Source organism: Lepidochelys kempii, chromosome 14 (genome assembly GCF_965140285.1).
Source record: "Lepidochelys kempii isolate rLepKem1 chromosome 14, rLepKem1.hap1, whole genome shotgun sequence".
Lineage (NCBI taxonomy): Eukaryota > Metazoa > Chordata > Testudines > Cheloniidae > Lepidochelys > Lepidochelys kempii.
The window spans coordinates 14,547,274-14,617,557 of NC_136393.1; the positions used below are offsets into that span (position 1 = coordinate 14,547,274).

The 70,284-nt window shown below is 46.8% G+C and overlaps 4 protein-coding genes and 3 non-coding genes across 8 annotated transcripts in view; 4 read left to right on the top strand and 3 right to left on the bottom strand.

The window, feature by feature from the left end:
* Positions 1–2,874: 2,874 nt before the first annotated feature.
* On the top strand, positions 2,875–30,075 carry CDR2L (cerebellar degeneration related protein 2 like). 2 transcript variants are annotated; one of them, XM_073310653.2, is made up of 5 exons: positions 2,875–3,678; positions 21,188–21,300; positions 22,250–22,398; positions 23,313–23,510; positions 26,790–30,075. In XM_073310653.2, the coding sequence occupies exons 1-5, from the start codon at positions 3,600–3,602 to the stop codon at positions 27,673–27,675; spliced, it is 1,425 nt and encodes a 474-aa protein (XP_073166754.1). In that variant the 5' UTR covers positions 2,875–3,599; the 3' UTR covers positions 27,676–30,075. The 2 variants fall into 2 exon arrangements, with proteins under 2 accessions (XP_073166754.1, XP_073166755.1); XM_073310654.2 differs by having other exon boundaries at positions 23,313–23,477.
* Positions 30,076–34,071: 3,996 nt separating this feature from the next.
* Positions 34,072–40,198, top strand: MRPL58 (mitochondrial ribosomal protein L58). Its single transcript, XM_073312155.1, has 6 exons — positions 34,072–34,312; positions 35,676–35,712; positions 37,001–37,060; positions 37,870–37,952; positions 38,951–39,120; positions 39,980–40,198. The coding sequence occupies exons 1-6, from the start codon at positions 34,127–34,129 to the stop codon at positions 40,062–40,064; spliced, it is 621 nt and encodes a 206-aa protein (XP_073168256.1). The 5' UTR covers positions 34,072–34,126; the 3' UTR covers positions 40,065–40,198.
* Positions 40,199–45,002: 4,804 nt separating this feature from the next.
* Positions 45,003–45,075, bottom strand: TRNAR-CCU (transfer RNA arginine (anticodon CCU)). The gene has a single exon. It is a non-coding gene; the product is annotated as a tRNA-Arg (tRNA).
* The window catches only part of LOC140897648 (5-hydroxytryptamine receptor 3A), a 33,150-nt gene continuing 7,934 nt past the window's right edge, over positions 45,069–70,284 (top strand). The window contains exon 1 of the mRNA XM_073310528.2: positions 45,069–45,346. The gene's annotated coding sequence lies outside the window, so the exon portion shown is untranslated. The remainder of the gene's footprint in view (positions 45,347–70,284) is intronic.
* TRNAR-UCG (transfer RNA arginine (anticodon UCG)) lies at positions 46,303–46,375 on the top strand. Its single transcript has one exon. It is a non-coding gene; the product is annotated as a tRNA-Arg (tRNA).
* Positions 53,451–53,523, bottom strand: TRNAR-UCG (transfer RNA arginine (anticodon UCG)). The gene has a single exon. It is a non-coding gene; the product is annotated as a tRNA-Arg (tRNA).
* Positions 61,804–68,765, bottom strand: LOC140898021 (ATP synthase peripheral stalk subunit d, mitochondrial). Its single transcript, XM_073311395.1, has 5 exons — positions 68,740–68,765; positions 67,746–67,917; positions 62,435–62,497; positions 62,105–62,284; positions 61,804–61,845 (listed from the first exon to the last, which is right to left on the bottom strand). The coding sequence occupies exons 1-5, from the start codon at positions 68,763–68,765 to the stop codon at positions 61,804–61,806; spliced, it is 483 nt and encodes a 160-aa protein (XP_073167496.1).

The following is a 70,284-nucleotide window of genomic DNA, read 5'->3' on the forward strand; positions in this document are numbered from 1 at the left end:
ATCCTCATTTTTTTCTGAATTAAATTCCCTCCACTCTTGAGGTCTTGTATCACAACCGCTATCCGCTTAGCCAAGGAAGACTGGATGAACTTCCCTTGAGAGCCTGTCAACACTATTCCTTAACTGGAGCAAGGAATTGATCTTGAGCAAGACAAGGCACTCCCTCACCTTAGGCTCAACCAGTCAATAACTAACTCCCAGCCCACAGACTGGCATTGCCCGTTATTATTAATTATTATTATTTTAGCACCTAGGAGACCCAGTCATGGGCCAGGACCCCATTGTGCTAGGTGCTGGACACAGAACAAAAAGATGGTCCCTCCCCCAAAGAGTTTACAATCATTTGAACCCAAGTCTCCTCTAACTCATAAGGGCAGACTTAACGCACAAACAGCACAAACGCTGATTGCTTTGGGGGCTCTTTGCAGACTTTGCCACTTCCTAGTTGGCTGTCTCTTCCTCGTCTATTCCAGGACATCAAAGGGAGGAGGTTACTCTCTCCCCAGTTTCCCTCCTGCCTCTCCTCCAGCAGCTTGCAGTACTTCAAGACTGTAAGGCAAGATGGACAACACTGCCCCTGGCTGTACTAGGTGAACCTGATTGCACTGTATTTGATCATTCCAGAAGCAGCTGATCCAGACTAGAGCAGGCAGGGTGGGCAGTGTCTGGCCTGCTTTTCAGTGATCTGCACAAACTTCAGAGAGCTAGAGAGTAAAAGGAAAGCAACAGAAGCCTACAGAAAATAAAAACCCTGAACCCTGAGGTAAGTGCGCGCAGCAAATGCAGCAAAGCCATATGTGATGGTTTAAATGAGTGTGTGGAAGTGATAAAGGAGTATAATTTGCGCTGATTTCTCATTCAGTGGGTGTGCAAAATGAGGGTCACCCACATGCTGAGGAGGTGGACAAGGTGCAGAGCTGGAGAAGTAACTAATGGGGGATGTACAAAAGTCTGGGGTGTGTGGAGTTGGGGTGGGGGCTTGTTTACAGCTTCCAACTTGCTGTTAAGAAGAAGAAGAATTAAAAAAACAACTGGCTGAGCAGGATTGGAGGCCTCACTCAACTTGAGGGCATTTCTCTGATTGGACGTAACACCCTGACTTTTGGACACTGCACCCAATCAATTCCAGAATTTCCGGGAATGTTCTAGGCATTGTTGGGCAAAATCCCACTGACTTTTGGGAGGAAATCAGAAACCTGGGTAGGCGGCATACAGGGGACACATAATGCCTCTGCCACCTGCTTAGCCAAGCCACAGCTTCAAGCACCTCTGCAATTGTCTGTAGATGAAAGAACGGGTTGATGGCCCCAATTAACACCTTCCAGCGTAACTGTACAGCATCTCATCTCTGCCCATCCTCCCAATAGAGTTTAACATGTTGACACCCTGAATGATTTATCCCCCCAGACAGAAAGGAGAGAAATGAGAATGGGGGGCACAGAGATCCCCTGGCACAGGGTGGGGCAGAGAATGGAGGACCCTGATATGAGGTAGAAGGGGATGCACGCAAAGCCTCTCATATAGAGAATATGGGGACCCTGGTATGGGAAGGAGGGCATGGGGGAATGGGGGAGTAAACAGAATCCCACAGCATGGGGGAGAATGGGTGCCCCTGAAATGGAGGGAATGAGGGCACAGAGAACCATGGTATGTGGAGGAACCCCTGGTGGAGTACCCTGGTATGGGTGGAAAGGAGAAAGGTGAGGTATAAGGGGACAAGGGGGACATGGAGGAAAGTGGGGGATGGGGACACACACATAGCCCCTGGCATGAGGGAGTCCCTGAAATACAAGAGGATGGGGAGGTGGCACACAGGCAGATTGTGGGGAAATGAAGGAATGCAAAGAACCCCTGGTCTGTGCAGTGAGCTCAGCCTACAGACACTACAAATGTGTGACCTCAGTTATTATTAAGAATGACTACAGACCCTAGAGTCCCATTGTATTAGGCACTGTACATACACACATTATGTGCCCTACAGAGCACACAGTCTAAACAGACAAAGGATGGGAGGAAGGAACTATTCTTCTGCCAAATTTACAGATGGGGAACTGAGGCACCCAGTGACTGGCCCAAAGTTAGAGCCCTGCATGGATACAACATTTGTATCCGCGTCCCATCTGCAAGAATGGTCTGCGGCTATCCGCAGATTTGCAGGGCTCTACCCAAAGTCACCCAGGAAGTCTGTGACAGACCCAGGAATTGAATCCCGATCTCCTGAGTGCCAATCCGGTGCCTTACCACCACCATCCTTCCCCATTTCCCCGCTAGGCCCCTGTCACACAGTGTAACATACACCGCTTGGGGTGTAAATTACACTGGTTTTGCACACCCAAATGGCTGCAAGTTACACCCCTCCTCCGCTGCTCACATCACCAGGCTCTCCTGCCCACTATCAGGAGTTTGCCTCCTGACTTAGATGTCAGCTATCAGTTGCCTCCGCTGGCTAATTGGTGCTGTCTCTGCGGGGAAGAGCTTGCCCTGCAGCAATCCTTAGCGCACCTCTTCCTTATTGCCACTTCTTACAGCTGCCATGACAGTGCTATTGGCACATGGCCCATCCCGGGCATGCTCCTTGCTGAATGCACAACCGCAGCCTCGGCAGTGTGTTGAATGAAACGCTCTCCCCTCCGCTGGGGAGAATTCCCCCCACCACAGCAAAGCAGCACAAATGATCAGGATGTTTTTTCCCTTTCTCTGTGCAACACGATCCCACTGCCTGCAAAGCAACATCCGTGAGGACAGCTGGAGCCAACCCCTCCTCCCTCTAACGCGCATATATATCCCTACGTCGCCTGCCTGGCATTATTACGGGTGCAGCCCCTGCGCTGGCTATCTCGGGGGAAGGGGTGGGTGGGACTTGCACGCCTCAGATCCGCCTCGCTAAAATGCCTCTGATTAAAGTGTGGGGTGGAAGAAGAGGGAAGGGAAGGGAGACCCCTCCCCATGCGTTGTGCATGGCTTTACATGCAGCAGTACCATGCTAGAGGTCTCCACCGAGCTGCAGAAACAGGAACTCGCCGCCTAGGAAGGTTCCTCTTTCTTTTGTGCATCTCTCAGATATCCCGGTGCAAAAAAAAAAACCACTCACCACCCCTGCAGTCTCCAGACTCCCAGTTAATCCATACAAAACCGCCCCTTCGGCCTGTCGGACTGGGAGCAGAGGGAAGGGAAGGGACGCCTGCCACGTCTTAACCCCCCCTTCCTCCCCCCCGCGTCTCCCCCTTACAAGGGCAGATGGATGATGGAGACGGACAGCGAGGGTGATGCAAGAGCAGAGCGAGCGTTTGGAGCCTGGTACCAGCTGTAGCAGTCCCCAGGACAGCTGCATTGTCCCAGCTCTGCATCAGCGGGCAATACTGGCCAATCTCAGCCCTGCCGCCCGGCCCCCGGTCCCTACCCGCCTCCGCAAGCAGAGCTTCGATCCGCTGGAGTGTATCCCGCCCCCAGTTAGTCCTTAATCGCCCCTGCTCTCGCTGCAGCAGTAGCCCCTTCACGCTCCCAGCCTCTCGTGGGTTTACGGCTGTAGGGGTTTTGGGGTTTTGTTTTTTGGGGTTTGGTTTTTAATTCTGCGTGTCCTTCTGGGCTGCGGGTGCTAAATGCTGAGCGCTGACAGGATGGAGGAGTTTCCAAGTGAGGAAGAGGAGCCCTGGTACGATCAGCAAGACCTGGAGCAGGGTAAGAAAAGGTTTGAACCCATAGCCGAGCCAGGGGGGGAACCTTTGGGAAGTGCAGAGTGCAGACATGCTGCAGAGGGGATAATGAGCGGGGAGCAAATCCTCTTTCTAGGGGGAAAACAGTCTGTTCCCCACCACCCACACACACACCCCCATTTTGAAATCTCATCAACTCTGGTGCCTATCAGATACCAGATGGAAATCTAAATGTAACCGCAGGTATTTAATAGTTCATGGGAAAAGCCAATGTAAAGTTCAAACCCTGGGTATAGTGAGAGAGTCAAATACTGCTCTGTTACACTGATATCAATCTGGTGGAACACCATGCACTTCAGTGGAGTTATACCGGTGTCAAATTGGCAAGGGCAGAATCCAGGCCAGAAAGTTAAAAAACCTAGAGAGACTGTTTAAACTTTAGAGAGATTAGATTAAATTAGAGAGAGTCAGGAGAGGCAGTTCAAACAAAAATCAGAAATGACTTTTCCCAAATTGAGGACATATGGCAAATTTTCCAAAAGCTCCTGCAAGATTTAGGACCCTACATGCAATAGGACTTAGGCTCCTTAGCCATGTAGGCACTTTTGAAGATTTTACTCATCTGCCTCAAAGGCAGCAGAGAACCGGTGAAGAGGAGAAATAGCAAGTTAAAAAAAAATTATGACTATTCACTTGTGAAGTTTTGTTTTAAAGCAACAGTCTGTATTCATAATTCCACCTCGACATTTGCATTTGTTCCATATAGTTTTAATCCTAAAGACTGGGGGGGGGGGTGTTAGTCGCATTGTGTGTTTGGTGGTTGTTGTTTTTTGCTTATCTTCATATTTTGAGTCAAACTTCAGTAAATAAATGACTGGAAAAACTGCTCTCCCATTTCAGACCAAAGGCCCATGAATTAACTTAACCGACTATCTATGCTCAATGAAAATCAATGACACTAAAATAAGGTCACCAGTGTAATGTTTTGTATTATATGCATAGATTTGAGGTTTTTAAACAGTGAACGGCAAATAAATAGTTGATACGGTTGTCCAGCTGCATGTGTATCGCTAGTCAGTCATAACTACAGTAGATGGTGTTGTGATCTAAAGTTTTCACAACTTCAGCTGGAGGGCAGGGGCTGAGGAATTAATGAAGACAGAGCCCTCCAAATCAGTTTCCAACTCCGCTTTCTCAGCTGCTGGAAGAGAAATATCGCTGCATAGCAGAACCTGTTTCACAAGATATGATGCCTGAACTAAACTGGGACCTGGGTGGCCCAGACTAGTCAACTAAATAAACACTATGAGTTCTTGAATATCCAGGATTCACTTAGTTGGGGGCTTCTTCCCATAGCTCCTAAGGGACCTAGGCCCTGCTATGGAACAGAGATGCACACCAAAAAACAAAAATTAGTGTAGGAAGCTTAGAACAATGAGGGGCTTGTTTATTTTAGCCTTGTAACTAGTCTGTTTCATGAGTCAGCATTTCTAATGTAAAACATTTACAACACTAAAAGAATCTTAAAACCAGGTCAGATTCACATCTCCATCACTCTGGTGTAATCCAGAGTAACTCCACTGACTCCAGATTTACACCCACATAACTGAGATCAGAATCCAGCCCTCAGTTTTTAGGAGATGGAAGAAAACAATGTTCATTTGAAGGGTTTGCGGTCTTCTATGAAAGTGGGGGCTATATACAAATATTTATATCTAAGCTAACTCTGAAGGGGAGTCAGAGAAGCCTTTAACTGAAATCAGTGAAATGGTACTGCAGGGTAATTACAACAGTAATTAATCTGTATGATGCACAAAGCTCTTCAATAAGGACACTGCTATTACAGCATTTTTGTTACAGCCTAATAATGTATGGTCAAATCTTCAATGACAATGTGCTGGTCATGGTGCTGTTAGTTCTTAGGAGGTGGCAGAGTGGAAGGGGAATAATTCAAGATAGAGTGAGATTATTAGGCATTATGCATTACTAAGAAGATCAAAATGCCAACGGCCCAGGGGTCATGGAGAAAAGGCAGTGCGTGGCAGACAGTGAGATGATAAAAGGATATTCTACAAGACCATTTATTTGGGCAAGGGATGGGAGGGCGAAAGGCAAACTAGTGCCAGGAGAGTGGAGGAGGTTTGGATGAACCCATTGGTTGCTGGGACTTTATCATGATTTAGCAGTGCCATCAAATATTTATTACATTTATGCCCAAAACTGTTTGCTAAGCAACGGGCAGCTTAACTGGGAGCTCTCGGATGCTTATGTTTATTAACTACTTGGGTACCGGTAAGTGTGGAGCGTAAATCACAACTCCAGCGCTGCTCTAAGCACCTGCTTCTTTCCCAATATGCCCTATGGAGCCTTCAGCACTTTAAAAATGTTGCTGAAATCATCTATTTTTAAGAGAAAATAAAACCCCAATCATTTTCTTTCTGAAGCACCCTCGTAATTGCTAATTATCCACCAGGCGCCATGGGGGTGCTAACATATAAGAAGATTCAGTCTCTACCCCGAAAGAGCTTGTAGTATGTTCATACACAGACAAAACAGTTCTGATGCATGATTTAGCTGATTTCACTGCAGAATGGTCTACGGTGCTGTACTAAGGTCACCATCTCCCCTAGAGGTGCAGATTCAAATTCCAGCCCTGAAATCTGACAGCTTGTAAAGTCAAGCAAGGAGATGGACCAGAGGATCTAATTGGACTGTTTCACGCCTATGATTTGTCTCTGGAGATGCCTTTGTGATTTTTAAACAAACAACAACAAAACAAACAAAAAAGGCTATTCTGACACAATTAAAACAATGCTACTGATTTCTGGGTTGTGCTTCACCAATTCAAGCAACGCTTCCTTCCACATTGTTTTAACACAAACGACATTCCATAGGAGGATACATGCAGTTTGAGCTCAGTTTAGCTACAGCATCATGTTCCATGGCCTGGGGAAAGGCCTATTGGGGCAGGTGTCTTGTGACTTTAAGAAAGGAATAAAACAGTAAAGTATTGACAGTAAAGTCATGGAGAAAGGGGACAATGAGCCCTCCCGAGCAGCTGGAAAAGGATGATGTGGTTAAAGTGACCTCATGCTCCATGGAATGCCCATGCTGAGAGAGCTCCAGGGAGTGAGGATGAGCTGGAATTAGAAAACCCAACCTGGAGAGAATAAGGGACACCTTTTCCGTTCATTAAAACAGCATTTGCACTAAAAACAAACAAATGAACGCATTTAAAGTAAATTGCACTTGGATTCAAACTAAATGGACACCGAATCCAACAGCTTTTTCTACTCCTCTCCCAGAGTTCCTTTATCTTCCTTCTACAAATCTCCCAAATAAGTCCTTCTCTCTGTCATCCCTCTCCCTAGTCCTCAGAGTCCTGCAGCTCCCCTCAATGGACTCCTTGGTCATTCTCTTAGATCTACAGCCAAAAAGCACACAGTGCAGTTCAGGAAGAAGGCTGCAAAGGTGACATTTGCACTCCCCTGATCCTGGGCCAGATCCCCCTACTGTCAATCAGAACAGCCTGGAAGCTGCTCCAAGTTACATCAGCTGCTAACAGTTTCAAGAGGCTAACACAGCAACACGGGGCTTGAGAGAAGTTGAAGGAAGCCCTGGTCATAATCCCTTTCCCTCAGACACCTCTTCATGCTGGCAGCAGGGACGGGGGTAGCATAGAAACCACTAAGCGAGATCTCTGCCACTCTACATTCCCCTACATTGGTGCGATCCTTCCGTGGCCAGTTTTGCAGACTGTGCCGTTCTGCACCAGTAGTGTGGTGCAAAGCAGCCTCACTACAATGCAGAATCTGGGCCTTGCAGCTTCAGCATCCCTGAGATCTCCAGGCCTAAGTATCCTGCCTTATTCCTCCCCTGGGCATTTGTATTGCTTATTACATTACATACTCAGAATGAAAATTACACAAGGTGCTGAGCACTCACAGCTCCCATTGTCTTACAGAGTTGAAGGTGCAGAGTCACAAGCGTTCAGCACCTCTAAAGATCAGGTCCTATGTGTTGCCATGGACCCAAAAACATCATGGATGTGTAGCAGGATTAGAGTCTGCATTAACTAACAACCACAGCCCCTGGTGTGCCTAGGAGACCCAACCCCCAGTTTTCTATCATAGTCTACATTAAAACATGGTGGTCCATAAAGCTGCAACTACCAATCAGTTCATCCAGGAACGAACTAATCACTGCACTGGGGTGCACAGAACATCCCAAGTTCCATCCCTCCTGATGCAACAACCCTGGCTGCACAGCTTTGGAGAGAAGTCACAATGATCGCCTGACCTCCTGGATTACAGTGGTGGTTTCCTCCAAAGCTGCACAGTTGGAAGGACCCAGGATCTTTTATATTTATTTATGAGTGTGACACTGAATGTGTCTTTGGGTAATGGAAAGTTTTCGGTGACTAATTGCTGAGCCACTTGGAAATCAGATGCTTAAAACAACAAGCACAGCACAGCAGACCGGATGGCCAGATAAGATGTGGAAAAGGGAGCATATTTAGCTCTGCATCTCAGCTAGGGAAGAATTGAGATTCTCTGAATCTGAAAAGTTCCCGGTATAAAAATCCCCAAATCAGCTGTAAAAAGCAGGACAGTTGGGAGTAGGAGGATCCCACATAGAATCTGTTTAGGAATCTCCTTTCATAATCCCACATAGAAGCTCCTTTCAACACCATCTGTTAAAATTCAGACTCATATTTCCAGATGTGGGAGACAGTTGAATTAGAAGAGAGGAAAACCAGATGAATTCTCTGTGTCTCCAGCCCAGCTGACCAGAGGTATTTCTCCTTGGCTAGGCTGTGCCTGGAGGATTTGCTGTATGAATGCTAAAGGACATTCCAGCCATAGCAGGCCACATTATTGCTGGGTCTAGGAAAGTCAGAGCCTAAGAGCAACCGACCATTTAGAAACAGCCCAGTCAGTCTGATGCACCATTCTCCCATGGACATGACTTCGGTTCTTCATACTTTTCCTCAGTACCAGACAGAGTTGGCTGGTGACAGGGAGATGGATTTTATCCAGCAGACTGAGGGGGAAACCACTCAGAGCGAGAAGGGAAAAGGCCCAATCTTGCTCCCACTAAGGCGATGGGAGCTTCCAGGTTGACTTTCCACATGAGGGCCTGATCCCCCACCACCTAAGTTAGAAACAAGGCAACCCAGCCCAGAAAACCTAGTTCTAATTACAATATTTAATTAATATTTAACAAATTATTAGTGTTAAGATGGGGGCTCAATCCTGCTAAGTGCTGAGTTCTCATCAGTGATCAGACCCTTTACATATAATGGGACAGTTCTGTTTAACATGTTCTGCTGTGCACACTTCCCTCGCGCATTTTCAGAGGCCACCAGCCTCCATTGCTACCAGAGTGTTAAATGAAGAAGGGCAGGGGGAAGCAAGCTCCCCCGTCTCCCTGTGGAAGCCCCTAAGCATACATTTCTTTCTGACCAGTGGGACTTAATGCCGCTTTGTGACTGCAAGGAATGCATCTTTCTGATAGAGCTATGCTGCCCTTTAGACACACTCTACAACCCAGGGCTTTAAGGCAACGTGCAGTAGCAATGTGCAGTCTCTTCTCAAACCCAAGCAACCTGCTGGGCTTAGCTGCAAAGCTGGTGTTATATTTGCTCTTTCATCCGTGCACCCCATTGCCTGGAAAATGTTCTGGAGGAGAACGAGCTCAGGGCCTCAAATTTCTGATCTTTGCACCTAGTGCAGTTGTGTGGGGGTTTTTTTGTTTTGTTTTTTAAAGTGAATTTAAAGTTTTTGTAAAAGGTGCTGGACGATAGCCCTAGAGACTGAATTACTCTGTGTATCTACGCAATAGGTCAGCTCCCCTAATGGTATAAATCAGCACTCTTCCACTGACTTCAGTGAAGCTATATTGATTTGCACCAGTCAGGGATCTCACCCGCAGGGTACAGGATGGCCACTAACAGTGCAAGCTTCCCCTATACAGCCCTGCTAACGTGCCTCGTCCTAGGAGCGAGAGGGTTCAGTCTCCAGGCCCATTCAGTCATCTCTGACCTCTCTCTGCCATTTATGACAATATTGTTATTGTAGGTGTCATGTGGTGCTGTTACACATAGTCTTCCAAGTTAGTTTTCTAAGTATGCAAGCAAATGTTCAGTCCTGGGAAGACATGCTTGGTTGTTGTTAGACCCTTGCATAACTTCAAGCTATGTAGAGGTAGTGGTCCTTGGAGGTAGAGTTTGTGCAAGCAGCAGAGGAATTTGCTCTATGCCTTGGGCTCTGGTTAGAGTCAGTTCTTGAGGCAGAGCTGCTCCCTGGGCACTGGTGTTGGGCAGAGACTCCTGAAAGAAGGTATTGCCCCGCATGTTGTTTGTGTCAACCTCTGTTCTAGGACTGGGAAGCCAAACAGCAAGGCCCAGACATCTGCCACCACAAGGGACAAAAATATTGGAAGAAGGGGCAACAATATTTTTATTTATGTGGATGCTTGTCTCAGAGTAGCAGGGCTAGCTGCACTTCAGACCCCTTCTGTAGTCTCAGTGCACCCCTTCAGGTTTCTGGCCTTGTACTTTCACCTCTCACAGAGTGAAATCCCAGGATCCTCCTGCTCCTAGACTGGGTGCTTAACTACAGTAACCTATGTACCAACCATGATTACTTAACATGTCTGACTAGACTTGGGCGCCTCTGGTTCTTCCCTTTGGGAGCTGTGACTAGCAGTGAATAGAGACCCAAAACAGCATTCTCAAAACAAAGTATTGTTTAATCTTAACTGTAGAAACATGGCACAACATAAGGGAAAAGGATTTTTAAAGCAACCAAAGATCTCCACACAGCTCTCTTACCTGGAGTCTTTGGCAGGCTTAACTTTTCCCAGGTTTCTGTTTGAGACCCACTTCTCATCAGCAACTACCCCCTTCCTGATAGAGAACTTTTTACCCCTAAACAGTCCTTTGTCCCAATTTTCCTGGGCTTGGATCCTCCCTGTGGTTACAAGCAGGGACCCCTTGCCCGCACTCTTGATGAACTGGTCCATTGAACTCAGCAGGGCATCAAAGGTGACACTTCAAAGTGTCTGGCTCTAGCATTGTCCCTGGGGGGTGGAAATGGGTGGCTATCTGAAGCCATTGTCCTCCTTCCTGCATATGTGCAGCCAACCTCTTCTTGAATTAACCCCTTGTATTCACACTACAACCCCTTCTTACAACAGTCAGACTTGACCCAAGGAAGCGCTCTGTGTAGCTCAAAAGCTTGTCTGTCTCACCAACAGATGTTGGTCCAATAAAAGATACGACCTCCCACACCTTGTCTCCCAATATCCTGGGGCTGACACAGCTACAACAAGACTGCATAGAACAGTCCGACAAACATATAGAATTCATTCATTATTACAGGCAGCTCCAAATCCATCACAGCTTGTCCACCAAGAACTGGACTGAGATCACTCATTCATTTCATGTAGGTCACTCAATCGCCTCCAGTTGATAATGACTTTCTGATACTAATTGCTAGGCTGTATTTGAACTAACAATCTAGAGCAGTGGTTTTCAACCTGTGGTCGGAGGCCATAGACTATGTCTAAGGCGTCTGCGAAAGGTTGTCGTTACCACAGAACAGTGGTTTTCAACCTGTGATCTACAGACCTCGGTGGGATGAGGGGGTGTCTACAGACTACGTCTAAGATTTCCAGAGCGGTATGCACCTCCATTCAAATTGTTTAGGGGTCCACAAATAAAAAAAAAGGTTGAAAACTATTGATCTGGAGGCAAATGGCTTTATAGCCTATTTGCTACCCCTGAAACAATTTATGCTAGAAGGATTGTGCATGGCCTGAGTTGGGAGGTATAGATTCAACTGTGGGTAAGGGTCCCTCAAGCCCAGGCAAAAGAGGGAGAGATTCTGGCCTTACACCCCCTGTATTATCTTTTCCTCTACTGGCCACTGACTGTAGCTTTGGACTAATGGGACTTCTAGACATTGAATATGTGGCTGTGAAAAGACAGAGAACAAAGGAGATAAATGACAGGCAAGAATGTGGTGAGGATGTGTGCACTGTTTCTTTAAAACTAAAGCAAGAAGCCAGGCAGGAGGGGTACTAAGGGAAATTCTAGGCAGATGCTTTCTGGTATAGCAGAGAGAGAAGGTAAAGTAGGGATAATTCTGTTTTCCTTATTCTTCTGTTAAAGTTCTTTGTTCAGTGCTAAAAGAAAGTGACTCTTTCTATACACTGTCATCCCATGACAGAGCACACGAGGCAATCGGAGGCAGAAGTGCTGGTAGGTAGGTGGCTTCCAAGGTTGCCACATCCGAAGGACTGCTGCTGGAATAGCGTGGGTATCAGTGTGGTCACTCATCAAGAGGCCAGCCACTAACTGCTCTGCATCCATTGTCCCCTCCTGCAAGAATGCTGCTCAGAGGCTTGGAGCCAACTCTTGCTGATTAAATGGAAGGCAAGGACAATAGGGCTGGTGGTGATGGCCCGGGAGAGCCGGAAGCACTGAAAGACATCAAATCAATGTAATACGAAGTAGAAGGGAAGGAAGAACGTGCAAGACCCTTGCATAGACAGCCAGAGGCACGAGTACAACATTAGGGGCATGAATCTCCTTTAAAACCAGTGCAACTCCGTTGGCTTCCTGACTTACACCAATGTAAGGGAGAGGAGAATCAGACTGTCACCGGGTGGCTGGCCCCAGTAAATGAAGCCAGTCCAGCTCCCTGTGCCAGAGCAGGTGGTTCCATTTGACCAGTTAAGAGGGTGGGGCAGCACTTGGGGGCGCCAGAAGGTCAGGGAGTCAGAGCAGACTGGTTCAGTCAGGAAGGGCAGGTGAGAGCTGCCAGAGAGCAGGGGAGTGTAGGAGTCCCAGAGTGAGACATAAAGTGGTTTTTGGCTGGCATCCGCAAGCCCACGAGCCAGGGCTGGAGAGGGCAAAAGGCAGGGGAGCAGCAGAGGTGCTAACCCTCGGTCATCTCCGGGGACGGACAGCTGGACCCATAGGAACGATGAGAGGGCCAGGGGGAGTGAGGGACACTCCCCTGGAAAGGATGCTCCCAGAAAAGCGGTTGTGGGGGCTCCTACTGGGAAGAGCAGGGCTGCGCTCCACTTTGAAGGGCTAGGGAGGCTGTGCTAGTCTAGGGACAGGAAAAGACAGACAGAGTTGGGGCTGTACTGGGGGGCGGTGAGAGGCGCCACGGCTCGCCCTGGAGGGCAGCAGTGTGGTGAGGGACAACAGGGCTGTATTTGATGCTGGGGAATACCGGACTGTGGTTGTGGGGATTTTGTTATGATTTATATGCACAGGGGCCATTTGCCCTAAGAAAGACTGTTGGATTATTTCTGGGGACACCTAGGCAGGTGCACTTGTCACATGGCAGCTTGCCACAGGAAGGTGCTCCAGGCCAGGCCACCTTCTGACGCAGACCCTTAGCAGTTTACATGGAGGTGTTTCTCCCTGAAGAATTTGTCAATGGGCAGGAAATCTTATCAGCTGATCTGGCTAGGGAAGCTTCTTCTCCTTTCACTGTAGAGCTGCCTGGAGGACACTGCACAGGAAAGTTTCAGCACCCTCTTATCTCCTGGGCAGCTGAGGGTTTTATTTCTTTATGAAAGGTTTATAATAGGGGCCCGATAACGAAGAGTCAAAGTGACCAATCACTGAGCCACTTTGAAACCACTGTGCCTAAAAGACAAACACAGGCGAGAGGCTGTGACAAAGTAGATGTTTAGACAAGAGGTGGAGAATGGCACAGAACGACACTGCTCCCATTGGAATCAGTGGCAAAACACAGGGTGCCTTCTGCGGGAGCAGGATTAGGCCCACTGGGTTTATATACGTGTGTGCACACAGGCACTCACAAAAAGAGAGAGAAAATTCCTGTGATAGGTTAGTTCCAAAGTGACCCCTGCCGGGAAAGTCTACATCTGTGACCATTCAGAGGGGAATTTCTCCATGGGGTAGAGAGTAAATGGAGGGAATAGGTAGAAGAGAAGCTAATGGAGGGACAAAAGAAGCTATTTCTCTGATCCATTAGCAAAAGGAGAGAGATGGGGAAGAGGGAAGGAATATAAAGAAGGTGGGTTAGATTGCAAGAGAGTGAGCAACAGATGCTGGAAAAATTGGAGAGGGCAGATTTACTCAAGCGGCCACAGCGAGATGCAAATTATACTTCCCTGAGCCAGCCTTGCCCCTGTGCCCTGGGAGGGTAGGTTGGGGTTTTCCACTCGGTGGATGATGGCAGCTTAGGGTCTGTCTGCACTACAAGAATTAGAGCAGTAGCTACACCCTCACAGCGTAGACTGAGCGACAGAAGGGGTTTTCCCATTGCTGTTGTAAATCCACCCTGGGGGGCATAGGCCGGCTTAACGATGTCTCTCGGGGTGGTGAATTGTTCACAGCCCTGAGCAAAGGAGCTAGGACAACCCAAGTTTTAGATGTAGACCAGGCCTTAGTTTGTGGCTGAGGCTCCACAGTAGCCTGTCACACACAAGCTCTGAAGCACCTGGCATTGGCCACTGTCGGAAGACAGGATATTGGGCTAGATGGACCATTGGTCTGGCCCAGCATGGCCGTTCTTATGTTCAGGCCCCTGATTCAGCACATGTCCCCGCTGCCCAAGCCATGCTCCAACCCCAGCCAGCTGCTCACTTTGTGAGCTGCACTGGCTCCCACTCCTGGCGAAGGGGAGGCTGCAGCAGGAATGCACCAGCACTACCTCTCCCTCTGTGGATTTTCCACTGCCAACAGCCTCTGCCATTGGGCTGGGGGATAGCAGAATCCAACCCAGAGGCTACACAACAGGGTATGAGGGAGTGAAGGAAGTGAGGCCAAGAAAGGACAAAGAAAAGGAATGACAAAAGCAAGAAAAAGTCCCAGCAAATCTCATTAGATCAGCAATGACATCCATATGCATCAGGGTTGTTCATGATCATTATAACCCATTTGAGATGAAGGAAGGAAATCAGGGGGAGTTGGCTCTGCCTCTGGTGGATTTAATGACTAGAGCTGGTCAGAACACTTCCATTTTGCAGAGACTTATCAGTTCCTACGAGGTTTTTGTTGGTGGGGGGAGGAGGAAGACTGTGTGTGCATGCCTGCAACCTGGTAGTTACGGTGATCTGGGATGAAAAACTCTGCTCTAAATCAGGCAGAGAAAGGATTTCATCCTGGATCTGATTCACCCAGGACACGGACACGGACACACACACCCCTTCCCAAATCAAAAAGCTTTGGGTTTGATCCAAAAAAACCCAAAAACCCAGAAATTTTTGCAGACACCAAGTGTTTTGGTGTCATTCCAATGCAAAACTAAACCAAATCTCAAAACCTGCCATGGAACAGAACATCCTCAAGCCATGCCCTTCTCCTGGCACTACTCCACCTGTCTCTGCCATCCCTGCCTCAGTTTTTTGGCTTTGAACTGTGCCAGACTGCACCGCACATTACACCTATTTAAGAAGCGATTCCCCAGGGCGAGCACACCTGAATCACCCTCCCCTACAAGAGCTTTATCCACCCTACTACCCACACTGCAGATTATTCAGCATCTTGCAGGTTGCTGTCAGCTGGAGCCTGTTCTCTCTGTACACTGGTGAGTTCCATTGTTAAGGTTTCTTGGGAGCTCTAAGCTGTTCACGTACAGACTCACTGCATCGCCTGCGGTGGAGCAGCAACCATGATAATACAATATGCAAAGCCTCACTGGAGTGGATCCCCACTGCAATAGGCCCAGAATGTACAACCCCCCACTAACATATTGGGGCAGATCCCCAGTTGCTGTAAATCAGGGTAGTTCTACTTAATCAGATTTAAAATTATAAAGACACTTATCCAAGGCTCTTGGGGCCCTAACATTGTTAATTATACAGTAAACACAATTAAATTCAATCTCATCAGCATTCAAATCATCTGTGCCAACTACCACCTTCAGCAACTAGGTTGCAGACCCTCAGCCTTCTCCAGAGACATTCTCAAGCAGGTGCCTTTTGCTGCGGGCCTGGAAAAAAATCACCAACTTTGGCCTATTTCAGACCAAGGTGGGGAGCAAATTCCGGAGTCCCAGAGCCCTCCCTGCCAGATGTTCCCTCTCCCTTATAGCTAGAGGATCCAACTCAAGTGCCCTAGCTGACTGTAGCTGTGGACACATGGCACAGAGAGAAAGCCAATACCAGGTCATAGGGCCTTACACTCCACCTGGAGACCAATGAGTGCCCTTAAATCAGTGGAGCGACACCAGTTTACACCAGCTGAGGATCTGGGCCTTTGATCCCTGTTGTAAATGGCTAGACTTCAGCATAATTCCATGATGGATGAATCTGGCTCATTACAACAAGCAGTGGGGGGGTTGGGGCTGGGGGTGGGGGGGGTGGGGAGGGGAGGGGAGTTAAAGCTGTCAAGCACCTGCTCCTCCCTTTGGCTTCCATTAGAATTGCAGGTGACTAGCCCCTTTGAAAAATCAGGAACTTATTATGCAGGGGCTGCTTTTTGTAGCCTACATAGCTCAATTATCTAAATGTAAAAAGAGAAAAAAAATATCAGAACTACCTGCTCTGTATGACACGATCATATCCTCCTGCATAAGGCCATATTAATAAGGAACCCGGCACAGTTAAAGGATCACAATTCTAGCAGCAGGGAGTAGGCAAAACATCTCTACGCAACATCAGACCCCAAATCCCCCAAACAAACCAATGTCTTGTCAGATGGTGAAGGAAAATACCCCTCGGGGTTGGCCTCTGCACCAGAGTCCGTGTTCCATAGACTCGGCCCAGAGGGTGGGGGGCTACAGTGACATTAAGTCACCCTTGTGCCCTCTCTATTGGTGGTTGCCGTATGCAGGCTGATGCAGCACCTAATGTAAAGCACAGTAGCCAAGAGATGCTCAATTCTATTTAATGGTAACCCTTATATGCCGGTGATGCATGCGTCTTTGGCTATGCCAGGATACCTGTCAGAAAGAGCCACCTGGGAATGCCCCGGACATACAGTCTGATCCACCACCCATTGAAGTCAGTGGAAAGACTCCCATTGCCTGCAGGAGGCTCACAGGGGGTTTTCCCCATGAGGCGTAAGGCCAGCAGAATACCTCTACACTGTCCTCTCTTTCAGATCCCAGGGTAGGGGTACCCTAAGCATTTGGCCAGATCTGTCCTGGGCTGCTGCAATAGCCTTGGAGTAGTTTTAACTTATCCTGGAGACTGGAACATTCCCCCGGCTGCCTCCTGAATCCAAGGGGGTGCAGACTAAAAAGGCAGCAGTGAGCTACCTCTGTTTCCTGCCCTGAGTTCAGCTTAGCAGCCCCTCAGAATCAGAGCCCTTCTCCCTTGCCCAGTCCCTCCACTCATCAAGCCCTGGCCTTCTCTCTGCCACTCCACACAACCTGATCATTGTTAATGCCAGAGCTTTCTCCTCTGCAGCTCTCGGCATCTGCAATAACCTTCCTGCATCTCCCAACCCCAGAGCAAAGCACACCTTCCCTCCCAGGGCTCTTATATCTGTAGAATAGCCTTGGCTACTAATGCCTATTTAACTCTGTAGCTGTATCACCTAGTTCTCTGGTAGGGGCCTAAGGAGGCCCTGAAGAATGAAGCTGTGCTGCATGAACTGCAGTGGCCATGTCAGAGCCCACTACCGAGGGCGAGCGGCAAGAGAGCCTTACGCTTGGTCTACACTTCACCGGTTTGTCAACTAAAGTCAGTCTTGTCTGAAATGCTCCTCCCGCCGATGTAACTCCCCTGCTCTGTCGACATCATAAAAGCACCTCAATGAGCCGCGCAGGGCTTATGTTGGTGTACTTAGGGTGAGTTCTTCGCATCGGCTGTTGGCTGGAGCCGTGAAACTGACAAGAAAGCGGACACCCGGTCTCTGCTTCAAGGCGGGCTGCCACCCAGGCTCCAGGCTTAGGCTGCCGCTCGGGCTTCCCAGTCAGAGCCCTGCTGCCCTTGGGGTCCTGACTCCCTGCTGGAAGCACAGCAGCTGACTGGACTCCTGATGCAGATCTCTCCTCCGAAGGCAAGAAGCCCCGGGCCGCTTCCCCTCTACTCCTGGCTGGGAACGTGGAGGTGAGAAGCCTGGGGGGCATCTGGGCTCCTGGTGGGGAGCTGCACGGACACCCACACTGCCCCTCTTCAGTCGATGGAGGCGCTCCTGGTGAGGATGTGCACCTCCAACAGAAGGAGGGTAACATGGACATCGGCCATAGCAGTAATTAATGTGGTGGCTGTAAGTCGACTTAACATAGGTCGACTTATCTTTGTAGTGTAGACATAGCCTTAGTTTGTATCTGGATTGTTGCACCATAATTTCACACTTGCTGAAGGGGTGAGTTCTCGCACGCTGTGTGGAGAAGGGGAGTGGAGGTAGGTTTCAGTATAACAGCTAAATCAAGGAGATGTACACAACTGTTCTACTAAATCCTTGTGTAACACTAACCACCCCCTGAATGATCTGTGGACAAAAATACAACAGGCAGCTAGTTTCCAAGGTCTCACTAGCTAAGAAAAAGGGAATGGGGCATCTGAGTCCTGCTGAGCAGGAGACAAGCTTGGCCATAGGTCCAGCTGGGACCTGTGTGAAGGAAGATATTAGGGAGCTGCCTCCAGCTCCCCGCCTGCCCATGCACATCCATGTGCCAACAATAGATCTTAGAGGGAGGGAAGAGCCAAACAAGAGACCAGCTGAAGTGGATGAGAGGAGACCCAGATGTGAGAAGAACTAGAGACGAGGCAATATGGTCAGTGGCACTGCGGCTGGTGGATGTGTGTATGGTCCCTGGATGAGCGGAGGACTATAGAGTTGAGTCAGGTTACAAGTACCAGGGCAGATGATCCTCCTCTTTCCTGCCTTGTGTCTCTTGGCCCCTTACCCATTCTCTTTAAAAACAAAACCAAAAAAATGGGGGGAGGGGACAGTTTTCCACCTCTGAGCTGTAGAATCTCTTTATACATCTCCCCAGACACTGCCTGTTTTCTAGTTCAATTATTGCTGACAGGGGCCTTTAAATTATGATGCAGGATCCTGTGAGGCCTAATCCATTTAACTCAACCCCAGCTGATTAAATTGGATGCCATATGGTGGGAAAGAGCTGATGTAATCCCGCACAGAGCGGGAGTCTCTTGCCTCATTGCCTGGAGCGCAGCGTGGACTCTTCTCTCAAGGTTTCTCTGTGCTGGGGATGCCTTCCTTGCCAGCCAGATCAGGCTGGACAGGAGGAGATTTGTGACATGTCTATGATTGGCAAAAATAGATGATCTGGCGAGGGATGGGGGATTGTCAATGGAAAATGCGGTTAACCACAAACCAAGCAGCTGAAGGAGAAGCAATTCTCTCCAGCCCAGCTGGAGTCTAACATACCATTCCCCCGTCTCTGTCAGGCGCTCAGTCCCCTGAGAGCACTTTGGAAATTGGGAGCTGTTCCGTGGCTAAAGGAAGGTGAAGGTCGTCTACGTACCAGTAGTTGTGCCGATATATTGATTACATTCATTCCAATGATTGCAGCCCTCAGACCCGGTCACTCGGATAATCGTTAAAAGGTCAGATCTCAGACTAACCCCCACAGTACAGACCATGGCTGGAGAGCAGATTCTCAAGGAAAAGGATGTAACTGCCAGCCAACCAGTACAGGACAAGATCCAGAGAGCTAGCCCTATCTATAATTTGAGGTCTCCCAGCACAACCAGCCAAGGTGCATCGCCATTCGCCACATGCACACAATCACTCTTCCCATATAAGCTCCATTATGTCTACAGCTAAAATCAGAAACTGCCAGAACTGATTAGTAATAATAAAAAAATACCTTGCACCATCAGTGGAGCATCATTCCTCTGAAGATCCCCTAACAAGTGGTAGATATAATCCCCACTTTGCAGAGCGGGAATCTGAGAGGTTAAGTGACTTTCCCTAAGTCATATGGCAAGTCAGTGGCAGAGGTGGAAATACAACCCAGGAGTCCTGACTCCCAGGCCATGTCTTCACTACAAAATTATGTCGACCTAACTTACGTTGGCACACAGTCACTGCAGTTATTAAATCGCTTACGTATGCGCACGCTTGGCTCCTTGTGTTGGCGGTGCGCGTCCCTCACCAGGAACACTAGTATCGATTGTATTGTCAGCGTGGAGCATTGTGGGATGGCTCCTGAAAGCCAGCAACAGTGAACTTAAGCAATGCAGCATCTACGCTGACACTGCGTCGACTTAATTATGTTGACTGTGACTCTACGCCACTCAGGGAGGTGGGCGTTACTAAATTGGCGTAGAGAGGTACTTACGTCGATGGGAGCCAAATGTAAGTGAAGACAGTTCTGCAACGCATGGCAGCTTACATTCACCTAACCACATAGTGTGGACCAGACCTTCGTCCCCTGCTGTAACAATTAAATATCACTGCCTCCTAATCAACTGCCAAGTCAAATTAACCTCTGGAAGAAGCTGCAAATGCTTTAGGCTACAGCATAGCTATCCTGAAATTCATCCTACATTTGGTTATTTAGGGGCCAGAGTGGGTGTTGTAGCCTGTTGGGTCTACATTTTCAAGGTTTTCTCTTCAACCATGAGGGTTAGCAATTCACTTTTTTTTTTAAAAGCTGAAAGTCTCACATAATCACGTGACTCCAGGAGCTGGGGCTTTAAGGAAAAACACCAATTATTGTGAGACTCACAGAAATATTGTGAGAGTTGGCAACACTGTGTTACCAGGCTGAAAGGCAAAGGGCTTGTTTTTATTTACCACGGGGAGGCTGCGGGGGCAGGGGGAAGAACAGTGAGCATGTGCAGAGTTACCAGCCCGATTTGGGGAACTCAGCAGATGCCAGTGAGAAAACTCACTGCCCTGATTGTACCATATTAGACGCAGCCTCGCCAGCACATCTAAATCCCGTGGAAGCTGGGTGCAGTTCCATAAGAGCTAATCACAGGGAAGGCATTTGGAACAAGAACTCGCTAATTCCATTGTGAAAGCTGAGGCCTAAGAGTGTGGGGGGGAGAGCAAGAGGGGCTCTGGTCTCTCCGTCCTACCACGGTAACAGACTCCAGCAGTGATCACCCAGAGGGGCTGCTCATTAAAGTGCAGTGACAGCAAGCCAGAGAGGGTGGGATTCAATCAGTGCCAGCACTGTCCCCTCTGCATCCCGCCAGGGTCAGGAGGGATAATTGAGACAGCTACCCCTGCTGCTCTCCCAGTGACTAGGTGAGAAAGGCTCGCCTGGAAAGACAGGCAGATTCAGGAGCTAGCCAAGTGTCTGAACTGCATGCCTAGAGGATGAAGAACTTGGGAACCAGTTCAATGGCCAAATGCCAATTTGCCCTCCAGGCAGCCATTCCACACTGCAGCCTCCGATGCCCAGTGGTTTGAGCATTGGTCTGCTAAACCCAGGGTTGTGAGTTCAATCCTTGAGGGGGCCATTTAGGGATCTGGGGCAAAAATTGGGGATTGGTCCTACTTTGAGCAGGGGGTTGGACTAGATGACCTCCTGAGGTCCCTTCCAGCCCTGATATGCCATGGTTCCAGGGAGCCCCAGTCTCAGCAATTTGTACCTTTTACTTTTCAGACCTGCACTTGGCAGCCGAACTGGGGAAGACATTGCTGGAGCGTAACAAGGAGCTGGAGGATTCACTGCAACAGATGTATGCAACCAATGAGGAGCAAGTGCAGGAGATAGAGGTACAGATGCTGCCGAAGCCCAGGATAACTCCCTACTGCTGCTGCCACATCTGAGGGGCTCAGCTGTGAGAAAGCAGGGGACATTTTAGCTGCCTCACTGTAGCCAATGGGAGCTGCTAGGCTGTTAAGAGAGTGGAGGGATGTGCTGAGGGGGAGAGGAGTTAAAGCCACATATGGAAGGGATTGAACCAGTGGTGGATTAAGTCTTAATAGAGCAGATCAGCCAGTCTGGGCTCCACACTCGGAGGGTCCCTCTGCCCCCCCCCAATTGGGAGCCTCTGTTTTGGTTGGATTTAGGTCATGTTCACCCTTATTCTGTTCCTAAACCAGACCCCAAACCAACTTCTGTTCAGAACAGAAGAAAGGGTGCGATCATTCCAGTGCATCCCTGCCTGATTCCAGTTATTAGTGACCGTGTTTAGTAGCCAACTGAGCATGGAGCCCCACCGTGCTAGGCGCTGCACTCATGCAGAATAAGAGACTGTCCCTTCCACAAAGACAAGACGGATGCAGGGCAGGGAAAAGGGAGAGGACACACAAGAGCAAACAATGCAATTGCTGCAAATCTCACGTTGTGGGAAAATAAATGAATAGATTCCACAGTCCTTCACCCCACCCCACCGGCAGAGAGGAGCATTTTAATAGCAGCCTCTTTCTAAATGGTTGGCAGCACATCACTGTTCTTTGGCCAGCAGAGGACATTGCAGACACTCAGAGAATAGCGTTTGGGAGACAGGGTTAGAGTGAGGGTAACATGGTTCCTTTAGGCAGATGAACCAAAAACCTGAACTTCCCTGGAAGTCAGTGGACAGTGAGGGATCTCAGTACCTTGCAGGATCAAGTCCCCTTGATGACAAAGTGAAAAGGGAGGTGGTTCAGGGATGGACTTTGTGCACAAGCACAGGTCTTGGATCGCCTCACATTTAATGGACTTCTGAATTTTTTGCAGTACCTGACGAAACAGCTGGAGATGTTGCGCCAGATGAACGAACAGCATGCTAAGGTCTATGAGCAGCTGGATCTCACAGCACGGGACCTGGAGCTGGCTAATCAGAAGCTTGTGCTGGAGAGCAAGACATCCCAGCAGAAGATACAATGGTAATGCTCCCCATTGCTTGTGCTGGATTCCTTAGGTCAGCGATCTGATTGATAGCCAAGGGACCAGGGTGTGGTAAGGTGCTTTGCCTTGTAGGGCAGATGACTGGCAGTCCTGAACAAGAACAGATGAGTCTGTTCGGAAAACACCTGGAGTTCCCCCATTCCCTGAACTACAGGATCAGAGGCATGTCAAGAAGCTCTAGAGGAGAATAATGCCCACCAGTCAGTACCAGGATACTAGTTTCACCTCTAGAGCAGCCCAGACTAGGATATTTCCTGCCAGCTAACACCAGTTTATCAATAACATTTTCCCTTCTAAAAGGAGACCCTGACCAAGGTGAGTCCTTGTGAGCACCAGATTGTTACACTTGTACAACACAATATCTTTTTTAAATGGCTATACAAGCAGAAAGATTTAGTGTCACAGATCTACATACTGTTTTACAAACTGCATTCACAACTGGTGTAGAAACCACCCCGGCCAGTCTCTGCATTTTATTTCTTTGGGAGAAAGAGAAGAAGGAATAAACTCGCTTTCATCCTACTTTAATCTTTTAAATGCTGAGATATTCTAGGATTGAGCAAATTCCTAGGAGGTTATTGATCTAGTCAATTGATTCAAGAATAGAATCCCCAATTATTGCACTCCTCTGCCTCCTCCTCCTCTACACATATGCACCCCTCATCTAAATCAAGAGTGAAAACAGTCAGGCAGAATTCATCACAGTTAGAAGTGCACCCACAATTTCCCCCGTCTAGGACTTTGGTGTACACAAAGAATGCAGGGTCTGCCCTCAAAGGAGTGCACTCTTCCCCTACTGTGGGAGGAGATTGTTAAACAAGACCTTCGGCAGATGGGCGCCTAAACTTCCTTGTTGCCTCACCTCACCTCTATTTCTCTCTGACCCTGGCAGCCTGACGGAGACCATCGAGGGGCTTCAGAACCAAGTGGAGGAGCTGCAGAAACAGGTGGAGGAGCTGCGGAGCTTAGAGCAGCTGCGCATACGGCGGGAGAAAAGGGAGAGGCGCCGAACCATTCATACCTTCCCCTGCCTCAAGGAGCTGTGCTTGAGCCCCAGGTATCACCATGAAGCAAGGAGAGGGAAAGGCAGGTGCGGAGACTATGGGAATATCATCAAGGTCCTGGGAATCAGCAAATACGCCTTTGCCTTAATTACCCTGGATTGTATGTGGAAAGCGTTTCCCATTAAAACTGGCATTTCTGCTGAGGGGAAGGGGAAAACCAGCAGCACGAGATGGAGGCAGGTTTCATTCCTACCTACCCCAGTCCATTAGAGTAGCACAAGTCAGGGAACACTGTGGGTTTGACTCAAAAAGAGGAGCAATATTAACACAGGATTTGCCATTTACCATCAGTTTAGCATCTCACCTCTGCAAGGGAGCCCAATACGTGATGCTTGAGAAAAAGGTGAGCCCCACCCACAGCTAATGCACACAGTTGTACAGTTCTGTAGTTGGTAGGGTTCCTTCCTGGTCATATATTTGCTGATGCCTTGAATCATGAGATTGATTACCCCTTTGCGGGGGCTCATATAGCCTCTTATGAAATGGAGCTGCACCGGGGCAAGGAAAGAAGGTGCCCAGCCCAAGTGGGAGTGGTTCTACCTTTCTCATGCACGCTGCTTCCTGAGTGCTGTAGGGAAACACATGTTAGGCAGCAGGGCTGCATCTACATCTAAAAAGCTGTAGCCTGTATTCCCCCACTGTGATTCTCCCACCACTGTCTAGTGCGTAGAAGGGCGAGGCCTCACCCCGACAGGCTCCTAGTGGGGCAGCTAGCATAGCCAGCACCTCCCTATCAACTGCACCCAGACAGATGACGTAGAGGTGTGTGAAATCCTGCATCCTCTCCTGCTGCCACAGCTATAGTAGAGCAGCCATGTTTTTTGCACGCATATTACTGCTATTTATTTGTATTGTAGTAGCACCCAGGAGCCCAAGTAATGAACCAGGCCCCTATTGTGCTGGGTGCTGTACAAACACATATGTTATTGTTCATCCCACCCTGTCTAAAATCCAGCCACAGTATTAATTCATTGACCTCCTAGGGACATTTCTTGCTCAGCTTCCTACATGATGGAAACTTCTCTAAATAGAGAATCAATAAACCTGCTATCCTATAGGAAAGTATTGCACTGCCATGGGATACAAATGCACAGCCTTCTACTGGAGCAATGAAGGGGATGTTACAAGGGCATAATCTACCTCCAGGCAAAGTCTACTCAATATCTATGTGGTTGTTTTCCCACCATGCCCCTGTCATGCTTTACCAACATTGCCTCACTGCACAGTTTGGCTTTTAAATTTGCATTTGGGTTTTGCAGGTCACTCTGACCTACAGTAATTAGGAAATCTGTTCAATACCCCCCATCACCATCCAAGGCCTAGAGGGGAAGGGATGGTATTTTATCCTTTCCAATCTGTTCTAACTCAGGTGTTTATTGGGGTGGAGAAGAAAAACAGATTTCCTGACCGCAATGGGGGAGAATATTTCATGTGGTTTCCATGCCACAGAAGCACTGAAAGAGGGGTTACTCCAGCAAGAGGCTTTTTCCATTACCCTCATTTTATAAACCTCCTCCTACTCTTTCTGGAGAGCTGGCACTTCCTAGACACAGAACAGCACAATCAAGTTTTGTTTGTTTGTTTTTCAGGGAGGGGTGAAGCTCAGAGGCTGCAACACACATTCCACAATTTTACTACTTTGTTGTTTTCAGAAACACAGTTCTTCAGGGTGGGTTCTCCCACTTTTGTCCTCCCTTTTTTTTTTTGGCTTTGAAAACATTCTTTATTATTGCATTAAGTAAAAGATACCTTAGCCCAGGAAAGCAACAGGCACTGCAAGTCAGTGTATCATACGTAACGAACACAGATTCCTACTAACATTGGAACCACTGCACTTCACTCCTTTGCGGGGCACCAAACATTACTGGTGGCTTTCAGCCTCAAATTGGTGGGCAAAGCCAAATGCCAGATGAGCACAGATTCCACAGCAGCAGCTTACAATGTTAGCCTTTGGCACGGGGGAAGGGGAGATGGGTAGCAGGTTCCTAGTGCTCTAACTTTGTGTATACTTTATTCCCATTATTGCCAATTCCTCCTCTCCCTCCAATCCTAGGTGCCATCAGTGCTTTGCCTTCCTTTCAAACAGAAGGGGTGGGAACGGACTAAGACCCTTCCCTGCTGACTAGGCCAGTGTTGTTCAATCACTACCGGAGAGTGGGAGGTAGGCAAATACTCCAGAAGCAAAATGACTAGCATTTGGCTCATGTCCCCTTCCTTCTCCAGGACAGAAAGTTGATGCAATGAATCTCTACCAGCCCAGGCGGGAAAAATCTCAAGCCCTGTATTTTCAGCCCAAGTTGGTAGTGCCTTGAAGATATTACTATGAAATGGCTGTGAGGGGGCTTGTGGAAAATTAATTTGGCGGCTGTCACTCATGTTGCCAAAAGTGAAGGCCTTATCTGCATGAGAAAAGGTGCACTGGTTTAAACTAACGGAGTGGTTTCGTTTAACCAGCGCAGGAATCGGAATCAGTCACAAAGCCAGCTTAAGTTAAATTGGTATGACTCTCATGTAGACAAGGTCCAAGCATCCAAGTCACAAAAGTGCAGCCCCAACTGGCAATCCTGTCAGCAATCTTAGCAAAGGGACCAGTGACCAAATATGGGTCATGGAGAGTGAACAGTCCTCTCATCTCTACCGATAGTTCTCCAGGACAGAGTGGGGGCACATAGCAGGTGCAGAATGGGGAAGCTAACATGGCCACTGACTGAGCTATACCGAGTCTGTATACAGGGAGACAAGTTCCATCTCCAGTGCTCTTGGTCAGGTAGCATTTCGCCAGATCTGTATAAAACCCAGATCCTTTGCAAAGTAACAGTGATAAGGGAGAAGCTGCCAGCTGCTGAATCCATGATACAGGTTTCCATGTGAAGGGAAAGAATAAAGCAGCCTGGGTAGGGAACTGGAGTAGGACTCAGAAGTCCTGTTCCCATCTCTACTACTGACCTGTATGTCACCTTGCGCAAGTCACTTCCTTTTTGTGTTTCTCCCCTCCTGCTCTTTTGTCTCTCGTATAATTAGATTGTAAACGCTCTGGGGCAGGGACTGGCTTTCATGTGCATGTACAGTACCTGGCACAGTGGAGCCCCAAATCTTGATTGTGGCCTCTAGGCATAACAGTAATACAAACAACAACAAAGCACCCACAAGCCAAATCTCGCTCTGTTATGCCAGTGTGTATCCAGGGTAGCTCCTCCATGGACTTCAGTGAAATTACTGGTTTAACTGAGAGCAGAATTTGGCTCCAGTATCTTTAAGGGACCATTATTTTGTCAATAACTCACTACAGTCTCCCTTTGCCACAGATATGAAGATGCGTTCCAGGTCCACAGCTCTTCAATGGAGCTCAACCAAAACCCTATGGAGAGGGAGAATGAGCGTCTCCAGGCCATGGTGACTTCCCTTAGGTCCCAAGTCAACCAGGAGAAGCAGCGGAAGGAAAGGGTGGAGCGCGAATACACTGCCGTCATCCAGGAGTACTCAGATCTCGAGCAACGGGTGTGCGAGATGGAGAGCTGCAAACTGCGCATCAAGGAGTTGGAGGCCGAGCTCCTGGAGCTACAGCAGATGAAACAAGTCAAGAAGTATCTTCTTAGCAGAGAGGACAACCTGTCTGAAGCCCTTCTGGAGCCATTAAACAATGCCCCCGAAGCAGATTACATTGACCTCGCAGAGGAAGATGGGAGTAAAACTCACAGTGCATCCATGACAGCTTCCCCAAATCACCCTGTCCGGAAAAGCTGCAGCGACACTGCCCTCAATGCCATTGTGGCCAAGGACGCCGTGAGCCGGCATGAAGGCAACTACACACTGCACGCCAACAACGTGCGTAAGCGGGGCATGTCAATCCTGAGGGAGGTGGACGAGCAGTACCACGCCCTGCTGGAGAAGTACGAAGAGCTCCTCAGCAAGTGCCGGCAGCACAAGGACAGCGTGCGCCACACCGGAGTCCAGACCTCCCGCCCCATCTCTCGTGACAGCTCCTTCAGGGACTTCCGGGGAGAGGGTCACGAGCTGGAAGAGCGGAAGACAATAGAGAAGAGCCTTAGCAAACACGTGGAGGCTGTGGACAAGCGGCTGGAACAGAGTCAGCCAGAGTACAAGGCCCTTTTCAAGGAGATCTTCTCACGCATCCAGAAGACGAAAGCCGACATCAACGCCACCAAGGTGAAAAACAAGTCTAGCAAATGAATCCCACTGCCACGGTGTTTCTTTTGCTCCCACATGCAACCTCAACAACCAGCTCTTCTCTTTTGCTCCAGGAAATATTGAGCAGCCCTGCTGCCTTGAGGCCTCTCACTTTGTTTTCTTATATAGGAAGGGGGCCTACGTGGCTCAAAGGCAAGAAAGTGCCATGGAGACTCAAGTCACTTTTTAAAGTTAGTGCTCCAAGCGAACCCAGCTGCCAGGGTTTCTGAACCTGCTGGAAAAGCTGTATATTGTAGTTCTAGATTGTTTCAGAAACTTTACAATGAATTCCTGCATGTGTTGCTACAGCAGCCAGAAATCACAAACACCGGAAACTAACAACTACCCACCCTTTCAGCTTCTCCTCCAGCTACTGTGTTTGATTATCTGCAGGCAAAAGCTTGGATCTCCTGCAGCGTCCTGGAATGGCATGGGTGCAGTGTTACAAAAAAAGCCATCAGAACTTCCAGAGACTGCTTCAGAACACCCAGCCCTTCTCTTTCTCTTTGGTTTACTGCAAAGGACCCACAAGTATACCTGAGACACTTTAGTTTGACCTTTCTGTTCCCCAAAGGGCCGTATGTTCTTCCTATTTAAGCCATTCTCTTTTATCAGTCAGGTTTTTCAGAGATTTACAATGCAAACTCATTGCAACTGGAAAAACTTGAAGAGAAATGTAGAACTGGTTACTGTTATGTCTTCATCAGCCTCCCCGGATGAGTCAGTCTATAGTCTTAGGATTTTAAGCATATAGGATATCCTTCTTTTACACTCCAGGTAATCACAGCCTGGTTGAATTCATCTAATGGTTGAAACTGATGACCAAGGCTTTCCCAGAAGCCAAACAAGAAGTGCTGTTACTGGTTCAGAGAGACACCCCTCATCTCTAGGTTTGGGTATTGGTCCTCTGTGCCTTGCTGTTCAAGAAATATCATTGCCGCTCCTAGCAAACTCGTAAAATATGACTTGTCTGGGTTTGCAAAGACAGATTAGCAGTGACTCACCCGTAGAGGGATAACAACAAAGCACCACATTCTTAAAGTGTTAAGAGCAGTGATTACCAACAACAGTATTTATCACACTGTCCCCAGACCTTCACCGTTAATACTCCTGACTGAGCTGACAGACGCTGAGTTTTCTGCTGACAATAATCCAACTTGGCTGAGCTGCCTTTTCCAAAGGTTGTCACCTGCCATGGAGTTTTAAATATTCCAAATTAATTTGCCAGCATCAGAATCTCTCTACTTTCTTCACATGCCCACCAAGAGATTCAGACAGAGACACACACACACAAAAGGCCTCCCCAGTCTCAGGAATCATCAGTATCTGTTTCTCGGAAACCAAGAGTGGGCCTTGTTTGGTCAGACATTCGTACGTGGAATCTTACAGGGCTCATGAATATATGCAGATAAATAGCATTTCATTAGAGCTTCAGATACACACCCAGAGCGCTCAGCTGCAGGGGAGGATGCTGACAGTTGGTATAAGTTACTGAAGTTATAAATTACTGAACAGTATTCAACATGCACTTAAAGAAACTTTGGGCTGGACTCTGATTTAATTTACATCAGCTTAAATCCCAAAGTCTGTTTTTCTGGAGTTACACTGGTAAAAATGAGATCAGAATCTGGCTTTTGGTTATTTTTTTAGCATAATTTATCTCATTTTCTCCCCTCTCACCCCCCGTCTTATTTTCCAAATTCAGGACCTGACCCCATGAGAAGCCAACTGCCCTCTGCTCCCACTGAAATTAGTGAGGATTGAGGGTGCTCAGCACTTTGCAGAATCGATCTTTCTTTGTCCTTTCTTTTCAAAAGGCTGCCATCATGGCAGTTTGCAAAGGTGCGACCCCCAAACCATCACCACTGCTGCCTCTTAGATTGGCCGGCCAGAGGGGCCCAGTTCTGCAAATACCTTCTCCCAACCTACCCAATGCCAAAAGCTTCTCTCTTGCACCCTTGACATTTTCAGATGGCCAGTGGCCCCAAACTCAGAAGTATTAGGAGCTATACACATGATTGTGGCTATCAGTCTGGTAACAGTATGGAGAACCTTCATGCCTTATTTATAATGGAAAGCAGTTGTCTAAAAAAAAGTAAGTGTCAAGTAGATTTTCTCAGAGAATTCACCATGCTCTTTGTTACCACTGTCATGATACTTGGTGTGTTGATTATTAATGTTCCTTTACTTAAATCTTTATACTAGGGGACTTTTGAACCTATGTCTGTTCTAAAGTCATCTGTTTGTTGCATCAATGTGAAGGGGATCACTATCACTTTCGGTTTCAAACACTGTAAAGTATGAACCAGCATCTCAGTTTAAGTGTACATCAGATAAATATATTTAAAAATGCTTTATTCTCTTCCTAAATAAAAAGAAACCCCAGTATTCTGAAAGCTGAAACTTCCTTTGTGGCTGTTTTTGATTCCAAGAATATCAGGTAGTGTTGTTTCTTTGAACTTCTGGCATGATGTAGGGCAAGAAACTGCTTTAGGCTCTTTGGGAGAAGGTGGAGGGAATGCAGCAGTGTGAATATACAGCTATGGTTATTTATATAACCTACATTTCATGTATCTGGGTAATTATCACCAGCCAAATCATGAAAATGCACCGCCTCATCAATTCTCAACAGTCCGTTAACTTGCAAAATTCTGAATACCCAACACAAATGCTGATTTATTTTTTTATTTATTTAAAAACAGGATCCAGAAAAATGATTCATGCAGGTGACAAGATATTAACACTTGTCTAAACAAAGGAACAGCTGCAGTATATCAGCTGCTTGTACAGCAAAGCGCTGAGAGCATCCTTTCTGTATCCAAAAATATTGTGATTCACAGTCAGTTGGGGGAGGGAATTGTTCGTTTTAAATGAGGGTTCCAGTGAACTGCATCCCTACGAAAAGGACAAAATAAGCATCCTTTGCACTTGGACAGAATCTTATATTTAAGGATCTCGAAGTGCTTTACAAATATTAATTAAGCGCCCCAACACTATTAAGAGATAGGTCAAGAAGATATAACAATCGTTTTACCCACCATTGAAACGTAGCCAGCTGTCTAATGGAAAGTGGCATCTGTGTAACACCACACAGAAACACCCTTAAACAGTTTAGGACAGGAAGTGAAGAACAGACTGTACCCAGTTGCAATTGCAGGGGAAATTTAGAGCAGCGGGATCAGAATTTGGCCAGAAAACCTAGGTTCAGCAGAATAGGGGTATTAGAATTTTTAATGACCACAAGTGGTCTAGAACTCAGTTTTACTTTCCATTTGAAAGACAGCACTTACACCCAGCCCAGCTCCATTGGCACCACTCTGGGACAATGAGTTAGCTCCAAATCAAGTCCCGAATCAGAAAAGCCTCCGTAATCAGGAATAGATGGATTTCCTTAAGCACAAGCTTAATGCTTCCAGAACTGAGACCTCAGAGAGAAAAATGCCATCTACGGCATCAACTGCATCGCTTCCTGTAGCGCCTATGGTTTCTATGGAAGTTTCCCATCCAAGTATGGACCTGGCCCAGCCCAACTGGCTTGTGAAATCTGCTAGGATCACAGTGCAAAGTGTGAATACATCTTTAGGCACATCAGCCCACCATCACAAATAATGGGATGGTTTTGTACAGCCCCTGCTCCCCAATAACATATGTCACCAGATGTAATGAACCTGCTTTAAAAACAAGCCCCAACATTGGTGGTTTAATTCTCCATGCTTCGTTAAGCCTTAAAAGCCTGGTTCTGTTTGAGTTACAACAAAGTCGAGTCTTATCCAAACCCCCTCTACATGCACATCTCTCATCCATACCCTGCCCCTAAACAAGAGAAAGGTGAAAGGGTGCTGGTTGTAACCCAATATCCTCTCTGCTTCACACAGGGTTCTTGTGGCAGGGCTCTCAACTGACACAAGATGGAAAAAGAGGAAAGGTCTCTTCATTCAAAGTTTGGGTTCAGTTGGGTCACTTCAGTCACCTTCATTCTGATGTCCTCTTGGCATGCACAGCCAGTGAGACAATAATGCTGACAGGTTTAACAACAGTTGGGAAAGTGAATCATCCTGCTACAGCTATTTCTTCTCCATCCCTTCGGCTACAAATCATAAACATTTACCTGCTTGTTGCTTGAAATTAAGGTCACCAGATGGCATGACTTGGCTCTGATGACTCTGACTTTTTTTCTTTAAAAGCATTCAGTTATCAGAGTAGAAGTCCCCAGGGTCTCCATTCCCAAACAACCTGTGTTACCATGGTACACAGATCAGATTAAAGCAGTGTCCTCCATGGCCCATCAGCACTGCTTAGCATCAGCTGTAGCAGGACATAAAACATTTAACTCCTTTCCCAAGGAGCTGAGCATGCTGCCTCAGCAGCAATTACCAGAGACCCAAGCTCAGATCCCTATTACACAGCCCCTACACATGCAGAGTAGACTCCCTCCACACCAACTTTTCAACCGTGTTGACTTCGTTCTGCAGTTTAAACTAAGGGTTCTACTTATCGTCTCTGATACCATTTCTACTCCTGCCAAAACGTAAGGGGCTCTGGCAGTACTGTGCCCACTTTGCCCATTACCCTACTGCCAGAAGCAGTGACTCCTGACCATCTCTGTCAAGTAGTAAAGTTCCTATTTCAAAGGAAATGGAGGGTGCTCAGCACGTTGCATGAGGCTCTTAGAATCTCACAGGATTAGGCCTTATCTCTGTTCTACTGGAGAAGAAGTCCATGTGTCCAGAAAACACTTCATTATTACTATATGTAATCATTAAAGAGGGTGTAAGGACATATAACTACTTGTGATATGCACCTTCTCATTTTTACAAAAAGAAAATACTCTGGGATTTTATAGCGATTGGCCCAAGATACTGTAATAACATTAGCATATGCTGTTGGGACTAGGGTTTTTACTGTAAAATACCAATGTTACCAACTCTCACAGTTTTATGCAAGATTTAATATACTTTATGTTTTTGTTAAGGCCCTAGAGCCTGGAGTCATGGAAATACACCAGAAACTCAGCTTTCATATTTAAAAAAGTTTCTAGCCATCACGATTGCAAAGATAAGCTTGAAGACAAGACCCCTAACCATAGAACCATAGAATATCAGGGTTGGACGGGACCTCAGGAGGTCATCCAGTCCAACCCCCTGCTCAAAGCAGGACCAATCCCCAACTAAATCATCCCAGCCAAGGTTTTGTCAAGTCTGACCTTAAAAACATCTAAGGAAGGAGACTCCACCACCTCACATGCAAAAGCCAGAATGCAAATAAAGAATTCCAAATCATTTTTTTTCCTTCAATCTCATTATTTTTAAATCAATCCTATGATTTGAGAGGGGAGAAGGGTATTCATGATTTCTGAACATTTGGGATTGCCAAAACAGAAAGATTGCTCATTGCACAATACAGGGCTAAGTAACATCTGCACACAAAATCGAGACATTTGTACACCCTGCAATACGCAACATTATCACAGAGCCACACCACCACGTGTCACTGCACTGTCCAAAGGAAATTAGGGAACATTCTCTGGCCTGTGTTAAACAGTCACCCTCGATCAGTGGCTCTCAAACTTTTGTACTGGTGCCCCCCATTTACACAGCAAGCCTCTGAGTGCAACCCCCCTTATCAATTAAAAACACTTTATTTATATTTAACACGATCATAAATGCTGGAGGTGAAACAGTTTGGGATGGAGGCTAGCAGCTCATGACCCCCCATGTAATAACCTGTGACCCCCTGAAGGGTCACAACCCCAGTTTGATGACCCCTGACCTAGATCATCACAAGGATCCCTTCTGGCCTTGGAATCTATGACACACCTCTGCTTGGCCACACAACCCCACCCCCCTTCCATATCCAACAATTCCAGTGGTTAAAGCCAGATGGCGCCTGTCCCCAGGAGGGTGGGAAACCCTGTCTGCCCCTGGGGAGAGGGAGGCTGCAAGGTTGGGTCCTGACCCCCCAAAGGGTGGGGGAACTGGGGGGGAGGGAAGGGTGGTTGCAGAGCAAGGCTGCCTGCACTCACCCCTCTGTGGTGGCTCCTGCCCCATGGGCCTGGCAAGACATGCACGCATTGCAAGCTGGCCCTGGGGTCAGGGTGTTGCTCAGGTTTGGCCCAGCCTCCCCGACGGGGGGTGGGCAGGACACAGCTGGGCCAAATTTGAGCGAGTGACGATGCAGCCCCCTGTGTAGGGGCAGGTGTGGAGGCATAGGGCAGGGGCTTGGCTATTGGGGGTCAGCGGGACAGCCCCACGCAACCAGGCCTCTTGAGCGCTGGGCCCACGCCACGCGGCGTGGGCGCCCCTAGCGTCCGCAGCGGCTCCCACCCTGCAAACCGCAGCCCTGCACTCACAGCAGCACGGGCCGGGGGGAACTCGCCCCGGAACCCCCACAGCGCAGTTGCTGTTTCCCGGCCAGACGGCGGACACCTAAGGGGAGTGCACGCAAAGGGCCCAAGATGGCGGCGCGCGTGCTGCGGGGCCTTTGCCGGGCGAGGCCGGCGCTGCTTCCCGCCCGGACCCCGCCCGGAATCGTACACCGAGCCGCCGCCGGCGCCGCCCCCAGCTCCGAGTTCCGAAGCGAATACGCCCTGGACAGGCTCTATCTGGAGCAGGCCAGAAGCGACCCCGCGGAGGGCTCCCAAGTGCGTAGGGCGGGGAGGAGGCGGAACGTCAGGGCAGGGGCGCGGCCAGCGGTTGAGGGGCGTGGCTTGATTGCAACGGGTGGAATCTAATTGAATGGGGTGGGGCTTGAGTGCAATGGGTGGGGCCTGATAGAAGTGGGAGGGGACAGAGGCGTGGTCAGACTGCCGTGGGTGGGGCCTGATAGTAATAGAAGATGATGGGCGTGGCTTGAGTGCAATGTGGGATGTAGGGGCAGCAAATAATAGGCGATGTCAAATTATATGCAACTGTTGTTGGCCCTTGTTTTATTCAAAGCAAACCACCCTTTAGCAGCTACGTGGTGCCTGTGGGGTAGTTTCAGAATGGTCCCTCTGGGCCATTGCCCCATGACATTATCCTGTGCTACAGAAACAGCCTTGCCGCACAGCTTCATATGATGTCTCCTGGCTGTAGAAGTTACTTTGAGGACCTGTTTCTGGGCTGGGGTTTACAGGGAGCAGAACCTCAACAACAAAAAACAGAAGACTCTAAGGGGTTTGTCTTCACTAGCAACGTTAAAGCGCTGCCGGCACCAGGGGTGTCTCTCCCAGCTCTCTCCCAGCGCTGTAAAATAACCCATCTCCATGAGGGGAGTAGCTCCCAGCGCTGGGAGAACTGTCTACACTGCCACTGTACAGCACTGAAACTTGCTGCCCTCAGGGGGGTGTTTTTTCACACTCCTGCACGAGAAAGTTGCAGCACTGTAAAGTGGCAGTGTAGACCAGGCCGAAGATAAAAAGAGAGTAACAGCATCCTTGGTGATGATAGTTTGGTTGTGGTGTCTGTCTTGGCAAAGATGTCAGTCTCCAGTGGGAAGCTGAAAAAACATCAAGTGACATGTAGCTTCCTTATGGAAAAAGGGAGAGCAGTGGAGAGGGATAAGGTGAGGCTGTACTAGTACAAGATGTCTGGATGGCATATTACAAATGCCTAAAATAGACCATAAAAACAGCTAGTGTGGAAAGAGCCTATGGAGCAGGATTGTGTGAGACAACATGAGCTAATCTGTTCACAAGGGAAAGAGGAAAATATCCAGCATGGATACCACAGGTGAAAGGTGCAAAAATGAGAATTATAAACCAGGCCTCTGCAGCAACCCACTCTCAGATGCATACACTAGATAAAAGAATAGTTCTAGGTCCAGGATATACAACAGATTACAGGGATGTTTTCACAAAGCAATTTCGAACATGTCGTTTTCTGAAAGATAGAGTAGTTATGTAGCAATAGCTTCTGTAATTATATTTTCTTCTCAACTGTGCTCTGGAGACTGACTTTATTGCAAAAATGCTTTCTGGAGCATCAAACGGCAGTTGTTTCATTGTGTGTGTGTGTATTTTATAGGATGGGACAAAACAAACTTCTCCTGATATTCCTATGGGTAAGTCTAGCATATAAGAGGAAATGCCTTTTCTTTGTCCAAGTTACTTTCAGTGGGGTTTTATTGCCAGTAAATCAATTAAAATCTAAAAGATTTCAGTTACCTGCGCAGAAACAACAAAAAGCAAAGTAGTAAGTCATTAGCAAAGTATTAATTTCTACAGCTTCCATTAGCATTGAAAGGTTCTCCATAAACGTAAGGAATTAATCATAGAATAAGTTTTGTGCACAAGGTGTGTTGATGACTGAAAGAAGAGAGGGGAGGAACCTGACAAACTGCATTAATCCTGAGTTTATTTTGTACGCTATAAGAGCTGGAAGAGAGGCTATATGATGATTGATATTTGATGATAGAAAATGGGATAGGTGGAGGAAATGTAATGCAGAAGGACAATTAAAATTTAGAATGACTTGCATATGGCAGATAAGTATTTTAATATAAAGCAATGAGACTGAAAATCTTGCCTATAATGGTTAAAGCCTTTCTGAACCTGAGCAAGAAAAGTATTTTGGTGGGGCGGGATAAGATGGAATTCTTTAACTTTCATTTTGGGGATTAACAGCAATAAAGTAGTGGTCCAAAACCCCCTCCACTGACTTCAGTAGGGTTTAGATCATGCCCTAACGGATTATCTAATCTGTAAGCATGCTTCCTTGCAAAAAAACAGTGGGTTTACACATAGAAATGTCAAATACCTCAGAGGATTGTATTTATTGCAGCTACCTTTCCACTTGAGGAGCTGTCTGTTAACTCTACCAGAACTAGTCAATATGGATTGTGAGTTGGCCATCTCAACTTTCAACTTGCATTCTCTCCCCCATCCCCACGTCACTTAAGGGGGTCTCAGCCAGGAGTACGCATAGCCTTAGGGGTATGCAGAGGTCTTCCAGGGGTACATCAGTATTTGCCTAGTTTTACAACAGGCTAGATAAAAAGGTCAGTACAAACTAAAATTTCATACAGACAACGATTTGTTTATACTGCTCTATACGATACACTGAAATGTAAGCACAATATTTATGTTCCAATTGATTTTATAATTATATAGTAAAAATGAGAAAGTAAGCAATTTTTAGTAATAGTGTGCTGTGACACTTATCTTTTTATGTCTGATTTTCTAAGCAAGTAGTTTAAGTGGGGTGAAACTAGACGCAAGACATATCAGACTCTTGCAAGGGGTACAGTAGTCTGGAAAGGTTGAGAGACACTGATTTAGATAGTTTCTTACTGTGTGATTAGTTGTAGATCTGGCTGTGGGGTTAAGTACTCCTGCGTTCTTGTCTTCTAGATTGTCTGTCCATATCCTATTGCCGGAGCAGTGGACCCGGAGGCCAGAATGTTAATAAAGGTACAAAAAATATTCTATGGATTTAAAAATATATAGACTGTACAACAACCTGAAAACTTGGATTTCCAATGCTTTTTAAAAATCCTAATCAAATTTGAGAATGGCTTTCTGCTTGTTATTCATTTTTCATTATAGTTAAGACATTTAAAGGGACATTAAGACCTGCCAAGCTTAACCCAAAATTTAAGTGTTGTAAAAAGAAGTCATTGCAAAACTTAAGACCAGTAGAAATGTTTAATAATTTATTTTTATTCCAATAGAAACAATTTTGTTTAAACAAAAACAGGTCTCTTCAGTGTTTGCAACTTGAACTGTGCAGCTCTGCAATGCACGAGAACCTGAAAGTGAAACTAACTAGTCTGTTTTCGTGATACAAGCTGAGAAAACATGCAAAAAGTAATCAGAGTTTTTAAAACCAGATTAAAAAAAAATACACCAACTTCCAGTTAACTAAGGAATTACTAACAACATATGGAGGAAAACTTTTTTTATAAATGCAAATATCAGGATAATTTTTTTTTAATTAAGTATTAAGCGATTTAGTCTTTGTAATTGGAAGTAGCAGTTAGATGCTATTTGATAACGCCCTGGTGATCAGATAGTGGGGTGAGGTCCAGAGAGACACCTAGGTAGAGTTTTTCTTTAACTGTGGCTCGAGAAGAGCAGGAAAAGGGTGTAAAAAGAAGAAACTGCTGTGATCCTGCTGCGCACTCAAATGAGAATCATCATGGCAATCTAATCACCAGCTGCGTTTAATGTGGATTGCATGAGATGAATTAAACATTCCCTTCTCTGTCTTCCAATCACAGTGAATAGTAAGGCAGAAGTTAGATTCCATTTGGCATCAGCAGATTGGATTGCAGAAGATGTGAGGCAGAAAATAGCAGTGATGGTAACTGTCAACCTTTTCCTTCCCATTCCAACCACTTTGTTTAACTTTACAACCTTCTGTCACAGTTGAGGGCAACTGCACTTGTATTTTCCGCTCATGGGCTAGGGCACCCAGTCTAGGCTTGCAGCTCCTCAGCCATCACCTCCTTTGGGTGGAGACCCGCATCTTTCTCTCTCCGGACTTCAGTTTTTTCAGGCTGCACAGTTCCCTACCTACATTGTGATTTCCCTAGCAAGTCAGACTGCCTAAGCAGGCTTGCTTTGCTTTCTCCTCAGAGGCTATAAACAGCATAATTGTTCACAGTTATAAATTACCGAACAGTCCTTTCCAAGCCAGCACATTTATTCTTAAAGTGAAAGCATTGCAAAGAAGACATTAAAAACCTACACACATGCTTCTAAGCTTACTAGAGATCACCCCCAACTTCATCAAGGGCTCTGGCAGGTGATCAGACCTTCAGACCCCACGAGGGGGTTTTCTGTGGTTACAAGTTCATAACAGCTTAGACCTAGCACACACATGCATAGGTTAGCCTTTCCTTTATGCAGGTTGTGTCTTTGATCCTCAGAGACCGTGCATAGGTAATGCATCAGATTATGGTTCTTTCTTCAGGGCTTAGCTTCAAAAAATTGGGTCCAGAGGCTGGAATTTGCATTCTTTTCTACACCATTATTTCCTAGGAAACCCACTTAACCATGTTTGTCCCAAAAGTTCCTTCTTGTCTGGCACATTGTTTAAAATAATCCTTTGAAGCTCATAACACTTCCCCGGGGCGGATGCTGGCCACATGTGTCCCCGAAAGAAGTCACATACAATCCCACAATAATACATACATTTTGTATTTATAATACAATGGATTTCAAAGCTATTTAAACTTAATTCAATAGATTTCCCCAAGATTTTGTGGAACATTGCCATATCTATCATAGCTTCTGTGCCAGTAAATGATACATTTGTAACAGTGTTCATGGTCAAGTATTTTCTCTTTTTCTCCCCAGCACAAGAATAAAATAAATAAATCTGGCGAGCTGATCATAAACTCTGAAGTGAGTCGCTACCAAATGAAGAATCTGGCAGATTGCTTGCAAAAAATCAGAAACATGATTAAGGAGGCTACTCAGAAATCCAGTGTGGTATCCAAGGAGAATTCCCAGCTCCTTATAGCCAGGTATAAAACAAAAATGGGGCTCCACTTCAACTAGATTTGGATTATCCTGACAAAATCCAGATACACAATCCAATTGGAATTTGCAGGTGGTTTAAAGATAGGCTTCCCTCGGCAGGGCTATCGTGATGCTAGGAGGGACTGTAGCAAAGCTACAGCAGGGTGGCAATGGATCAGGAAGGGCTGCTCTAGCTAGATCATTCTATGTAACTAGCACTGTTCTATCACTTCTGGACCTGGAGTGTTTTAATGTAACTTTATACTGTGCTAGCCACCAACTTTTTTCATACCTGCTCAGACCACTGGTCCATCAAATCTGGTATCCACATTCTACAAGTGACCAATACCTGATGCTCTAGAGCAGCAGTTCTCAACCTATTTACTGTTACGGCGGGCCACATATGCAGCTTTCTATTTGCTATATGGGCCACATCCACACAGTATATAGACTATCTGTATAGCACTGAGGATGTCAATGGGCAGCAGCTGTATGCCGATTGGGCCACAAGCAGCCCACAGGTTCAGAACTATTGCTCTAAAGGAAGATGAAAGATCCCTATGGCCAAGTGTGTAATGTTGTTTTGGGGTGAGAAGGGCTGGAATTCCTTCCTGGCCTCTGTGATAATCAATTTACACCCTGAGACATGAAATTTTTCCACTCCTATCCTAGCATGAATAATTCATTATAGTTCAGCAATTTACTTAGATTACAATATCCAAACGGCAGGGATTGTCTCCCTGCATGCATGTACAGCACCTAGGAACATGTGGTGTGTGTTATCATAAGACAAGTGTGGAATAATAGTTGTTTTTAAATGTTTCTAGGGGTAGGCTGTTTAAAGCACCTTTTCTCTGTTTTTAGGGTGCAAAAAATGAATCGTGAACGACTGCGACAGAAAAAAATTCATTCTACTATAAAACAAAGCAGGAGGGTAGACTTTGATTGAAGACAACAACAAAATTCCTGGATGTTGTATTTTTAAACACATTGGCCTGGAAACTGAAGAGGATACACAAATTATAAACGGTCTTTAAAAAAGTCTTTGCTTAAAACGTAAAAATAAAATGTAATTTAACATGAGCTTTCTTGTATTTAGTAAAATGGGTTTTCACTAACAATATTTGCAGTAGAATATTAATGTCTCAGAAATTGTCCATGCTTTAAAAGAAAGCCAAATGCTTAGGCTTTTTTCTGCCGTAATTTTTTTTTAATTCCTCCTGCCCCAACTGTAGACCCTTTTGTATTCATGTGTGAGAGCGATCCCTGCTTCTGTGGAAGCAAGTAAGTTAGCCTTTAAGCAGAAAAGTTGCACGCCCAGAAATTTAAACAAAAAAAGTGTATTAGTAATTGCCAAGGTACTTTAGCAAGCTTCGGCTGCTGTTACTGGTCTTTCTCTGCTACAAGCAGAAACTCTTCTGGTGAAGTGTCATGGTCAGGTGAGATTCTTTTTGCCTTACATCCCGTTATTTAAACTTTAGTTAAACAGAATATACATGAGTTAGGTTTTGTTAGATTTCTCATAACACATACCTAGTGGGTCACCAAATGAAATTAATAGGCAGCAGGTTTAAAACAAACAAAAGGAAGTATTTCTTCACACAACACACAGTCAACCTGTGGAACTCCTTGCCAGAGGATGCTGTGAAGGCCAAGACTATAGCAGGGTTCATGAATTTATCTAGTTCTTTTTTGGAGGATAGGTCCATCAATAGCTATTAGCTAGGATAGGCAGAGATGGTGTCCTAGCCTCTATTTGGCAGAAGCTGGGAATGGGCAACAGGGGATGGATCACTTGATGATTACCTGTTCTGTTCATTGCCTCTGGAGCACCTGGCATTGGCTGCTGTCGGAAGATAGGATACTAGGCTAAACAGACCTTTGGTCTGACTCAGTATGGCCGTTCTTATGTTTTTAATCTACCAATTTAAAGTACAATCATCTAGTTCATATTTGGATAGAACAGATTCTGGTTCATACTTACTTTTTAAGCAGCTCGCTCATTCTATCAGTCTGCTGATCCTAAGTGTTAATTAACAATTGTGCACTTTTTGAAATAAGTTATGAAATTGTCCTGGTAAGCATTCCATCAGAAGGATGATTGCTTAAGAGATGTCAGAGACAGGGACTGTCTTTTGCTACTACTTTGTGCAGTATCTAGCAATGGGGGGCCCTGACCTTGGACTGGAGTTATTAGGTGCTATGCTTTAGGTGGGATTTTTTTTAAAAAAATCTGCAAATGAATGTGTCTAAAATACTATCTTCCACAGAGTCTGTCTGTTGGGGTCATTCTTTGGGATCATGGGCAGTGGGTAGCATAGGCTGGGGGAGGCTGTGCATCCCCAAACAGGCAGGCGTGGCCCTGCCATGCGCCACCCCCAGCTCCTCCCTCCTGCTTCCCGCTCAACATGGCTCCAGCTTTCCTGTGGTGTGGCCCTGGCTCAGACCGCTGTGCACTCCAGGGCTCCACTCCACTAGCTCCCTCCTGGCACTCCAGGGCTGGGGGCAGTGCTCTGGCCTCTAGCCAGGGGGTGGAAGGGGCAGGGTCTTGGGCAGAAGGGGGCGAGCTGGGGGCGAGCTGGGGGCTAGCCTCCCCGAGAAAGCAGTTCACGCACCATCCATGCAGAGGATGGTTAATGAGAAGATGCTGAGCCCAGTCTTACGCTCTTCTAATGCACTTCTATGGGAATTGTGTCTGTAAATGAATTATTGACTGGCTCTTTTTTCCATAGCTTTTGGTGGCAAACTCTGCTAAGGGAAACTGAAGATAAGCACTTGTATGTGCCCACAGTGGCCTAACGGCCTCCTAAACCAGGGATTGTGGGGTTGCTATAGTTCAAGTGATTTTAGGAGAGAGTATGTTCCCTACAGACTCATTTGTTTTCTCACAGCATAGCTTTTCCATTTCTCAAAGTTACTCTAGCCAAATGTATGCATATACATGAACTCTATACCTGGGTAAAACCAGGATGTGAATGATTTAATTGCATCTTATTTCCCTTCTTTTCAAATCAGTTTATTTTAATACTAGGGCAGCACTGAAGTCCCCAGGAGGTTTGCTGGCATCATCTTCATATTTCCTTACATATAGGGTGAGTTTGGTATCGTAAAAGGTTTAACATTTTACCAGACTGCTGCAGTACAACAAGAACTTGAACCCTCACTTCTGTGATCTGAAGTCAGAGGAGCTATTATACAGCTCACTCCGTTAACATAAAGCCACATTTCTCTCACTGATACTTCGATGAGCTTTTCAAGCAAAGAAGTGTAACTTAAGTTTTCCTCACTAAAGAAAGGCAAACATAATTACCAGCTGACAGTGGGTATCTGTGGGTTAGAAGAGCATAATGGGCGTATTTGTCATCCTTGCATGAAAAATGACCTATAATAAAGTTACATACACTGGTGTAACTAGTGCCAGCTCTTGTGATTTTATCACAAGTCTAGTAACATTTGGTGTTTTACAATCCCATCTCCTGCAAACTAGTGATTACATCAGAATTTCAGCTTTTGTTAAATATAAAAAAAATGTATAGCCCTCATGACTGGTGGGGGGGGAAGAAGCTGGAGAAGGTGAAGCAAGGGTCAACGAAAGGCTCAGAGCCCAGAAACCAAAGAAGAGGCACCCCATGGGGCTTTAAGGACATTGCTTTAAAGCCAAACTCATGATTTTTTGTACAATTTGTGGTTGTCAGTACCGTAATTGTGAGGGTACAAACACTTCAGAGCAAGGGAGCTATATTTGCTTAGGGCTGTAGAAACCCCTAGCATATTGTGGGCGCTATCAGAGTCTAAATAATGAATAAAAAAAAGCAGCAAAGGCAGTTTCAGCTGTAAAGGATGTCCGCACGCGATTGATTTGGTTGCCATTAAAGTGCCTTGTGGGTATAAAGGCTATGTCCCGAGCTCTGTTAGAGGCATGCCTTGGCTGCTGCTTTTATGGTTAATGGAAAACAGGACACATTTGAATAGCAGCCAGTGAACCCGTCCATGTAAAACAGAAAAGGAAAAAATCAATAGGAGAGAATAAAGTTTTCACAAAACTCCTTGAGTGAATCAAGAAGCCACACGATGGCGCCCTGAGCTCAGAAATGGCAAGGAGCTAGCGCTAGGAACTGCAAAAAAGGAAAGAATGAAGTGAGCTGTAGCTCACGAAAGCTTATGCTCAAATAAATTTGTTCATCTCTAAGGTGCCACAAGTCCTCCTTTTCTTTTTGCGGATACAGACTAATATGGCTGCTACTCTGAAACCTGTTGCTAGGAACTGGTCTCTCTCTGCTATAGCTTTAGCCCAGGGGTTCTCAAACTGGGGGTCATGACCCCCTCAGGGGGTGGCGAGGTTATTACATAGGGGTTGCAAGCTGTCAACCTCCACCCCAAACCCCGCTTTGCCTCCAGCATTTGTAATGGTGTTAAATATATTAAAAAGTGTTTTTAATTTATGAGGGGCGCACTCAGAGGCTTGCTGTGTGAAAGGGGTTGCCAGTATAAAAGTTTGAGAACCACTGCTTTAAAGGCATGTTTTGCCCCGAGTGAAGGGGTAGGACCAGTGAAATAGGAAGCTGCTCTACTAGAATGGCGCAGCGAGGGGCGTTGGTGGAATAGCACTGAGACTACCATGGTCACTAGCCAGGCCCAAACTGCTATTCTCCAGAGGCAGTTGGCCCATCCCCTTCAAAAGGGCATCCCTGCTTCTAGTCCCTTTGAAGCGATTGCTGCCCCGAGGGCTCAGGGTCCTTTGTCCTTCTGTGCCTAGTGCCCAAGCGTCAGGGATGTAATGGATGGAAGCCACACAATCTGGAGACAGCAGGATCATGCAGGGAAGGCAGCTGGGGCCTCCCAGAGAGACGGTTCCCCCTTGCTGTGCAACTCGCAGGCTTTCCTGTAGCAACCATGGTCCCCGTGAGACCTCAACAGCGCGCAGGCTCCTGTCTAGGACACCCAAATCCCTGAACACCTTCAAGGCATAGCCAGGTCCTGTGCCACCCCATGCCACGCATCTTCCCTCACCCCTCAGTGAAGGGAGGATCTGGTTGCCTCTTTCACCCCCACTGCAGAGAAGGGAGACGGAAGAAGACCGAAAACTTATTTAATGCTCATTAAAATGGGGGGGGGGCAACAAAAATGAGAGCTGAGGTTAAAGCAAAGCTCACCTGCATGAAAAGGATTTTAAGATGGAAAGTGGCTGCTGAATAGAGCTATTTTCCTAGCAAGAGCAAAAATTCACACCAGAGGGGATTAGCATAAAAAAACCCCAAAAAACCTAGAGGGCTTGAATGATGTGTTTCAGAGTAACAGCCGTGTTAGTCTGTATTTGCAAAAAGAAAAGGAGTACTTGTGGCACCTTAGAGACTAACCAATTTATTTGAGCATGAGCTTTCGTGAGCTACAGCTCACTTCATCGGATGCATACCGTGGAAACTGCAGCAGACTTTATATACACACAGAGATCATGAAACAATACCTCCTCCCACCCCACTGTCCTGCTGGTAATAGCTTATCTAAAGTGATCATCAAGTTGGGCCATTTCCAGCACAAATCCAGGTTTTCTCACCCTCCACCCCACCACACAAATTCACTCTCCTGCTGGTGATAGCCCATCCAAAGTGACAACTCTCTACACAATGTGCATGAGTGTTTGTAATTCATAGACACAGTGATTGGCATCATACTATGTTGTGCTGGAAAAGGGTAATCAGTCTGCCAGGAACTGTTTACACAGATCCACAGTCCCTTGTTGGTTTACCTTTTATCTGTTGAGAAAACTGGAGAGCAACAAAGAGGACCATGCTGTGCGGTTTAAATCTGTAGCCAGTAATGGAATTTAGACACCACCTAGAGATGGAGATATGGTTTACTTTTAGACAGGAGAAAGAAAAAAGCTTTTCACCCCAGATGGGACTCGAACCCACAATCCCTGGCTTAGGAGGCCAGTGCCTTATCCATTAGGCCACTGGGGCTGTGTGAAAGGAGACGTCTCACACTGTTCCTTAACTCTGTGGTGGCCGAACTTTATTTCTCCTCGGCAGTCTACATATTCTGCCGCTGAGAAACCATTGGACTTGTCCTCCACAAACCCCTAACATCAGCCTCGTCTCCTCTGGCGCTCCCCGCCCCCCGGCCCCTCCTGAAATCAGCAACGGGGAAAACAGCCTTCCTTCCCTGGCCTTGTTACGGAAGAACAACGCCTGCCCGGACTAGCGTGACGTCCCCTTGCCCACAAAGGGACAGGTCAGTAAAGCGCTGGCTGCTGGGGCCCGAGGGCACGGGGAGGGGCGGGCACGCGGCTGCCCTCCCGGCCCTAAAGCCTCGCGCGCGAGCCCAAGCGCGGCTACGGCGCTTTGCGTCACATACTAGTTAGCCCAGGGCGCCGGCGCTTACTGCACTGATTCCGTGGTCTCGCGGAAAGAGCCTTCCCGTGTGAAACAGGAAGTCGCGCGTTCGAATCCCGCGAGTCAGCGAGCCGCTTTGCATTCGCCGGTGCGCGGCCAGCGGCTTACCTTGTGCCTGGGGGAAAACTCCCAGGGCGGGCAGCAATAAAGGCGGCTTTGCTGAAAGCACCAGCCAGTTGGATGCACACGCCACAGAGGTAGATGGGTTTGAAGTCACTTTCCATTTCCCCCCCGCCTTTTAAAAAAAAAAAAAGGTAGTCACAAGGACAATATTTTTATCCATCGGTTTCTTGCCGTGAGCTTTGACTAATAAGAAGCCGGGTGACTGTCACAACCCTGAGCAACCACGTTTACTGTTACACCAGGAAAATGAGTCCTTCAATTCGGAGCACAGCCGGGAGTAGCCTACGGTAGGGTGTAAATCGCTATTTTGATTCTTAGAAAGCTAAATGAACTGAAATAAGCTCTGAAAGCAAACGAGGGTTTGCCTAGAACGAAAAATAAAACTTAAAAACAGGCTTGGGGTTTAATTCATTGTTTTTATGGCCAATGCATTTTTAAAGGGCTCAGAGGAGGAGTTTTTCCCCACACCCAGTACAAATGCGGAAGAGATGCAAAAGGTACTGTGAGCTTCCCTCGCAGCACAGGCGTAGCTCTCACTAGCATGGCAGGATTCTTACAAATACGTGGAACTCCCCAGCTCTTACCTCCAAGGATCCCCGATACAGGCGACAAGTAACAGCTGCTGGCTAGGATACATGTTCTCCTCATCACTGCTCTTCCGCTACCTAATGGGACCGCGTGGCCTAATGGATAAGGCGTCTGACTTCGGATCAGAAGATTGAGGGTTCGAGTCCCTTCGTGGTCGATTTTATTTTAATGGCGGTAATTTCCAACTAGCATGGAAAGGTCAAAGTGTTCAATGGGAAAATGAGGCGGAGTGTGTTAAAGAGATTGTCTAGAGGAAAGGCCATGGAGATTGTTTTGAAGTGTGATTTGCCAGGAAGCAGTTGTGCACATTTGGTCCCCTCAATGCCAGGCTGAGAAAGCAGCTTCCCCAGAAGAGTAGGGAAAGCAGAGTTTAGCTCACAGACATAACCATCCTGCCCTCCTCTACCCATTCAGAACTGATCCCCTATACATGAGAAATAGGTCCTATTATTATAGCCCTTATTTAACCCTATGCATTTGGGAGAAGTGCATGATGTCAGCCCAGTGTCTCTATAGAAAGGTGGGGAGGAAGATAAGAGGGGAAAACGAGGCGATTGGCATTGTCTTGCTACAAATGCATGTCTAAGGAAGTAACATGAAAACTACCCAGAATTTGGCCTTTGAAGATTTTGCCACCAGATGTGGGCATAATGAAAAAGAAAGCTTCAGGACAGAGAATGCGTACACAGATGTGCTACACACTTAGGTGATCATGCCCAGCCAGGCCATGTACAATCAAAAGGGCTTATGTCCAAATGCCCACCCAGAGTTAAACATTCACAGAGAAATGAGCTTGTTACTCTCAGGGTGATTCGCTTTCTTTAGTGAAAGTGTCAAAAAGAAAAAGAAAAAGAAAAGGGCTGGGATATTGTTCTTGGAGCTAGTTATGGGAAAGATGTGCTGTCTGGCTCCTGAGTCACTGTCACTCTGGTATGAAAGCAGTTGCCTGGTACCAAAAACGAATTGAGTAAAGACTCTTGCAGATGCATTTGGAAGAAGCAAAAGATAAAGAGCTGCTTGCAGTAGAAGGGGACCAACAGGGCTTAGTGTCAGCACAAGGCAGAAAAGGGACTTGAAAGAACAAAAATCTTCATGCAACTATATTTCAGAGCAATATGAGGAATCAAGTGGCAAATAATGCAAACTCCTTTTCACCCAGTTCTAGTGGCCTAATACAGGCACTAGCTTCCAAACCTAGGGATTAGGGGTTCAAGTGTCATCTCTAGAGTGAAGGGTTGCTTTCATAATTGTAAAAAAAAACAAGTGTTTTAAACCTCTCTGTCATCATTTTAGTTAGAGCACATTTTAATTGAAATATATTTAAGGCATCTTTTAGCCTAATTATTGTTTCCAGGAACAATAAATAAAACTATTTGAAAAACTTTAAGAACTAACTATTTTGGAAAGGATATCAGAATACTTTTTATTTACTACAGACCAAGATGTAGTAGATTTAGTCAGTGAGTGATCTCATCTGTCTTACAGGGATAAGCTATCCTCTTTTTATTTTATATGTTCCATTTTATTGGCATTGCTTTCATATTAAATAACAGAGAGTCTGTCAACAGAACTATATCACTAGCCACCTCATTCACGGAGATTGGAGATCTGGCCATGAGGACTTTACTTGTAACTCTCTCAAGGCACTGCACGTGATTTTTGAAGGTTACATCCTGTCTCATTTTTAAAGCAAATTTTTTTTCATGTAAAGACTGAGCGTGATGGACAGACACACACAAAACTTAACATTATTGGGGGAAGGGTCAGTGGTCACACACTTCATAGCTTCTGTAGGCGGAGATCATTGCACACACAGAGTCCTTGATGTATCCTCTATTCCCCCAAGTGCCACCCTCCCATTGCCTTCTATTTCAGGGACTTCCTGTAAGCCCCACAATTCCCTCCTTGCAGGGGTTGTGTGTGTACCCCCCTCCCCCAGATCAGGGTCCTTCAGTCTTCTACCACCTCCAGGGGTTGTTTATGACCCTACTCCCCACAGCTGTGTGTGCCCCTATTACTCCCCCCTCCCAGGGTCCCCCCGAGAGGGGCTCTGTATTCACCCCCTTCTCATCACCTCACCAGAATCCTCCATCTCCTGCCTCCACCCACTCCCGTGTCCCCCATTCTCCTCCCATGCCAGGTGCTCTGTCTGCCCCTCTGCCCCCATTCCCACCTGGATTAGAACAGCCTTACTAGAGCACCCTCTCACAGCATCAAGCAGCACACCAGCCACTCCAACTTCATGGGTCCTCCACTGCTCCACACACTCTCTAAAGCCTCCCAGGTTGCAGCTCCGTAGCTCTCCAGCTAGGCATCTGACAGCTCTACCCCTTCCAGGGTTCCCACCCACCAGCCCACAACAAGCATAAAGAAACCAACTCTTCCCTTTCCTCCAGGATACCCGACCACCCATAGTCTCCCTGGGCCCAGCCACCATGAGCACCCACCCTACACCTGCTCACCCAACCTGCCTCTTAGCAGCAGAACAGTGCTCTCATCTCCTCTTTAATACCTCCCTGGTGTTGCAGAGCAGGTGGATTGCAACTCCATTAACTCTTTCCTGCCTTGGGTGAGGTTTGTATGCCACATTGCATCACCTTTCCTCCATGCTAGGGGGTTCTGTGTGCCCCCTCAGCCCCTACAAAGGTCCACCATGAGGGGATGAGGGGTTTTGGGTGAAGGGGCTCCAGGTTTGGGTGGGGACTGGGGTGCAGGCTTACCGTGGGCGGCTTCCAGTCAGCAGTGCAGCCGGGGTGCTAAGGCAGGCTTCCTGCTTCTCCTGGCACCACAGACTACATGGTGCCCCAGAAGCAGCCAGCAGCAAGTCCTGCTCCTAATCAGAGGCACGAAAGTGGCTCTGCACAGCTTTCACCCGCAGGCACCGCCCCCACCCCAGCTCCCATTGGTCAGGAATCGGCCAATGGGGGTGCAGAGCTGGTGTTCAGGGCAGGGGCTGTGCATGAAGCCCTGTGGCCCTCCTGCCTAGGAGCTGGATCTCCTGCTGACCGCTTCCAGGGTACAGCATGGTTTCAGAACAGGTAGGGACTAGCCTGCCTTAGCCGGGCGCTACCAACAGGGCTTTTAACGGCCCGGTCGGCGGTGCTGACCAGAGCCACCGTGACCCAGTGCCTTAGATTCCGTGACTCAGTACTGGGTTGCAACCCGTAGTTTGAAAATCACTAGTCTAAATGATAGGCTGGGTAGGGCCCATTCAACACAAACACTTAATATAACCTTAACATGGGGTACTGATGTTAAGAAAGATTAACATGTGCAGCACCCTACAAGCACTTCAAACACTAAACATATTCTTATAATCTAATATCTATTTTACCTATACTAACACAAAGGTTAGCCAGACTGGTTTCCAGCTATGCATGTGCCAGTGTTCAGTGAAATCCAGTACCCAGCCTCCGCTCTGCAATTGTGCCAGCAGCAGGTCAACTGTGGTTAGGAGGGGAATTTCTATCCAGTCACTGAAGTTAAATGGAGAAGAAATAAACCAGAGATGTGCACCTCTGCTTTATGTTGAGAACAATTAAAACAAAACAGGAAGTTCCTCAACATCATCAGTTTTAATTATCTCTGTAGAGCCAACTGTAACAGGTTCCCCTGGGCTGCTACCTGGAACTGGGGTATCACTGAACCCCCTGACCCACCAGCCTGGGCTCCCTATACATTGTACTGCAGTGACCAGCCTGCCAAGCCCTCTCCCAGGCTCCAGTATACATACAGGTAGAGACCCATCCAGCTGTAGTTACACACACAGAGGTTCCTTAACCAGCCCCTGCTTGGGAAGGCACAGCTAAGGCATGCACCCCCCTCTGGAGTATAAACCCAAAATTATAGCATCTTGCACTGCACAGAGGTCTGTACAGCGTAAGCTCATGCAATTTGCCACCTCCCTCAATGTGGAGAAGGATATGCAACAGCTTTCTGGCCCAAGTTATGACTCCCACACGCTGGTTTTAGACAAAGCAAAAATAAGTTCATGAACTACAAAAGATTGCTGTCCCTTATAATCACTTAAAAGCTAACAGATCAAAGCAGATTACCTAGCAAACAAACAAAATAAGCAAACTAAGCTTAATATACTAAAGAGATTGGATACAAGTAGAAAATTCTCATCCTAAATGATGATGCAAGCAGCCTGCACTTGCTTACATCTTAAAAACCCCAGGTGTTCCTTTCACAGGCTAAAAATCCCTCTAGCCTGGGTCCAGCACTTCCCCCAGTTCAGTCTTTGTTCCCTCAGGTGTTTCCAGGAGTCTTTCTTTGAGTGGGGAGTCGGTGAAGAACCATGATTATGTCACTCCCGTGCCTTAAATAGCTTTTGCATAGGGTGGGAACCCTTTGTCTCCAAGCTTGGGTCCCACGCCAGCCTGTGGAAGAACACTGACATCCCACGATGGAGTCCAGCACCAGGTGACCTGGTCACATGTTCCTGTAGAGTCCATGGGCAAGTCACATGCCCATGGCTGCTTCACTTAGTCATAGCAGAGGCCATTACCCATAATTTAGTTAGAATGTTTACAGGAAAGCCCATTAGATGTAGAGCGGTGTCTTCCATGGTCCATTCAGAGCCAAGTGTTCCCCTGATGGGCCATCCAACTTGAATGGGCCCTTGCCAGCCAGTCATTTAGACTGAGAGCTTTTTGCCTAGTGGGTGCTGCCCAGGAATAACTACCTGAAATACAAATACACAGTCAATATTCCTAACTTCAGATACAAAAATGATCCAAGCATACAAATAGGATCAACATATTCAGTAAATCATAACCTTTTCAATCACTACAAAAGGGTTTTTTTCTCTCCTTCTGGTAATAGCTCACCTTACCTGATCACTCTCGTTACAGAGTGTATGGTAACTCCCATTGTTTCATGTTCTCTGTGTATATAAAATCTCCCCACTGTATTTTCCACTGCATGCATCCAATGAAGTGAGCTGTAGCTCACGAAAGCTTACGCTCAAATAAATTTGTTAGTCTCTAAGGTGCCACAAGTACTCCTTTTCTTTTTGTGGATACAGACTAACACGGCTGCTACTCTGAAACATTTTCAATGATATCTCACATACTTATCTTGCATGAAATACATCATGATTATGCCATACTCATAATATTGCTATGAAGAATATGGGGTATAGTGTCACACCAACTGAACCTCCAGAAATGTGGGATGCTTTGGGAAAGGTTTGTGTGGGAGCAGTCCTTTCACACCCCACAAAAAGAGGTCTCTTCTATGGATACAAGTCCATGACAGCCTCAGCTCAGAACTTGCACGCAGACTTTTGGGGCCTCAATAGACCCAGTCCTTCCAACCCTACCCTAAAGATTGGGGCTGTTGGGTGAAAAACAAGATCCATTTCAATTTAGGCTTAAACAGTTTATTTTAGCCTTTATTTTGTACGGTTTAAGACCATGCTGTTGTCACCTATGAATACGTACTAAAGCAGGTCAGGCAAGAAAGATCATTGAACAAGTTAAGTCTCCTGGGGACAGGGCAATTCTCCAAATCTCTGGTCTTCTCTACTCTTCTATTGTCCATCACCTATATTTTATCCCTTGTCCCAAAATTTTGCACAGACTCAGTTTACCTAGTTACCTCATCTGTGTACCTATGTACTCTAACCCCCTAATTAAAACATTCTCATGCATAAATCATGACAACTTAATACATTTTTGCTTATCCTAAGAATAAGAGAACGGCCATACTGGATCAGATCAGTATCCTATCTTCTGTTAGTGGCCAGTGCCAGATGCTTCTGAGGGAATGAACAGAACAGGGCAGTTATTGAGTGATCCCCCAGCCATCCAGTCCCAGTTTCTGACCTGCTAAAAATTATTTTTTCCTGTCTACTCCTGTCATCTATTCTTCATTGTCAGCCCCACTGGCTCCATCCAGTTTTTATTTTACAGGTCTGTTTTTGTGGCCTTTAGTTTTTACTTGTTAAAGTATCTTTTGTGGGGGGGGAAGATGGACCTGAAGTTAACAATTCCCTCAGGACACTCTGCTTCACCCTGCTATTTACATAGACCAAGGATTTTTACAGACAAGACACACAAGCCAGTTTCCAGTTTACATCGTCCTTTCTTGACTCACTAATCCTCATGCAGCACCAGGTCTGAAAGCCCAACACTTATTCCATAGGATAATGTCACTCAGAGGGCAGCTGTAGTGCTGTAGGAGCTTCAAGACTTACATGATCTTTAGTGCTTTATTCTATTAAGTGGGACATAGAAATCTGGGTGTCCATTAGGAAACCAGTGTCTGGGAATGATAAATGGAAATATCCCTAAAATCAGAGTGCCCAGGTGGTTTGTTTTTTTAAACCTCAGTGTTGTACTTTGCCTTCCCTGACCCAACAGACACATTTATTTTTTACTTGCTGTTTTCACGGATATCTGATCTGGGATATCTGGGGCTGACAGAGATTGCCCAGGTCCCCAGTTGATCTCCAAATGGTTTTTTGAAGTGTGATCATGTTGGTGTAGTTAGGCTACAATGAAAGTTCAGCTCTCTATTGAGGACCTATAAAAGTGCACAACAGAGTGTGCTTCATACTTTTTCTATGCTAATTAATACTCCTTAGGGATGAAGGCATTACAGTCAGAGGCACTGTGCCAAAGAAATTAAACAGGACAGCGGGCTACCCAACATGGGACTTTCCCAAGGTGGAGAGTTTGGGCTAGAGTGGGTCTACCCAAATGCACTGCCAACCCTTCATCTTTAGTGATGAACTATTATGGGTCTGCGGCACATGCATAGAACTAGAAGTCATGTAGTTTTCATTGGCAACAGTCCCAAACTTCTTAGATTCCCCCTTCTTGCAAACCTGTCTTGGTGGGAGTCCTCTCTCCACCCCACCATCTTCCTTCATTATAACTAAAGCTGATGTCTCCTTTCCTGCCATCATGGGTGCTAACTAATGCTTGTCCATCCTTCTTTAACAACTTCCGAGGGGAAAGGAAGAAATCAGAAAGTTCTGATCTGTGGTCTACAGAGGAAGACAGTGTGTTATTTGTTCTCTTAGGCTCTGTAATTCAAACTAGGACCCTATATAAAACTTCACTGGGATTAGCCTTCCACTTATGCCAATGCATAAAGCGCGGCTTTCTAGTGGCGCCTCTGAGATCAGTTGGGTGCACTAAACGCTCCTTCAGCAGCTAATTTTGCATGGGCAAAGGCTGGTTCTGCAAAGGACATTTCTCCGAGGGGGAAAAAAAGCCAACCGACCACGAAGGGACTCGAACCCTCAATCTTCTGATCCGAAGTCAGACGCCTTATCCATTAGGCCACGCGGTCACCGTGGTTATGATCCTGGCACATCCTAGGAAAGAGCATCCCTGCCACCTGCACCGCAGAGGCCAATACAGAGCCCCAGGCCTGCTTCTGGCACACGCAGCTTGTCCAGTCACCCACCCACGTGCTCTCCCAGCGCCCAGCTTTGTCCAGGAAACCAGGGAAGACATTTTTGCCCTGGTGCAGAGTGGTCCACCGTGTGCCTGGTCTGCAGGGGCATTCCGGGGGGAAGGGGCGCCTGGCCGGCAAACAGCCTGGGGCGGCGGGGGCGCAGCTGCCCGGTGTGGTCCCCCGCCGACCGGCGGCTTTGCTCTGCTCCGCCCTCTGTCTCCCCTCCCCGTGCCCAGAGCATCCTCTGCAGCCACCGCCGCTTCCAGAGCGGGACACGGAGCAGCTGCGGGAGCCTCGCCTGGAGCCGCGGTCCCCGCCCCGGCGGCTCTGCGGGGATTTTTCCTTCCCAGGCTGTCTCTCCTCCGCCCGGAGCAGCAGGCAGTACACGGCTGCATCCCACCTCCGCCAGCCCCAGATCCCGCATCAGTTGCGTCCCTGGATGGGTTTCAGAGGAACAGCCGTGTTAGTCTGTATTCGCAAAAAGAAAAGGAGTACTTGTGGCACCTTAGAGACTAACCAATTTATTTGAGCATGAGCTTTCGTGAGCTACAGCTCACTTCATCAGATGTTTACCGTGGAAACTGCAGCAGACTTTATATCTGCTGCAGTTTCCACGGTAAACATCTGATGAAGTGAGCTGTAGCTCACGAAAGCTCATGCTCAAATAAATTGGTTAGTCTCTAAGGTCCCTGGATGGATACCCCAGGCTGGCAGGAGTCCCAGGGCTCAGAGCCGGCTGGCCCGTGTCCACACTCTGCCCCCAGAGCCAAGGGGGTGGGCCGGCATCGGGGTCCCTCAATGGAGAGAGGAGCAGATACAAATTGGCCCAGCAGCCCTGGCCTGGTGTATAGTGGGGTTGCTGAGCGCTATTGAACCAAACTTGAATCCTGTGTGTCAGAAGTATCAGGGGATAGCCGTGTTAGGGAGTATCCACAAAAACAACGCGGCGTCCGGGGGCACCTTAAAGACTAACAGATTTATTTGAGCATAAGCTTTTGTGGGTAAAAACCCCACTTCTTCAGATGCATGGAGTGAGAATTACAGATGCAGACATAATTATACTGACACATGAAGAGAAGGGAGTTACCTCACAAGCGGAGAACCAGTGCTGACAGGGCCAAGTCGATCAGGGTGGATGTAGCCCACTCCCAACATAGATGAGGAGGTGTCAATTCCAGGAAAGGCAAAACTGCTTTTGTAATGAGCCAGCCACTCCCAGTCCCTATTCAAGCCCAAATTAATGGTGTTAAATCTGCAAATGAATTAATACATCCACTCTGATCGACTTGGCCCTGTCAGCACTGGTTCTCCACTTGTGAGGTAACTCCCTTCTCTTCATGTGTCAGTATATTTATGTCTGCATCTGTAATTTTCACTCCATCCATCTGAAGAAGTGGGTTTTTTACCCATGAAAGCTTATGCTCAAATAAATCTGTTAGTCTTTAAGGTGCCACCGGACTCCGCGTTGTTTCTGTATATCAGAGGTTCTCAAACTGTGGTCCATGGACCACCAGTGGTCCGCGAGCTCCATTCAGGTGGTCCACAGATCGTTCCCCCTAAGGTGCATGCCTGGGAGGCGGCACATGAGAGAATGAAGGGCCACACACCTCATTAGTGGAGGTGTGCAGGTGTGTCTCCACTAATTAGGTGCCTGGACCTTGGAGAAGACGCACACGTAATGTGAGGTGGTAGCCTTTGGGGGAATAGGAGGGAGGGGGCAGTGGGGTGAGAAGAGGGAGTGGGGGGAATTTGGGACATGCAGGGCTGCAGTGGCCAGAGAAAGAGGTGACTTTCCCCAGCTCCAGGGCTGCTGCTGCTGGGGAGAGACTGCCCTCCTTCCCAGCTCCAGCTCAGGGGCTGCTGTGGTGAGGGAGACCCTCCCTCCTTCCCACTCCAGCTCAGGGGCTGCTGTGGTGAGGGAGACCCCCCCTCCTTCCCAGCCCCAGCTCAGGGGCTGCCACGGTGGCGGAGAGAAGGCACATCCATTGCATTAGAAAGGTAAGACTACTGATGTTAAGATATGAGTTGTGTGCTTTTATTTGTAAAATAAAAAATCTTTAATTATTATTTTTTTTTGAAACAGTGCTTTTATCCAAAGTGCTTTGCAATAGTTAGCTAACGGTACAAACAACATTTGGAAAGATCATTAAGTGGTCCGCCGAGACCCTCAGCAATTTTCAAGTCGTCCACGGGGAAAAAAAGTTTGAGAACCACTGCTGCATATGATGAAAACAACTTCGCCTATGCACCAAGCAACCAGAAGCTGTGAAAGCCAATCCAGCCTTTTAGTCACATGACTTAGGGTTTTTTCACTGCACAGCTGTTGTGGGGGTGTTGGTATTCAAGACATGCACCCCGGGAGGTTTGATTCTGCTGGGTGGGCTTTTTGCCAGCATCTCTGCTGGGTGAGGTTGCCCCATCCTAGCCCAGCGAATTCACGCCTTGGGTTTTAGGACACTGACTCCCGGGCTTGGGGGATGGAATCTGGCCCATTATGTACCAGTTTATGGTCCTCCTAGGACTCACCCTCCTTTCCAGCAGCACTCAGTTTAACCTTGGCCATGCATGAGCTGTTTGGCTAGTTTCATCTTTCCAAGGCACCCAGGCCGAGGGGGAGAGCAGAAAAGGCTAGTCCCATCTGCTTCTCCTTTAGATCAGCCTCTACAGGGGAAGACACTCCTGGCTGGGCACCTTCTCATCCCGCTCCCAGCCCATGGAGGGCTGGCCGCGCAACGTGGAGAGGGATCAAGCCATGGAACCCCCGGTGATCTGTACCCCTCCTTTGCTGCAGCTGGGAGGAGTGAGGAAGTTCAGCCTCCAAGATCTAGCTGGGACAGAGACGTGGGCATTCTAGGCGTGGGGTCCCCCATTGGGGAGCTCTGCCAAGACCTAACAGAAGCAGGATTTGGCTCCATGGTTTACAAATACCGAGGATTTCGGGGAGACAGGGGGGGAAATGCTACAGAGGCTGCACTAGAGCCTGGCTCCACTGTGGCACTTATACCCCACACACTGTATATTTACATATAGACACACATATCCAATTGAACCTCAGACATACAGGCATATGAGGCAGCTGTGTTTGTGAGACAATAAACTAGTGAAGGAGCAGTCGTGTTCAGCATGGAAGGATCTTCCACATGAAACAACAAACCAGAGAATGCAGAGACAGTCAGAGGGACCATGGCAGGCACGTGAGAGCTTTGCAAAGTCTCACTAACAACCAGTGTGCTCCATTTGCACAATTGCCACCGTAGTGAGTCTGTGCAGATGAGGGCCAGATAGTAGCTACTCCCAAGTATTTATGGAAGCACAGGAAAGAGACAGCCACTGCCAACTGCTCCTCTAAGTGCTTAATTTAAAGCTTACTGGCATCAGTGGAAAGACTCCCACTGACTTCAATAGGATTTGGATCCAGGCCATAAGATGGGAGACAGAATTTAACCAAATATCCAAGACCAATGGAGTTATGAAACTCCTACTGTCAGCAGACATTTGTTCCCATTAAGCAGTGACCTTTGGGCTGGATTCTGATCTCAGACTGGTATAACTCCATTGATTTCAATGAAGTTATTCCCAGTTTACCCTGGAGTAAGAATCAAGCTCCAAGTATACAACTAATTCTGTTTTGGGCAAGAGATGCAATTTTCCCACCAAGGGTGGGTGGGTGGGTGATCTTGACCTTCTCTTCCCTCCTTCTGAATACACACCTGGACTATGGCAACAGATTTGAAATCCCTGTACGGAGAAAGGAACGACCTTTAAACCACTCTGTCTTCACTTTCTTTCCTCAAACAGCAACAGACCTAATTCTCCGGTCCAATCAGACAACAGATGAGGTGAATAAAAAAAGCAAACTTTATCACTTGACCAATGGAGAATGGAAGTTCACAAACATAAACATTTATACTATACAGATTAGAGGATGAGGAGGAAGTCTTTACTGGGATCATCTATGAGGTATTGCATCATTAGTGTATTGCACACACTATATACTGGATTTCATTCATTGATTTATCATAAACACACCCTTCAGAACATCAGGGCTCAGATACAAAAACTAAAAACATAATCCAAGCAAAATCTAGTCAACTTTACAGGACTAACCCCCACAATTACAAATACACATTCCCCACCAGGCAAAGCACTTTATAAAGTACAGGTATTTTAACAAAAGGTCCAGGGAGATGTATATTATTTGCTTACATCCAAGAGTTAGTATTGCTATCTTAGCAACTTTGTGGGAGTCTGAAATCTCAAAACAGAATGATCTGATAAAAATGAAAGTTACATACCTCTAAATGGAGGTCTCAGAATGTGTCACCTCTGCAGCGTCTGCCTGACCCCTACAATGTAGATCTGTAGAGCGAAATCAAGAAAGAGCACGATCTACTGCTCATACCAAGTGCTGTGTTCTACAAGGAGTTCATAGGGGAAAATAGGCAACTCCCATGTCTAAATGGGAGAATTACAGCAGTCTCACAAATCCAGCAGCACATGTGCCCAAGACAACTCCTGCTAGTTCCATTGCCACATTCCTAGCATCTCTCGCCTGACAATGCAGGAGAGAAGGCCAACAAGAGAGTGGAACCAAAGCAATCTATGATGCAAGCCAGATCATGCTTTAGCAAAATGACCTTTGACAGTACAGCTCTCATAGGAGCATATAGGGTCAGATACTAATGCTGGCAAGTCGCTGGAGTCCTTCATAACTGGTACCAAAAAGGAATTCTTCATGATATAGAACTACACAGTTATGGGTCCAGATCCTCAGTAGGTACAAATTGCTATAGCTCCACTGACATAAATGGAGCTACCCTGATTATACCAGCTGAGGATATGGTCTAAGGCAGTTTCATCTTCCTTTGAGATCTAGTATAGGCCACTCTGAGACAGCTCACCGCACTAGATGGACCTTTTTGTCTGCTCCAGTTTCAATGTGCGTCTTTAGGGGAGTAGAAGAAAAAAAAACAGACAAGTGAGGGCCTATGTATTCAGTGGGCACATGTGCATGAATATTCATACAGAGAATACCGGCAGGAAAATAGCAAGAGTGGGTAGAATAACACAGGGCTCGACCCAAAATGAGGGAAAAGGGGGTAAGGTGATGTGGCTGCAAGTAGGTGGTAGAAATAGATGGTCAGGTAAGGAAGAGTTAGCAGGACAGGTGGAAGAAGGGTCAGATTATGAAAGGAGGGGAAATTGGGGTTAGAGGGCAGGGAGCAAGTAGGAAATGAAGGTAAGGAAGCAAGGAAAGAAAGCTGGGGATAGGATCAAGGCGAGTATTTATGGCTGGCACTTGAAGCATGGACTGTACCAGAGGATAGGAAGCCCACTGGGGCCTGTTTTCTCCTTTGAGTTGATAGCATGGACTCCAACCAAGGGAGGAAGAGTCTGTCTCATCCCATTGAGATCAGCACTTGTCCAGGCCATTCAGTTATTTCATGTTTGCCTTGTTCCCTCCAGATCTCCATGAAGAGACGACCCATTTTATACGTTTTGAACCTTATCTTCCCATCATGTGCTCTCTACTTACTGGATATGACTATTTTGTTCAGCAGCAGCTCTTATGAGGACAACATCAGCTTCCAGCTGTCACTCATCATTGGAGAGTGTGTTAGCTCTGATTCTTAAGGACATTCTTCCCACTTCTTCCGATGACCCACCCATAATAGGTACTTGTCTTTATTGAGTAAAAGTCACTTTATATTTGACATGCACTGGATATAAGGAAGAGAGCAGAATACAAACATGCCACCTATTCAGAGATAGTAAGAAGAGGAACACGTAGCCACTGCAGTAGAGATGTAATACTATAAGTCCCTATTCAGAGCAGTTTCTGGACTTGGGGCACTATATTTCTTCTATTAAGCAGAAGCCCACAGTAGAAAGAACCATGGATCTAGAGGAAGGAAGGGCAGAGAGTTTATCAAGCACATTGTCTTGGTCTTGTTTTGCAGTGATGTTTTTCATAGGTGTCTTTGTCCTAATGATTATGGGTGTATTGGAGACCTGCCTATTAATGCAGCTGAAGAAGAAACCCCTCCACCCTTTCCTCAAGGCTATGAAACTGCTGAGATGCCGTGAGCAAGCTGGAACAACTTCCGGAAACCTCCTAAGCAAGCAGGGTTGGTGTTTGATTACCTCCATTTGAATATCCGTATCCAGTGTCAGGGTTCTGTCAGTAGGGAGCCTTTTCTTGCAAGTGCTTTGTAAAGCAATGTGTTCACCTAGGGCGTCCCGTCAGCAAATAAGTTACCTGAATAAAATACATTCATGAAGCCAGTGTTCCAGCTGACAGGGAATTACGGAGGAGGTGTAAGTCATCTTAGCTGTACCTCTCAGAAGTGCTGAACTACACGTGGAGATCTGGGGGGAACAAAGCAAATATGAAATAACACAATGGACTAGATTAGTGCGGGTCTTGATGGGATGAGACAGGCTCCTCCAACTGTCATAGAATCATAGAATCATAGAATCATAGAATATCAGGGTTGGAAGGGACCCCAGAAGGTCATCTAGTCCAACCCCCTGCTCAAAGCAGGACCAATTCCCAGTTAAATCATCCCAGCCAGGGCTTTGTCAAGCCTGACCTTAAAAACCTCTAAGGAAGGAGATTCTACCACCTCCCTAGGTAACGCATTCCAGTGTTTCACCACCCTCTTAGTGAAAAAGTTTTTCCTAATATCCAATCTAAACCTCCCCCACTGCAACTTGAGACCATTACTCCTCGTTCTGTCATCTGCTACCATTGAGAACAGTCTAGAGCCATCCTCTTTGGAACCCCCTTTCAGGTAGTTGAAAGCAGCTATCAAATCCCCCCTCATTCTTCTCTTCTGCAGGCTAAACAATCCCAGCTCCCTCAGCCTCTCCTCATAACTCATGTGTTCCAGTCCCCTAATCATTTTTGTTGCCCTTCGCTGGACTCTCTCCAATTTATCCACATCCTTCTTGAAGTGTGGGGCCCAAAACTGGACACAGTACTCCAGATGAGGCCTCACCAATGTCGAATAGAGGGGAACGATCACGTCCCTCGATCTGCTCGCTATGCCCCTACTTATACATCCCAAAATGCCATTGGCCTTCTTGGCAACAAGGGCACACTGCTGACTCATATCCAGCTTCTCGTCCACTGTCACCCCTAGGTCCTTTTCTGCAGAACTGCTGCCTAGCCATTCGGTCCCTAGTCTGTAGCTGTGCATTGGGTTCTTCCGTCCTAAGTGCAGGACCCTGCACTTATCCTTATTGAACCTCATCAGATTCCTTTTGGCCCAATCTTCCAATTGGTCTAGGTCCTTCTGTAGCCTATCCCTCCCCTCCAGCGTATCTACCACTCCTCCCAGTTTAGTATCATCCGCAAATTTGCTGAGAGTGCAATCCACACCATCCTCCAGATCATTTATGTCATTGGAGTCCAGGCTACCACTATCAACTCAAAGGAGGGAACAGGACAGGGAGGGCTTCCTACCCTCAACTACAGCCCAGGATTCAAGTTTAAAGGAAAATAATGAGCTCCAGAGGAAAAGGTATATTTACCATAGCAAAAATCCCAACCAGTTAGTGCTGGTCACAAGACATGCTGTCTTACATAAACATACCACGTATCTGATTTTTGCAGACCACTGGAAGTGTTTGCCTTATTAGTACTGCACATTACTAAGGGGAGACCTGGATGACCCAGAAATAACAAACGCCAGAATGGTCACGGCTTTGGCTGAAGGTGAAACCTACCAAGTAGAATCTTACACTCCTCTCAGAAGGCGCGTGTTGTGAAGCTGCTGTCCTATTCATTTACCTACATTCCCGAATGCTACACACGACCTTTAGATCAAGAGCAGCATGTCTGCCTGTTCTTTGATGGGTTCATGTAACCAGTCCCTAATATTCATCTGGCCGTGCGATGGAAAAGCCCTCCCACATCCCTGCCTCTACAGCCAGGGTGGCCCTCTCCTACGCCGTGGTGTGGCAGCATGGGCTAATTGCACAGCTGCATAAGAGGTGCTGAGGCACAAGCCCATCTGGCACACTGAGGCTGTGGGGGAAAAAAGCTGGTGGAGGTTTGTAAGGTTTTGCCAGGTTTGTAACCAGGTCCAATGAGTGTCTCATGAACAGGTTAGAGAGAGATGCTTGTGCTTGTAATACAGAAAAGGGCGGAAAGTGAAACTGGGCTGGTCATTTGGTTCGCTGAACTGTTATCTCAGTCACCCGAACAACCTTGGGTTTAACCCGAACAGCAAGAACAGGGAGAGTATTCTACAAACACTAAGCTTGGCATCCTGCTTGGAAGACTCAATCCTGTCCTCCTTCAGGAACTATCCCCACCCTGTAAAGAGTGCAGAGCCCCCAAAACCAATTGCCTGCTTATTTCACAGCATTCATCACCCACTTAAAAAAATCCAAAAACTCCTAGTGGATTTAATCTTTTAGTTTTGAGATCAAGATGAGACACATTGCTGAAGCCCTGTACAATTACTTTATTTAAAAGATTCTTGAGACTTTGACAGTCACCAGAAACTGCTTTCAGACAGATTTGCAGGTCTTCAATAGGCCAGTATGGATACTTCTCCTTGTCCAGTTTGGTTTCAGGGAAGACCTCATTCAAGTCCTCAAAAGTCATCTGATCAAATGGAATCATGGTTCTGAACTTCTCAAGCTTGGAGTGGGAGGAGAGACAAGAAAATGTTAAAGTCAGATGTAAGCCAGCATTCAAATTAAACTAGATGTACAATTAGAAATTAAAACAAGGTTTCATACCAAACTGCCTTAAACATGAAATTCACAGGGTAGAACCCGTCAAACCTACCTGTTTCTCATGCTGGACAATACGGGATTTAGAAGCCTGCACATATTCAGCAGCACTCTTAGTCTGCAAGAGAACAAAGGGTTTGGTGAGCCCATTAATTCTAGATTGTTTAATGCAGTGAAGCTGTGACTCTCATCCTATTTCACTTTAACCATTCTCATCTTGCCTCTTCCTTAAAGAGGCACTGACCTTAAAATAGCATCTGCTTTAAATAAAATAGGTACAAATTCTGACAAATTCTCTGGCTAAAGACAACATCAATGACCAGAGTACAACCCCTGGAGTTTATGTTATATCCACCCTCTTCTTTCGCACAGAGGGGGAGCCCATAGAATAGAAGTCCCACTATGAAATGCTCCATCTTGACCCACGCAGGCTCCAAGAACTCCAACTGCACATTAAAAAGGAGTCAGGCCTATTTTATACAATTTAGGTGCATCCTTTGGGCTCCTGACAAGGTGCCAGTAAGATCCTCAGCGTATATTTTGCCCTTTTCCCCTTGCAGATGATAAATATGAGACTGCACTCACTGCATGAAAGAATTTTTTTGTGCCAAAAGTGAATGTAATAGCTAATCGCTACAGATTTTGCCAGTGTGAACAGAAACCAGGGAAAACTATAATGCAGTATATTGCTGATTGTAATTTGTGACTTTGGGAATATGGCAGATGAGATGATTAGAGACCAGCTCATTGAGAAAACAACTATGCTTCATGTAAGAGAACGCTTACTTCTAGAACCACAACTTACACTAGAAAAAGCAATAACCATTGCTACTCAGATTGAGTCAGCTACAGCTGAAGCCAAAATAATGAGCATGGGTACAGGAGGCACAGTCCAGGCTGTGACTTCTTTGTAGAAAAGTTCACTACCACTGCAGACACGCAATTGCAAGAGGAAAACTAATGAAAAACCAGCGAATCAGCAAATTCAAAATACAGGAAGAGCATGTTTTTGCTGTGGATCCCCACAACACCTTGCAAGCTACACAGGATGTCCAGCAAAAGTAGCTCAGTGCAATCATTGCAAAAAGATGGGACATTTTGCTAAAGTATGTCGCAGGAGCCAGTTCAATCAACAGGTGCATGCAGTTACAATATCAGATGTCACTGTGGACAAAATCACTACTGTACATATTCCAGAACAGATAAAGTGCACTGTAAACATTTCAGCCATACCCTCAGGCAAACCACACTCTATTCAGCTAATGTTGGGCACTGGCTCAGCAGAATCTATACTATCTGATTCCATCTATCTGCATTACTTTAAAGATGTGCCTCTTACTGAACCCAAACTTCACTTGGTGTGCTATTTGAAAAACCATATTCCAGTACATGGCTACCTGCCAGTAACAGTTACTTTTGGTGATTGCTGTGTAACAGATGGCTGATGAATCTTGCCCATATGCTCAGGGTTTAGCTGATCGCCATATTTGGGGTCGGGAAGGAATTTCCCTCCAGGGCAGATTGGAAGAGGCCCTGGAGGTTTTTCGCCTTCCTCTGTAGCATGGGGCCTGGGTCACTTGCTGGAGGATTCTCTGCTCCTTGAAGTCTTTAAACTACGATTTGAGGATTTCAATAGCACAGATATAGGTGTGAGGTTTTTTGCAGGAGTGGTGGGTGAAATTCTGTGGCCTGCGTTGTGCAGGAGGTCAGACTAGATGATCATAATGGTCCCTTCTGACCTAAATATCTATGAACTGCAGAGTTCTACATTGTCCACAAAGGCACTCCTATCCTTGGCAGAGATTTATTGGCTGCTTTAAATTTCAGGGTAGTTAATGGATTAATTGATCTTCCTCAGCAAAGCACTCTTGTGGTACACACACCAGTTTCAGCTGGGACCCAACACCAAGTTGAGGAGAAACTCGGCTGTGCTTATGGGTTTCTGCATAAAGTTAAAATGCAGAATAATGTGATGCCTGTACGACAGAAGTTACGGCGCTTACCATTTTCAGTCAGGGAAGCTGTTTCAGAGGAACTTAGAAAACTTGTTCAAAAGGACATTATTGACAAGATCGACTCCTCGGAATGGGTTTCACCTATAGTAGTGATACAGAAGAAGGGTGGAGGCATTCGCCTTTGTGTGGACTTAAGGGAGCCAAATAAAGCTATTGCGATTGACAGCCATCCTCTTCCTCACATAGAAGAAGTATTTGCAGAACTCCATGGAGCAAAGATGTTTTCTACTCTTGATTTGCAGAGCGCACACCACCAGGTTATGTTGCATGAAGAGAGCAGAGACCTCACAGCATTTATTACACATGAGGGACTATTTCGTTTTAAATGTGTTCCATACGGTCTCGCATCTGCCCCAAGTGCCTTTCAAAAAATGATGTATTGATTCTGAAGAATCTGCATGGAGGTCAGTGCTATCTGGATGATATTATCATGTTTGGAAATACTTCTGAGGAGCATGACAATAACCTGCAGTGTGTACTAAACTGCATCAGCACAGCAGGCCTCCAGCTCAAGAGGTCCAAATGCAAATTTAGACAAACTGAACTCTCCTTTCTGGGGCATACAATTTCACAGGCTGGACTAAAACCTGATCCAGATCATATCCTGGCAATTTCAAATGCTCCTCCTCCAACAGGTTTGCAAACCTTACGTTCCTTCTTGGGTCTTACCTCCTGGTATGCAAAATTCATTCCCAATTATGCTTCTGTCATTGAACCATTATGGGAATTACTACAGAGAAGTTCAACCTTAGTGTGGACAACGGATGCACAAGCTAGTTTTGAAACGGTGAAAGACTTGATTGTACATAGTCCAGTACTTGCACTATTCAGTCCTGCATTGCCCACAATTGTAACTACTGATGTTTCTGATTATGGAAGTGGGGCTGTTCTCACACAACTGCATGAGGACAACACAGAGAGGACTGATGCATTTGCTTCAAGGACACTAAGTAATGCTGAGAGAAAATATTCTACAGTCGAAAAAGAAGCACTTGCTTGTGTCTGGGCTACTGACAAATGGAGAACTTACCTGTGGGGCCGCACGTTCAAGTTGCACACAGACCACAGCCCTTTGACGACGTCGCTCACCGCGGAAGAACTGGGAAGAGCAGGATACCGTATTGCTCGATGGTCTGCAAGATGACTCTCTTTCAATTATGAACTGGAATATAAGCCTGGAAACCAAAATGTGGTCGTTGATTGTCTTTCTCGCCTGCCTTTGCCTTCACCAGATAGTCCACCGGAGGATGAGGATGTCGTGGTTGCGCTTATTACAAGCACTCTCACTGCAGTTACAAGAGAACAATTTCAAGCTGCTTGTGCAGCGTGTCCAATTCAACAAAAACTACGGGAATTTCTGACAAAGAGATGGCCCAGTCACCCTAAAAACCTTGACCCAGTTTTGCTGCCTTATTTTAGAGTTCGGGATGAACTTTCTTTGTTAGATGGCTGTGTGCTATGAGGTACACACCAGCTCCTTGTGCCAGAAGAATTACAGTCAAAACTCATACACCTGGCACACGATACCCATCAAGGAATTGTCCGAACCAAACAGCGACCACGGGATCTGTATTGGTGTCCAGGGATGGACTCTCAAACTGAAGCACTCATAAAATCTTGTGTCACTTGCCAAATGCATGATAAGACAGCAGTGACATGTACCCCTCCATTACAGCCTGTTCCTCTTCCTGAATCTGCATGGGGAAAAAGTGGCGATTGACATTGGAGGACCCTTTGATACTGCTCCAATTGACTGCCGTTATGCCATCACTTTAATAGACTATTTCAGTAAAAGGCTTGAGGTAGCATTTACATAGCAATTCTCTTCTGCTACAGTAATTAAGTTCCTCTCTTCAGTTTTCAGCAGGGAAGGTAACCCCAAAGAACTGGTTTCAGATAATGGTAGTCAATTTACTTCCCTGGAGTTTGAAACTTTTCTAGCACAGAGGAACATTTTACACAGAAGGTCATCCCTACATTACCCTCAAGCCAATGGGGAAATCAAACAGTTTAACAGAAGTTTGAAAGAGAGTTTGCAAATGGCTAAACTGGAAGGGCTATTGTGGATACCCTTCACTACTGATTTCTTGCAAGCATACCAGGCTACATGACATGCCACAACGCAAAGATCACCCGCAGAGTTACTGCATGGGAAACAGATGAATACTAAACTGAACATTGCTGGATTGTTGAAGGCACGACCTGATGCCCCAAACGAGGATGATGTGAGAAAAACAGTTGATCAGAACCAAGCAAAGTCTAAGGCTTTCACAGACAAGCGGCGGGGTGCTAAGGAACCAAAGTTTGAGTGGTTGCTTCGTTAGAATATGAAAACCTGGAATTTTATGCAAAGGGGACCATAAATTCACAGCTCCTCTTAAAATCATAGAGAAGAAGGGACCTTACACCTGTCAACTTTCTGATGGGCGGGTATGGAATGCGTCTTATCTTGCACCTGCCTATGCACCAAGAGGAGATCATGCCAACACCCAGTCTGCATTGGATGACTTCACCGTGGTACCAACACAACAAGACATTGCACTGGAACCAGGGCTTAAGAGCCGGTCTGTCAGACCCAGACGACCACCTGTCTGGACTAGAGACTATGTTATGTAGTATCTGCAGTGTTTTCAGTGTAATATTTCTGCCAACATTTCATATTTGTTCCTGTGGTTAGAACAATAATGTTTATTTTAATTGGGAGAATTTCTTAAGAGAGGAGGGAATGTGGTGTTTAGAAGTTGCTTGTAATTATTAGAATTGGGAGCACTAGCTGTTGGGAGTCTGAAAGGACAGGAAACAGGAAGGAGCGGGGAGGAGTTGAGAGGCTGGGAGAAAGTTACAGAGGGTGCAGCAGCAGCTTGGTAAAGAGGTTTTCCACTTTGAAAATAAAGTCCTGTTGAAGCTTGTTAGTACCTTGCCTGGTTGATGCAACAATATTTCCCCAGTAGCCAGACTAGTGCTCTTTGGATGTTGGGAATCAGCAGAGAAAAGGAAGGCTCTGACCATATACTCTTTCCTCAGGCCACTTCTACACCGACAGCTGGGAAAACCTATGCAGGCTGTAAGAGAAAAAAGCATTAGCTTTATGCCACTGGAGGATCCCCGTCCACTAAAATGACCCTTCCTATCGTTAGCTAGGCCAGCTTTTGGGCTGCTTTGTGCTAGCAGTGTGATGCAAAGCAACTGCACACCACAGCACAGGACCTGGGCCAATACCTCCTAATCATCTCACTTAGCAGCCTGCTCGAGGAAAAGTTCACAGTTCTGGGTCTTGGTGCATCAGACATGAGCAGCCTCCACTTGGATTTCAAATCAGCAGCAACATCTAATTGAGGACGAGAATCTCACCTTCTTTTCAAACTCATCCACCATGCCAGCCTTAGCAACTGCAGCCTTGTAATAAACCCAGTCAATAGCGGGGGGCTTCTCTGGCAAGGAGGTCAACCTGTACAGGTGGAGCAGAACAGCTGATAGCGAGTTCCACACCGAGCAACTCTGCAGTCTCCATTGCCCCGCCCATCATCAGGCCCCAGGGTAGCAACTATGCTCATTTTAGTTGCCAGTATTTTCAGTCTGCTCATTAAGGGGGAAATGGCAATAAAGCAGCCACACAAAATTCTACACGCCTACATTTGCCTTTTTGGGGCGGCGGGGGGTGGGTGGATGGGCAAGTACAATGCTCTCAGTTTTTTCATCATGGACACCGGTAGGCGCAGACCCCGTGAGTTTGTGAATGGGATGGTTAGTTTTCATTACAGTTTTGCAAGGCTGACAAAAGGTTTTTTAAAAAAAAAAGAAAGATAATAACCATGGAAACCACTTCAAGCCAGGGGGTGCAGCAGCACCCCTCGTTCCGCACCTATGGAGCAGGCAACCAGAGGCTCTGAAAGCCAATCTGCCCTTTTAGCCACATGGCTCAGGGTTTGTTCACCACAAGGCAGTTGGAGGGGGTGGGTATTGCTATTCAAGACATGCACCCCGGGAGGTTTGATTCTGCTGGGTGGGCTTTTGCCAGCATCTCTGCTAGGTGAGGTTGCCCCATCCTAGCCCAGCGAATTCACACCTTGGTTGTTACCACACTGACTCCCTGGAGGGCGGGGGAGGGGAATGCACTGGGGTGGAATTTGGCCCATGATGTTCCGGTTTATGTGGGGCCAGTGCAACCACTAGGCAAACTAGGTGGCTGCCTAGGACGCCAAGTGGTTGGGGGTGGCCAAAAGCGCACTCCGGGGAGGAGGTGGAGCGGAGGTGAGCTGGGGCAGGGGGGCACGGGGAGGGCCGCCTGCAGCAAGTAACTGAGGGGGGGCGGCGTGCAGAAGAACCGCTTCCCACCCCAGCTCACCTCTGCTCCGCCTCCTCCCTGAGCATGCCGCCTCTGCTCCATTTCTCCCGCCCCCCCCCCCCAGGCTTGCAGCGTCAATCAGCTGTTTGGCGCCACAAATCTGGGAGGGAGAAAAGCAGAGCAGGGTGGCGTGCTCAGGGGAGGAGGCAGAGCAGAGGTGAGCTGGGGCGGGGAGCTGCTGCATGGCTCCCCAGGCCGAGGGCGTGGTGCGCAAGGTGGAAGTTTCGCCTAGGGCACGAAACATTCTTGCACCAGCCCTTATGGTGCTCCTGGGACTCACCCTCCTTTCCAGCAGCGCTCAGTTTAACCTCAGCCATGCATGGGCTGTTTGGCTAGTTTCATCTTTTCCAGGCCATGGTGGAGAGCAGAAAAGGCTGATCCCATCTCCCCCGCTTTAGATCAGCCTCTACAGGGGAAGACAGCCCTGGCTGGACACGAAGTCTCACTAACTACCACTTTAGCCTCTCTCTCCACAACACCTAAGAGCTCCTCTTCTCATGCCTTTTTAGTTTTTGAAAGGGTGTGTTTTATAAGAGGGATCTGGAGTCATGAGCCTCTGGGGTTCCTATGCTTTGTATAGGCTGTGAAGCACACAAGTTGGGGATGCAGGGAATCTGAAGTCAGGAAGATTGAGCTTTACAGCTGCACCAAATAAAGCAGGGCTGGGCAGCCGTGAAGGCGCCAAGTCTATGGAGCCTAAACAGTGCAGAGAACGGTGAAGAATGGACATCAGGATATGGCTGGCACTTTAAGCAGAGGGAACTAAGGTGAATAAACTGCCAGCAGTGAGAGACCATGTAACTTTCTTACCAGGAAGGTAGTTTGTTAACTTCATACAACTTTAGAGGTAGGTGATGTTTTTAAAAGTGATTGACTTTTCGGCTGGCTGGCAGTGCTGAAAAGATAAAATGGGCTTTTTTCCTCAAAACAATCTGAAAGTCATGAAAAATTTCAGTGAATCAAAAAAGTTTATTTCAGATCAAACAAAATATGTTTAACCCAGAACATTTTGTTCCCAAGCATTTTCAAAGGGCTACATTCACAAGACTGCCAAAAGACAGCCATCCTTAGTTCTTAGAGAATTTGCCTGAGATATGGAAGACCAGGGCTCAGTTCCCTTGTAGAAGAGTGCAGCGGCAAATCTGTCCAATAAGCAGCAAGACCCACTTTGGACAAATTTAAAAACAAAAAAGCCTCAATTTGTTTTGAATAAATAAATCCCAACAACAAGCAATATCTTCCATGAGGGACTATGGGGTTAAAGCAAACTATTTCTACCACAGCATTGGTCCCGTAATATCAGATCCATTAATGGTAATTTCATGAGCTGATCCCCAGAGCCATCTGAGTGCATTGAGCCATTATCACGGAATTCTTCATAAAAAGAAAAAAAAGCCTTCACTTATATAAGCTTCCTCCCTACACCGATTAATATCAAATCACATCCGGCACCTCAGCTGCTAGCCACTGGCAACTAGCTGTAGCATCAGCTGTATCATTTGCCTCATTAGGAAAAGGGGAACGATGTGGGACGCATTCTTAACT

Coding starts and splice junctions, on each gene's coding strand:
- CDR2L (XM_073310653.2), top strand. CDS start 3,600: ATGCTGAGCGCTGACAGGATGGAGGAGTTTCCAAGTGAGGAAGAGGAG. Junction 21,301..22,249: donor AGCAAGTGCAGGAGATAGAG/GTACAGATGCTG, acceptor AATTTTTTGCAG/TACCTGACGAAACAGCTGGA. Junction 22,399..23,312: donor TCCCAGCAGAAGATACAATG/GTAATGCTCCCC, acceptor TGACCCTGGCAG/CCTGACGGAGACCATCGAGG.
- MRPL58 (XM_073312155.1), top strand. CDS start 34,127: ATGGCGGCGCGCGTGCTGCGGGGCCTTTGCCGGGCGAGGCCGGCGCTG. Junction 37,953..38,950: donor GGCAGAAAATAGCAGTGATG/GTAACTGTCAAC, acceptor TTTTCTCCCCAG/CACAAGAATAAAATAAATAA. Junction 39,121..39,979: donor TCCCAGCTCCTTATAGCCAG/GTATAAAACAAA, acceptor CTCTGTTTTTAG/GGTGCAAAAAATGAATCGTG.
- LOC140898021 (XM_073311395.1), bottom strand. CDS start 68,765: ATGCTCAGGGAGGAGGCGGAGCAGAG. Junction 62,285..62,434: donor TTGTCCAGCATGAGAAACAG/GTAGGTTTGACG, acceptor TCCCACTCCAAG/CTTGAGAAGTTCAGAACCAT. Junction 61,846..62,104: donor TCAAGAATCTTTTAAATAAA/GTAATTGTACAG, acceptor GTTAAACCCAAG/GTTGTTCGGGTGACTGAGAT.